This window comes from Physella acuta, unplaced genomic scaffold (assembly GCF_028476545.2).
Source record: "Physella acuta isolate Inbredline_101_S28 unplaced genomic scaffold, ASM2847654v3 ptg000460l, whole genome shotgun sequence".
Taxonomy (NCBI): Eukaryota; Metazoa; Mollusca; class Gastropoda; family Physidae; genus Physella; species Physella acuta.
In genome coordinates, this window is record NW_026731979.1 from 50,645 (window position 1) to 108,614 (window position 57,970).

The 57,970-nt window shown below is 36.2% G+C and overlaps 3 protein-coding genes across 4 annotated transcripts; 2 read left to right on the plus strand and 1 right to left on the minus strand.

Annotated features, from left to right (window-relative positions):
• Positions 1–939: 939 nt before the first annotated feature.
• Positions 940–6,435, plus strand: LOC131943537 (peptidyl-prolyl cis-trans isomerase-like 3). Its single transcript, XM_059303711.1, has 6 exons — positions 940–1,031; positions 4,351–4,425; positions 5,094–5,187; positions 5,425–5,492; positions 5,736–5,854; positions 6,203–6,435. Exons 1-6 carry the CDS (start codon positions 1,029–1,031, stop codon positions 6,339–6,341), a joined length of 498 nt encoding a protein of 165 aa, XP_059159694.1. The 5' UTR covers positions 940–1,028; the 3' UTR covers positions 6,342–6,435.
• A 3-nt stretch (positions 6,436–6,438) lies between these two features.
• On the minus strand, positions 6,439–17,160 carry LOC131943535 (serine--tRNA synthetase-like protein Slimp). The gene is made up of 17 exons (XM_059303709.1): positions 17,133–17,160; positions 15,384–15,798; positions 14,319–14,420; positions 13,902–13,985; positions 13,491–13,562; positions 12,878–12,923; positions 12,579–12,642; positions 11,490–11,631; positions 10,577–10,612; positions 10,259–10,337; positions 9,408–9,485; positions 8,888–8,928; positions 8,015–8,118; positions 7,422–7,515; positions 7,049–7,150; positions 6,724–6,792; positions 6,439–6,525 (listed from the first exon to the last, which is right to left on the minus strand). The coding sequence occupies exons 2-17, from the start codon at positions 15,738–15,740 to the stop codon at positions 6,463–6,465; spliced, it is 1,533 nt and encodes a 510-aa protein (XP_059159692.1). The 5' UTR covers positions 15,741–15,798; positions 17,133–17,160; the 3' UTR covers positions 6,439–6,462.
• Positions 17,161–17,401: 241 nt separating this feature from the next.
• LOC131943532 (folylpolyglutamate synthase, mitochondrial-like) lies at positions 17,402–26,388 on the plus strand. 2 transcript variants are annotated; one of them, XM_059303705.1, is made up of 12 exons: positions 17,402–17,681; positions 19,120–19,251; positions 19,439–19,678; positions 20,438–20,683; positions 21,173–21,250; positions 21,640–21,784; positions 22,277–22,366; positions 23,229–23,326; positions 24,177–24,229; positions 24,408–24,483; positions 24,688–24,772; positions 25,258–26,388. In XM_059303705.1, the coding sequence occupies exons 1-12, from the start codon at positions 17,544–17,546 to the stop codon at positions 25,734–25,736; spliced, it is 1,860 nt and encodes a 619-aa protein (XP_059159688.1). In that variant the 5' UTR covers positions 17,402–17,543; the 3' UTR covers positions 25,737–26,388. The 2 variants fall into 2 exon arrangements, with proteins under 2 accessions (XP_059159688.1, XP_059159689.1); XM_059303706.1 differs by having other exon boundaries at positions 24,688–24,757.
• The last annotated feature ends 31,582 nt before the right edge of the window (positions 26,389–57,970 follow it).

Sequence of the window (57,970 nt, forward strand, 5' to 3'; positions counted from 1 at the left end):
AGTACTGAGGGCAGTAGAAGGGGAATAACTTAGGAAAAAGACAAGAAGAGTTATGGGGAATGGAAAGAACCATTTTTCAGATTTCAAGAATTGTATTTTGTATGCCTGTTCTACACTTTTAAACATTGAATTTAAAAAGCCAAAAATCAGAAATGGTCTCATTATTACAATGTTTCCCAATATCAGTAAAAAAAAAATACATTAGTCTTGACTTTCGATGCTGCAATTACATATATTTATAAAAAAAATTAATTGAACACACAACGACAGAATTTTTAATTTTTATTAAACTAATTTCATTTTCATTGATAAAACAGTTAGCTGTTAGCCAGTATAAGATGGTGAAAGTTGTTAGAGGGACACAACCAAAATTATGTATTATTTACTTTCTCTTGCACAGTTCTTTCCCTTTTTATCTTGTTGATAAAGGGAGTGTACAGTGATATTGCACGATCCTGGTAAATAATACTGGTTGTTTCCCCTTCTTATTCACAATCGGAATTCTAGTTTACTTAGTCCTACAGTTTTATTAGAATGGTAAAATGTATTTTGGGCAGCAATGAAAGGGAGAATATCAAGCTCAACTTAGCATATCAAAGAGTGTTTCTAGTACACCTTCGAAACGAGTAATGTTTATTCTATCCTTTTGAGCTATGTAAATTAGTTTTGACGAAATCTAGATGTTAATTGTTTGAATTTTTTATTGCTTGCATGACAGGTTAGTAGCAGATTACTTGATGGTTTGTGTGGTTTAGATGGTGAGTCTGGTTAAATTAAGTGTGTTTAATCGGTATTTCAATTTCATGAAGTAAGTATTTTGTTTCCTTTAATAAATCAATAATAAAGGAGTAATTTTACCTGTGATAAACCCGTCATATTTTTTGAATTGTTATCAGGGGATACTACTCTTATTCAAATTTTAAAAAAAACTTTGCTGGTATCCTTAGCCTTTGACTGTGTTGAAATTATGAAATAGATTCTAAATCTAGAAAACGTTATCAATATTTGGTGTAAAATTACTTAAAAAAATGGTAGGTCTCTTTTTTATAGGGCCTACTGGATTATAACGTCATTGTTACATTATAGTAGGTATTCTAAATGAGCCGAAAAATTTAAGCCGGTTTTAAAAAATTTTGGTCGCGTTGCGGCATCGCGCGGCGGTCCGACCCCATAACACATACGCAACTAGAAACCACTGATTTAGAAAGAAGAATGGTAGCTCTGTAAGATGGTATAACTTTACCAGCTGTATAATATAATTAAATGCTAAAAATGTTCAATTTAAAATTTTAAAATGATTTTTTTCCATGAAAAAATAATTTTACAGCCGCCAAAGTTGTATATTCCGAAAGGGCATCCAATTTGCCATAAACCTGTTACGATTTAATGAACACTCCATGTATGGGGTCGGACCGCAGTAAATGAAACCAATGTATACAAATCGCGACGACCCGCTTCTAAATTTCGCCGGCCTGAGTCAAGATTTTGTTGAATTCCGGAACACCCGACCTCGGTTCAGAGCAAGATTTTGTGTTTATTCGTTGATTACAGTGGATTTAAAAGCACGTGCAGGTAAGTTGAATGCACATTATATTACTAGCTATATTTTATTTATTTATGATTAACTGCCGCTTTAATACATTTGAATATTAGTGTCCGCTTATCGGTAATTGCTCCACGCTTAAAAAAAAAATTTCCAAAAAATTATCTAGCCTTTTTTAAAAGTCAGTTGTATTTAATTTATGGTCACTGAAATAAAAAAGGAATGCACAGTTAAATCAAAAAGATGTTTAAAAGGATGATAGAATTTAATTTGTTTTAGTAAATTATGTTAGTTAATAACATCGGCCGATTAAACTATCAATATTTTGTCGATATTTCAAGCCGATTGTCCGCCATGTTTTTTTTTACTTTCTCGTAGTGTTGGGTTCAACTATTATATTACCGCAGCGGTTAACAGCATACTTTCAATTTATTGTAGCATTGTTTTTTTTTGTCTTTCCTAGTTTCATAGTTAACTATTCTATATATGTGCAGTAGTTACATTAAATTTTAGAATATTACGATCTTTTACATTTTTTATCTCTAGATTTATTGTAAAGACGACTTAAAATAAAATGTAGCCCCCCTTCCATAATAGTTTAGTCCAAAGTTGTTTCTAGATTTAGTCTAGATCTACTTAGATTAGTTAGATTCACTATTGCTTTCATGTTAATATTTAGATCTAGTAGTAGAACTATCTAAAGTGCTTACATTTAATATCTAAAAAGCATTGAGCAGCCTTACTTTTAATATTATTATTATTCTATTTACAGAGCAAGATATTAGCATAAAAGAAAGGGGAAACTCATTGGCCTACCAAAAATTTTGTATTGTTGTGAAAGCAACAACAGGACTCCTGAATACTTTTGAAGGAAACCATATGTCAAATATTAGTATTGTATGCACTTTGCTTAGGCCTATTATTTATGATGTAATGTTACATGATTGATATCTAAGTTGGTATAAAGATATACAGGCCTGCTATATAAGTCAGTATATTTGAAATGCTAATTAATTGTTTTTATTCACAGACATTTTCTATACTCTGGACCAATGGAAGGATCCCTTACTAGATTCCATAATTTGATCTGTAACCTTGAAGAAGACAAACTCAACCAGGATATTGACTATTAATTACAATGCTACCCAACATCATAGAGAACTTTCCCAATCAGGATATTGACCTGTCTTTTTGAACCTGCTCTAAGATTTCTGATAATTGTATAAGTTAGGACCTAGACATTTCCAGAAGTTGACTTTGATCAATAACTAACTAGAAGAAATAAATATACTAGTAACAAGTAAATTTATGCTGAACAAGTCACGATTAGGAACCAGAGTAACAAAACTAGATAAACATCACAACTCTATTAGGGTAATTTAAAAAGAATTTCAGTTTAATTAGTTATCTTACTTCGTCAGTTTTTAAAATGCATGGAATTTCTTTTTATTATAGTATATAAGTAAAGAAGTAGTATAGTTATTTAGTTTTTTATAACAAAGTAATGCTAACATGTTTCCTACACAATTTATATTACTTTCTTAAAAGTAAGAACACTTTTTGCAAGATGTTAGGTAATGAAAATTCTTGATTTTGGGCGTTAAGGAAGGATGCCTTGTATTGTTTTGCAGAATGATTATTTTATGTCTCTGTGTTTATTATATATTAAGAACATCATGTGCTTTAAGTTAATGTAAAATTTATTAAGATACCTTACTTAAATATTTTTTAATAATTTTTTTAAAAAGGATGAAATTTCTAATTTTTATAAACTGACCTTGCTGAATCTGGTCTCGCTAATTACTTTCTTTATTAATTCTTTACCTGCTTATTTTATATTAACATGGTTTGAATTTCCTTTCTTAGAACATTTATATTATTAATGTGGCTTAATTAGTTTATTTTCTATGATTTTTTAAAAATGACTGTAAATTAACTTTTTGTCTCCCTTTTTGTACTTCGGTAAAATTGTGCTTTGGCTCATTTTTATGTGAATAAATTTTCTATTTATATCTGTCTGACTACCTTGAAAAAAATTGGGTTTGCTATTTGTATTACTGGCTGTGTGTGCAAGAAATTTGAGAGTTCTAACTTAGTTATTGTAGAAGTTAGTAGGGGTCTCAAATAGACCCTTTACTGTTCAAAAAGCGAACGCATTTTTTGAGTTTTAAAAAATTCATAACTTTTTTAAAAATGGACATACATCAATAAATTTGGTGTTTCTGTTCTGATGAAAACAGTCTCTATCAGGTGGAAGTGTTAAATTTTATTTAATTTCATTATAAAAATTTCATTTTGAATACCTAATTATAGCGCAATTTATTTATAAGGCTTTACTCCCCCGCCGCTTTACTAGATTCTACTAGCCGTACTGTGTACTAGGCTTTAGTAATGTAGTTTCAGCCTACTTTACTACTTTTTGTTTTTAAAAAAATCACCATGATGATGATTCTCTAGCATAAAATAATAAATTTTTTTCTCAGTTATTTAAGCTAGATCTACTCTACTACGCTAGGAAGTAGCATACAAAATTTAATTTTTTTAAAGTATTTTACCCTGAAACTGAAACCTATGAGTTAGCTAGCAGAGAATCCCTGCTTTCTTCTACTGATACCAAATTTATATTTCTATCTTATGTAAAATAATTATTAATAAGCCTAGAACTTGATAAAACAATTGTTTTCCTTGTTTCAATAAATGAATAATAGGCTTTATAATTTTGATTTGTTTCTGTCAGTTTTAACAGTAAAAAAACTAGCAGATTAAGACTCAATTAAGAGAGAATGTAACTTAACTTTCTTTAATAGGCTGTTACATTACATACAGACGTTGGAGATCTAAAGATTGAACTTTTTTGTGAACAGTGCCCCATCACATGTGAAGTAAGTTTAGCTAAATTTCACTATGAATAAAAAATCTAAACAAGGTTTTTACAGCTATTCTAGTTATTAAACATGAAGCATTAAATATGAGGCAGTAAACAAAATTAAGCATCTAACCACTTATATATTGGGCTTTATTTTCACAGAAAAAAAGCATCAAGAGTTGATAAAAATTAAGTTCAAGTGTACAACATGGCTATCATGTTGACATGAGAAAATGGGGTGACCATATTCTCCCCCTTCCAAATAAGGATGAACTAGATAAATTAATTTAAGAAAAAAGAATGTAATATTTTCTGTAGTGGTATGATGGATTATAATTTGCCTTACGACTACATTTGGTCAAATTTCCTTTTTCAATTCCTTATCTCTTGTTTACCATGAAGAGGTGCTGCTTAATTTTAAAATAATTGTGATTCTATTACCTATTAAGTTTTTGTTTTTTTAAATCAGTTGTTACTGTTTATTACTGTTTAAACCTACACATGTTGTAAACACTCAGGGAAAAATAAATTTTGTAATATTATGTTATTAAGATATGTTAATTTAACATGCTAATCACATAAATCACACATAGCCATCCACAAACTCCATCTTTTCTGAATCACACTTTCCCCATGCAAATCTCATAAATTGATAAATGAATGGTTCTGTAATTTTTATTGCAGAACTTTTTAGCCCTGTGTGCAAGTGGCTATTACAATGATAGTTTATTTCATCGAAATATAGCAGGATTTATGATTCAAACAGGTGATCCCACAGGTAAGGGGAATTTGATCAAATAAAACGCTGAGATTTTTAAAATAGAAAGACAACTTGGTGATTCACATTGACAGAAAAATTTTAACAGTTAAACAGAGACTTGTAATTAACATTATCATTTAGTATACATATAATATATACAGAAACCCACTGAAATAAAAGTTATCTACATTTTGTAATGTGAAATTGAAGATTTGTAACAATTACAATTGTTTTAACTGAGTAATCATTTTCCAGGTACAGGAAAAGGGGGTAAAAGTATTTGGGGTGCAAAATTTGAAGATGAATTCAGAGAAAATTTAAAGGTAATATTTAGCAAATATCTATACATCACTGTGTACATTTGTATTTTTTTGCTCACCTAGTAATTATTATAAATCTGGTCTAATCACTGGAGAGGCATAAAAATGTGTCATTGCATGTAAATTATAATATAGTTGAGAGTTATTAACATGATTAGGATATGTGTTTTAATTTCACGTTTTCTCTGGTTAAACGGTAAATTAGGAGCACACAATAAATTAGTTTTGAAATGTTTTTACTCTCAGCATAGCACAAGGGGGATGGTTTCCATGGCTAATAATGGACCTGACACAAATGCTTCCCAGTTTTTTATCACATACAACAAACAGCCTCACTTAGATATGAAGTATACTGTTTTCGGAAGGTAAGTTAAGAAATGACCTGTTTGCTTTGAACATAATATTTTGGCGGATAAAACTATATTAGTTGAAAATAATTGAGTTGTATTTGTCAAAATTATTTATAGTTATAGATAAATATAGTTATTGATAATAATATAGAAGGCATAAGGTACACTACTTAAGAAGGTGGCATTATTAAATAATTTTAGATTGAGTGGTGGTCTGGTGTTTGCTTATTGAACTCAATTAGAAGTTAAATCAAAGCTCTTTAATAGAGAACTTGCAAATAGATATGACATACTGCAGATGCAAAACTGTCAGATATTTTATAAAGTTATTGTTTTTAAAAATTGATATATTATTTGTTTCAGAGTAATTGATGGGTTTGATACTTTAGACACATTGGAAAAACTCCCTGTCAGTGAAAAGGGGTATAAACCACTAACAGAAACAAGGTTACGAGAAATCACAATACATGCAAACCCAATAGCAGAGGCAGCACAGCAATGATTTTTCCATGTCATTTTTTTTTTTTTTTTGTATATTATTGTCACTGATTTATGAATGATTACCTTGTAAAAAAAAAAGCCAACACAACAACAGAGAAGTCATTTCAATAAAGAAAATATTTTTATTGATCTTTTTCTGTTTTAATCTTCTGTCCAGGAGGTAATGGACATAGAGAAAATGTTTCCTGCAAATTAAAAAAAATTGCTCAAGTAAAAATATTACACAATCCAAGTGCTTTCCTAACTGTTGGACACAAAAACAGAAATTAGTGCTTAACCAGTTTGACTTTCTTTAATAAATAGACTATTTTTAAACTTGAAAACTATAACTTTTAGGGCAAAAAGATGTACATATAGGCCTATATAAAAAGTTGGTACCAAACCTGAGAACTGTTGCTGTGCTCAGTCCATACAGCTAATAATGATGTGATATTCAAGGCAACCCCCGAGAGCTTGTGAATAAAATAATTTAAACATTTTATTATTACGGTATTTATAAGATCCAGCGATTAATCTATTCTAAGTTTTTTCTCAATGACAGGTAACAATGTAGGCTGAATAAACTTTATCTATAAACTGATGACATTTTTATTTTCAATGGGTTTTTTGACAATTTAACCATAAAAAGACAAGAAAAAAAGTAGACAGCTTTCAAATGTGTGCGAATATTTTAAATCTTTGTGAAAGATGTGCTAGGTAATAGATTACCATGTGTACAATTTTGCTACTTCGTATATCTGAATGATTGAGGTTATGTGTGACCATCAACCTCCTGCTGACATAATCTCCTAGGTCAGCCACACTTGCAACCTGGTTAAATAAATTAAAGCTCTTTTCAATATTAATTACGAAAATTTTGTTTAAAAAGAAACAAAAAACACAGCTAAGGAGCTGAAATAAAATACACAATTTAAAACTATACTGTTGTGACTTCTTTAAAGTGGATAACTTAAAAAAATTATGAATTAAACAGAAAAATTAAAAAATTTTACTTTTTTTAACAGGGGAGATAAACCAAAGCAGAAATTTTGTATTTTAACAGGGAGGTAAGCCAAGTTTATAAAAGAATGTATTTACTCACAGTGACATACTGCTGGATACCTGGAGCATATACCTCAAAGTCCACCCGCCTACTCTCGGAAACTTTTAAATTTTTGGCATTCGCCTGACACATTCTGTAATTGCATCGGAAAAAAAAATTACATACACTCTATATCCTATTCAATCTATCAGTCAATTTATCTAAGTCAAACTTGTAAATGGTTATCACATAATCACATAGTATACCCATTGTCTCATCTTGTAAATGTGGCTAGACATTGTACCTTATGCCAAGGCCAAATAAACATAGAGCAGAGATCTCACATTACCAAAAAACTTGTTTGGTAGCTATTTTCTTCAGCCAAGATCATGCCAACTTAGCCTCTCTAATCTGCATCTAAAATTTCTATTCTAGTTCTAGACCATCAATCTTTCTTCCTCCCCCCCCCCCCCCTTTCCCTTCATTTCAGAATTTTCCTTGAGATGTTATTGCCGGCCTTTCCTACCCACCTCCCATTCTTTTGGAGTATTTCTGTACTGGTCACAACTGGCGATTATCTACATAACTCCCATAGGTTTGAGATTGTGGTTATCCTGTTTATCATTAATCTTCATTAAAAGCTATGAGATTACCTCAACGGAAATCCAAAGCCTTCCAAAAACGTCCATATCAAGTTTGTTAACTTAACCATTTGACGATTCACATCTTCTTCTTTAACACATGAGAACAGCCCCACCTGTGTAAATATTAAAAAGCTTGCAAAACAGCTCTCCAGAATATTGTGACTCTTATTTTGAAATGGTTTGATTTATATCAATGTACAAACGGTAAATACTTTAAAATTTAGTACTGCTTTTTCTTAACAGAAAGAAAATTGTAAGGTAAAAAATTGTTTCTAGAGTCTCAAAGGATGATGGCATTTGTCACACCTTTGTGATGTTTACAGTATATTTGCTGGCTAATTTAAGTTTGTCTACAGTGCGATGGATGATTACTACAAAATTAAAGTTTTTTAACATGGAGCTAAAATCCTACAAAAATAAACAAAATTTTAGTTTACTAAATTAGCACAATAAATGACAATTAATCAACACTTAATATTTACTGACACTAAATATTCTGACAAATAGGGCACCAAAGAAAAGATTAGTTTTATTTTAAACAGTAAAGAATCCTCTTTAGACCTAGCGAACCATTGGGCAGATGAAGGAGAGTTCATATGTTTCATGACCTCTGCACATGAAGGGAAGGTGTGGTCAGTACTTTGCCCAGCTGCTTTTACTTTCCCTAACATGAGTTAGGTACCCATCATAGCTGGGTGGACTCAGGTGAAGTTCTACTGACTTGGACTCAGATTTGAACTACAGACTTTCGGGTTAGCAGCCTAGCGCTCTACCGCTTAGGTCAAGCCATCCCCTACATTTTATTTTAGTAATATGGTAGTATTATCAGACATTGTGTAAGAAACAGACCAGTCATTTAGGTCTTTTTACATTTGAATTTACCTGGTTTGACTGTACAGCACCATACAATCCTGGTAGGTTGCCTGTGTGGGCATAGGAAAATGTACATCAAAAAAATATAAGGTAAACAAATCTAGCCATAAAACATGAGGGCATTACTGTGCTGTAAAATAAATTGTAAAAAAATTAATGGGGCTTAGGCCTATAAGAGTAAAAGTAAAGCTCCCTTCCATAACTGACAGTCCATGGGGCAGGTGAAGTAGGGTTCACTTTCTGTGACCTCTGCATATGAAGGGATAGTGTGGCCAGCACTATGACCAGCCATATTTACTTTCCCTAACTCTAGTCAGGTACCCATCGCAGCTGGATGGACTCAGGGATATTATTAAACCATTAAAATAAATAAAAAACTTTCATGTATGAAAAAGTGTTAAAAAATAAAACATCATTATAAAATGTTGAGAATTAAGAATTATAAAACAAAATGTTGCATCAATCCTGACTACACTGTATATCATATTATTATATTATCATTAAATACAACAGGCCACAGAGTACTTACAATTTTGATATGTTCGACCACAAGCAAACATATTTAAAGGCATAGATTTATCCCCTATGCAAGTTTTGGCTACATAACCTAGAAAAAACAAACAAATTTGCAACATATACTTTGGAAAAAATTAATGTCTGTTACCACAAGAATTAATACACATTATTTTAAGGAGATCTCTTGTCAAAACATTCATAAAAATTAACATGATTTTAAAACTAATAATACACTCATTCAAGATAACAACAGTAAAAAAATATAGGTTGTGATTTTAAGGGTTCTCCTATGTCTTTTATAACAATATCTATATATATAATTCTCTTCTTGGAGACGATAGAAAACACCAAGAGCACTCCCTACCACCCCCACATAGCCTGGTGAGCTGTGGTCCACGCTAAATGTTTACAATCGTAGAGCCGGGTTTAGTGCCGGCTATTAGGGGCAGTTAATTTAGTTTGAAACGATTTTAAACTTAGGGGAGGTAACTAAGATGAGTTTACTTTCACAGGGGGTGGAGTAGGGGAAAGGAGGGGGGTTATTATCCTTAACGGGCTACTGATAGTGTTTTAAAGCAGTGGCAGCGTTGGTACTGTCGAATTCACAAATTATAAATTACTGAAAAGTAGAAAATAAAACAACTAAATTGTGGCGTATGATATGCCGCGGGTCGGCTCGTATGGCTTAATGTGCTAGTTACACTTAATCTTATTTTATCTTTAACTGGAATTCCTGATTAACAATGAAAAGCGTTTATGCTTCAACAATTTTAAATGTCTAATAAATAAAATAAATGAGAAACTGAAAATATTTGATTCTACAAGAATAGAAATGTATGCCCTCTTCAGGGATGTATAAATTACCTATAAATGATGCTGGTGACACCCCTGTTAAGTGTATCATTGGCTCAATGTTCTCTTTAGCTTCAATCATTGTAAAAACCTTTGTGATAAAAGATAAGGAAATACAATATTTATTCAACATTTTGTTGTTTTGCTTTTTCATGAGATGGATCGATGTTTGGAAATATTTCACGGTTTAAGTTGGGGAAATTATTTCAACCAAAAAATTTGAAATTATTGGCAATTTGTTAAGTAGTTCTGAAGGATGGCAAACACAGATTGTTGGAAATGAAAGGCGGGGGGGGGGGGGGGGGGGGTGGTGTCATAAGAATAAATTACCTCTGATGGATCATGGATGTTCAGACCACATCCTTCCTAAAACAAAAAGATGTATACAAGTTATTAGAAATAAATAAATACCTGAAACAATATTTTTTTAAATCATGTACCCTGGAAACAAAAAATTTGATTAACTTTTGAACAGTTATGGTGTAAAAAATTTACTACTTGATAAGTATGATTCTTGCTTTTCATACAGACACAAAATTACATTTGAATGTAAATCAACAAAATTTAAAAAATCAGTATTACTGCATCAAGGGCCGATAATAAATTATCACATTGTTTCAGTGTGATTTAATCAACTAGGCAGTACAAATCTTCTCTTTCTTCATTACATTTTTTTAAACAGCGTTTCTGCGTTAAAATATAATTTTCATAATTTGTTTTCCTTATCTTGTTTTGAAGTCCAAAAGCATAAAAGTTTATTTAAAATATAAAAGTATTGCAAAATAATTTCCCACAATGGTGTCTTTAAAAAATGTCTAGTTACCACCACTATTAGATTTTTGGAACAACAAAATGATTTCGAGTTATAAGTACTAGTGTCTTGAAACAAAATATTATCCAGTTACCAGTATTGGAGTCTTTAAAAAATCTAGTTACCACCACTAATACATTTTATAAAAACAAAATAATTTCTACTTTTATACACTAGATCAGGGGTCTCCAAACTACAGCCCGCGGGATGGATGCGGCCCTCAAAGTCCTCTCATCCGGCCCGCTGAGATCTTTTTGTCCAAGGAAAAATCGTTTGTTGGTGACAGCTGAGGAACTTTGCCAGGAAAAAATCAAAGACACGCCTGGAAGAAACTGGCCCCCAAACTGAAATTTGATAGTTAATGCGGCCCTCGGACTGAAAAGTTTGGAGACCCCTGCACTAGATGTTGAAAGACAAAATAATTTTAGTTACCAGAATTGGTGTCTTGAAAAATTCAGGGGCAGCAATAAAGTAAAAATGTTGAGCCTGCATGTATTCCACAACAGTAGTGATGAGCTCCATCTCTGCAACAGCTAGATCTTTCTTCAGGTAATATGCTTTAGGCCCAACATTGCTGAAAGGGTACACAAAAGTTTAAGATCAAGTACGTCTTTAAATAGTTTATACAGTAATGCAGTTTGTGGAGAAGTTTTTTTTATCCAGTTTTAAACCTCAATAACATCATCATCATCTTTTCCCGTTTGTGCCCAAGACACAAGGGGCAGGTGAAGTAGAGTTCATCTGCTTCAGAAACCTCAGCATTTGAAGGGATAGTATGGTCAAAACTATGCCTAGCCACCTTTGTTTTCCCTAACGTGAGTTAGGTACCCATCAGAGCTGGGTGGACTCAGGGACGGTCTACTGACTTTAACCCGGATTCGAACTCGAGACTTCCGGGTTAGCAGCCTAGCTCTCTACTGCCAAGGCCACGCCGTCCCATTGCGATAATATAGCGGTGAAATTTTCATAACAGCTGTTTGTAATGTTCACTAAAAGAATGCAATGCCTTGTGGATCTTCTGTAGTAACACAATAGTCAAGTAGGTTTAAGTGCAAATAAAATGGTGTATATTACTTTCTGCAGCTATTTTACAATTATTATTTGTTTTGTTGCTTATGTGATCAATTTCATGAATATAAATAAATAAGTTACTCTTTAGACCTAGAGATCTATTAGGGAAATGAAGTGCAGTTCACATATTTCTTGACCCTGGAATATGAAGGGATGGTGTGGTCAGTACTATGCCCAGTCATCTTTACTTTCCCCAATATGGGTCAGGTGCCCATTAGAGCTGAGTGAGCTCAGGGAAGTCCTACAGACTCAAGTCTGGACTGAGATCTGAACTCCAGACTTTTGTGAAAATAGTCGAAAGCTCTACTGGCAGTATTTTTAGATGGCGTAAGAGGATTATTTACCATATAAAAATTCACTAAAATAAAATGTCTATCAGTAACGCAAGTTGCTTTTTTTTTCCAAATACAGGTGTTACCGAGTTATGGAAATGAATCAGTATATTTTTACCTGAACTTTATGAGATCAAATTTTTTCCCAATTTCAACATGGCTAAGCTTGTTATGTACATCATCTATGAATAAAAGTTTAAAACTTGATGAGTTGTTTTAAAGAATAAATGTTCAATCTTTGAAAAATCTAACTATTGCAACTATAATACCCAAACATAAAATTTAGAATTTACCTACAGGTAAAGAATCTTTAACTTATAATATACATCCTATGTTTAATTCTGGCATGAAATATATTTTTAACCTAAAGAAATATTAACCACTACATCAATAAATAAGGTAAAAAAACATTCTTACTATAAACACCAGCTTTTTCTTTGAGAATTGTTGATTCTCCGTGGGGCTGTTAAAATCAATTCATTAAAATATAATGAACATTTGTGATTTTTTTCTCTTTCATGTGTAGAGATTTTTAAAAAATTTCAATTGACTTGAGAATAAAGGACAGAGAAACTCTTTTTCCATTTTTACAAAAACAAATAAATGCAGCTTTATATCTTAAAAAATTCATTACTGTAGCTTTCAAGAATTCTTTAGCTGTGATTCAACATGTCGCAACAAATATAATGAAGGGGTATAAAAGCAGGGTTGTGGAAGACAGTAATATTAGTCATACAGTGTTATTTTCAACACCTTTATGTAACATACATACAGACAATGAGCCACTGTACAGAGATAACATAAAAGTATAACTAGACTGGAAACCACAGTAACAAATACAACTTGTATTGATTGTTTCTGAAATAACATTGACCATATTAGTGTCTATGTGATATTAATTATGGAAAAAAAAGTATTGCATTGATAAAATGTGAGAATTTTTTTTTAACTTGATAACTTGCACAGCTGGGGAAATGGGTTTGTATTTTGTACTTATTATTCAATAACTAATACATAAATGTCTACATACAGTATCTGGGTGAAGGTCATTTGGAAGCTTCAGTGCCCTCAGTATCACACTTTCTTCTAGCTCCCAAAATGGCTGTGGCAGAATATTTTAATGTTTTAGTGAGTGATAGTATACATTTTTTTATAATCAAGGCAACACTATTTAATGCCAATTTTATTAGAAATCACATACATTTGTCTGTATTTGGCTAGTTAACTGGGTGATAAGCAATGGAAACTAACAGTCAGAATAAATTTCAACCACTTTTTAGTTGTTTTTTTAATAGATGTTAATTTTATAACAAAAATACTGACAATTATTTTTTTGGGAAAAATTAATAATGAAAGTAAAGTTTGTAAAAACAATAAGAAAAGTAAAAATTTATTAACAAAGCGGTTATGAATCATACTACAAGAAGAGAAATAATTTTACCGGTGTATTAACTATTGCTTGTTTTAATTGAAATAACTTTTGAACAGCTTCCTGGATTAATGGTTGTGTAGATGGATCTGATTCCTGTGAAGATTTGAAATACATATTTTCAGATGGACAAATTAAACACTGACCACTTGCTATAAATTTTTTTAAATGCCAAAGGAAAATATACAAAATAAAAGACCATGAAAATAAATTCTAGTCAACAAAACACATACCCTTCCTGTAGGTGCCATATTTTTAAAGAATTTGAATAATTTTTTATTAATTCACTTATGTATAGTATTACTTTTTATCAAACCCTGAGACATGGTGCTTATAAAATCTACAAATATAAAGTCAACATTAAAACATTAGTTGTAATAAAAACCAAAATGAAAAAAAAAATCCATTCTTTTAAACTTTAAATATTACCTTATTCTTCAAAGCTTGTAACTCTTCAGCCACTCGTTGTTTCTCTGCAATTAAATCTGATTTCTCCTTTTCTTTTTGTTTAAGCTGTTTGAAATCTTCAGCCTAAACAACACAATGTTTAAGTTAGCATTCATAAAACAAGATATGGAAAACTAAATACAATGATAAAATGTATAGTTGGTTAGGTCTAAGAATAATAGTAACAGGACACCCCCCCCCCCTGACCTGTTAGGGATAAGTTAGGGATGGGGTTAGTTTCAGGGTTAGATGTAGGTTTAGAATTGGGGTTAGCTAAATGTTTGTGGTTAGGGTATGGGGTTACGGTCAGGGCTCTTCAACATGGGGAAGGGTGGGTAATGTCTGGGGTTATTGGCGAGGGGGGGGGGGGGGTAATGTCCTAGACAACAAAAATAATTTACATGGGTTTTCTTAGGACAAAAAAATTATGTACATTTTTATTAGAATTAGTAGTTATTTGGTAGGGGAGTGGTAGATTAATTTTTTCAGGATGTGTGATACTCATGGGTGGGGTATTTAACATAGTAAAACTGGTAATTATACTTCTACCTTAAACTAAACATCCTGCGAACATTAAGCATCAAAGTATTATATGGCGATACTGACTCTCAGAATATCTCTAATACTAACAGGCAATTTTTAATTTTTTTTTTAAAATGAGTAATGTCATTCAAGACTACATATACAGTTAAATTATAAAAAGATTTAAGACCCCCCTCCAGGTAAAAAGCCAGAGTAAAGTATAGTACTAGAAAATTTTAGTGTTTTATTTTAAACTATAAGAATAAGAGACAATTGCTTGTTACATCTGAAACAGTATTTAAGCTGTTACAAATAATATAACTGTGCCAACTTGTATTGACCTTTTTATTTCTTAAAAATCAATGTAGTAGTAGTAGATAAATAACATTGCTTCTCAACACCCCTTTAACCGCATAAGTCAATATAAGAAAAACATCTACCACCCCTTTACTCCTTAAAAATGTGCAGCATCCTTAACTGGCAATAAAATAATAAATTCAACAAGCGAATAAGTTATTAACACACCAGTTTATAGACATCTATATCCATTTCTCTAAGGTTGACATTATTAACCATCAAGTTCACATAAGTCTCCTCAGTGAGCCTTCTGTCCAAATCCAGTTCAAGATTAACTTGTGCACCGTAGGCCCCTGCAACAGAGTCACTCACAAAAAGCCAAGACAGTGGCTGATTTTCAAATGTTATCTTTTGATGTAAACTTGGCTGTGCTGCGCAAAAGGGGCGTGAATGTGGTAAACTGTGATTGAAGAAAAGTAATCTTGAGTATGTTATCCCTTTTCTGGTACATTTTGTACTCTGTGAAAGCAGTCTCTTGCTAGTTGACTGAGTCATAGCTCTTAGTGAATTTGGTAAACAGGCCATTGTTGAAGTTAATGAATGGTTTGACACTTGCTCAAGAAAAACTGTGCACTTTTTTCCTCTGAAAAATAGTAATTTAAAAGTTATTTAATGAACAACTATAACATCATTAATAAGCAAGGCTTGGTAAAACTTGTAAAATTTCTAGTATGGTGTATCAAAACTGTTTTTCCTAATAAAATTAACTAAACCTTAATCTAAAAAATTTGTTTATTAGAATGTTCTCGCTTTTGTAACAGTCAACTATGGGGGGGGGGGGGCCTGGTGAGGGTTAAGATATTTAAGAGAATACACAAAGTTTCCGGAACCGCGTGCTAGACTACGCCATGGTGCCATGGTTTTACTGTTTTTTACTGCTGCAACATTCCAGAATAATAACCGACGCTATAAATAGTATATATCGTGGGATTACCGTATAAAGTATAAAGTAGTATATAGTAATATTTAAAGTATTTAGGCACTGTCTAGTCAGTGTAATATAATTTTATAAGTTTCAGGATATGATTTAATCTTAAAATAATTAATTTTTGAGTAGAATTAAAAAAAAAAGAAATAAAAAAATTGAAAGAAAAAATGCAATTGCAATGCACTATCATGAATGCACTCACCTAACCCCTAATCTTCTTCTACTAAATAGTACTAAATATACTAAATGTAAATTGATCTAGAGTCTACTATGTACTTAGTATGAACAATAGTCAGGACTAAATCTAGATGTATAATTCTTGACAGATAGGATCTAGCTAGTCTAGATCTAGACCAGAATCTGATAGATTGATTCAATGTTTACTTTATTTGCGAAAAGTGAAAGTAGTCCTAGCAGTTTGATAAAAATAATAGTATAGTGTAGAAGCCCAAAATCAACAAATATTTTAACAAAACTTTTAAGATGGCGAGCAATTGATAATTGCTAATTATTGTAATGCTAAACGATAAGTCTGTTCTACCAACAGTATGCTTATTAAACATTTCAGCAAAAATCACAAATACTAACCAACTTTCCGCCACCTACAATCTCATTATCCAGCCCAACGTCCAACTGCCATCGCTCCAACTCCGATGCCGCCACCATCTACATCACTCCCATCCGACAACGCCCTGACGTTTAAAATCATCTTGTGACAGTTTTCTCTCTAAATTAGCCGTCAAAAACATATCTATTGTGCCCGACATAACAAAAAGCAATACAACAAGCACACACACAGAGCTGCTGAACAAAAAAACCACACAACTCGACAAACCCCGTTATGACACAATTGCGATATTTTTAACCATAGTACCTCTATCTAGATCTAGATCTAGAAAAATAGTTATGCTTATTTCACAAAAACTACACGATTTAATCGCAAAATGGACTTAAGTTAAATCTAGCTATATATAATAAAATATAATTACTTATTATTTGTTTCCCTTTTTTTCTCTTTTAGTGTCAACCGTGTTTAAATTTCAATATTTGCAGAAGACACTAGAAAAAAGCACAGAAATCAGATAGTAGCATTTTTTTTCCTCCCTCCCCCAACTATCCTCACGTTGCAAAAAATTCCAGAACCTCTCCCCTAATGTAACCCAAAGTGTACGTTAACTTACTTGGGGTTTTGCCTTTGCAGCTTTCTGGTGTTATTTTTATTTTCTGGTATTTAGCCTATTCCGAAATAAACGTTGAGTAAACAACAACATCGACAGCAGCAGCATGTTCGCCGGTAGTAAATCTATAGTTCTAGGTCTAGACTAATTCTAGTAGACTAGATCTAATATAAACTATGAATTATAACTCAAACTGTATTTGAAAAAACCGTTCTGTAAAGTATGATAAAGATCTCTCGAAATCTAGTAAGAACCATGACAAGTCAGTTGTTTACAAACACTCCCCAGCAAAGCAGGAGCACAAATTTAAAACTGGATAGATCTAGCTCAAGTTTTTCTTCATTAGCTGGTGGCTATGAGGTAAAAGCAATACTCACTACATTTTAAATTTAAATAGTTTTTTATTTAATTTAACACCAAAGAAACCAGAAATCTGTCTCGAACCAACCAGACAAAAAAATAACGAAGTGACTACGCGGAAAAAGATTTTTCACCCCAGCGTCTCCAATTGGTCAGCAAAAGATAGTTCTGCTCATGCGCAATGACCATGGATGAGCTAGGGTTAGGGTTAATGATAGGGCTAGGGTTTTACAGTTGTAAACACACTCATGTGCAGTACAATAGAAAACATCGCCGCGAAGGCAAGTAGTAGTTTCTCTCCATTGCACATGCGTATCTTTTTCCAGCTATTAAAACTGACATTTCCACGATTAGATTTAGACCTAGCTCATTTGGACTTAAAACTACTTATTAGGCCTACGGTATTTCAATTTTCTGTGACTCAAGCCCTAGTTTAGCAAGAAATCCTCTGACCATAACAATAGAACAAACTGGTGAAGATGAGAAGGTGCAAAGTGGGCGTGAAATGTATGCTGCATCACATTTCTTCACTTCACCATCACCAAATCCTGTGTTCATGTGTTGTCTTTTAACGCAGACTGCTAGGCTAATTTTATAGAAATAGGATTTTATACCAGTTTCCGATAATAGAATCTTCTTAAAAAAGTGGTGTTGGGTTGCTGACAGTTAACTAAGATACATAAATGGCATGCTAATGTCAATGCTAACCCCAACCCTAGTCTTGCCATATGCCTAACCCTGATTCCTAACCATAAAACTAGTAAAGGTAACAATACTACTAACATACCTATGTTGGCGTGGTCGAGTTGGTAAAGCTCAAGGTTGCTAAACCGAAAAGTCTCGAGTCGAGCCCTCTGGCAGATGAGGCTCGTTAGCTAGGGACAGCCACTCTTTTAGGAGAGACAACTCCAAAATCCAACAACTGCTGCCTTGTAGTTTGTTCTTGGTTGGACAAAGGCTATGGAAGCAAATCCAAAAAGAAAAGCAGGCTGAATTCGGAGTCAATGGCGCATAACCAGTTGACACGTATCCTTAATTGTGTTGGAGGGGGTTCCCTTTCAACACTAAAATTAAGAAGAAGAAGAAGACACACCTATTTTTTGAAGAGTATATTATTGGACATCAGTATCAATAGTAAGGCTATGCCAAAACTATAGATTTACAAGTTATTTCCTGCCAAGAACCAGAATTTTTTTTTCTCATGCTTATTTCTGTGATGCTAATTTAACTTTATAGAAAATGTACTCTATAAATATCTTATGTATAGATCCCATTTTATCTTTCTTATAATAATCCTATAAACTTCGAATACATTACTACTCCATGCAAAAATCACAAACATAATACCTAAATATAGTTTAAAAGTAATAGTTTAGCAATTTGTAAAATAACTATTAATTGTGACTGATATCACTAATGTTTTGATTTTTTAAACCAGGAGGCAGTGATAGCACTTCAAAACCTTCAATCAAATGCTGAAACAATAGCTAAAGTACGTGAATCAAAGGACAAAAAAAATGTTAAGAGCGTTCCCAACATGAACCGTTATATTCATCGCTCAGGCCTTACGGTAACTCAAATTTGCATATAGTACATACAAAATCATAGATTTATGTGTGATACATTATTTTAGTTCTTGAGAACAAAAAAAGGGGATATCCGATATCTGCTAATTAAAAATATTTTTTCCTAGGTTTAGGTTTTTTTTTTTTTTTTAGAATTTTTTAATACCAACAATTGTTGATTTTGGTTCTCAGGTGGAGGAAGTCGACAATCTCTCTGTGATCCACGTCAGTGGCACTAAAGGCAAAGGGTCCACCTGCGCTTTCTGTGAAAGGATCCTTCACTCAAAAGGTTACAAAACTGGCCTCTTCACCTCCCCACATCTCATAGAAGTGAGGGAGAGGATCCGGATCAATGGAAGACCTCTCAGCAAGGAGATGTTCAGTAAATACTTCTGGAAAGTCTACACTGCCTTAAAACAAACTGAAACTGGGGTAGGAGTTGTTTTTTTTTTGTTAGTTTTTAAATAGTAAACATTGAATGTTGGGTCAACTGGTCAAATAGTAAAGCACCAATACTAACCTTGAGGTTGAAAAATTTAGCTTATGAGTTATTGTATGCCTGACTTGATTTGGGTAAGTAATGATGGCTGGGTATCATGTTAACTATACATTTTGAGGTCACAGATACAAACTCTACTTCATTGGCTTAAATTACCTAAACAAGGTGCTCAATACAAAATTCCTTGACCAGGTCATGATAAAACACACAATCCCTTGACCAGTATAAATATTGAACACATTTTCCCTTCACCAAGACAGGTTCTAAACACATCTAAACCATGACAGGTGCTTAGCACACAAAATAGATTAAACTCACAACATCTTAACCTGGACAGATGCTAAACACACAATATCTTAAGGCTGACAGGTGCTTAACACACAAAATAGATTAAACTCACAACATCTTAACCTGGACAGATGCTAAACACACAATATCTTAAGGCTGACAGGTGCTAAATACAATCCCTTTATACATCAAGGTCACAGAATGGGTCTCAAAATTCCACCTCATTACACTTATAGACCATTACTACCATTTGACAGTGTCCCTTCTTATAATGTAATACTGTTTACATTTCTTATTTGCTCATGCTAAACTTTGTGATTAACAGTGTTGTTTATGTGTTGTTTATTATTTAAATAAACATTTTCAAACTTTGTTGTTATTTGAACTAAATTGAATTCACACAGGATAAGGAGGAAGGTGGTGGAATGCCAGCATACTTTGCTTTCTTCACCGTCCTTTCCCTGCATGTCTTTATTGCTGAAGGTGTTGATGTAGCCATTATGGAGGTAGGCATTGGAGGGCAGTATGATAGCACAAATTTCTTCAGAAAACCTGTGGTGTGTGGAGTTGCTTCCCTTGGACTTGACCACACTTCAGTTTTGGGGAACACTATAGAACAGATTGCTTGGAATAAGGCAGGAATTTTTAAGGTGATCATTTTGTTTTAAGTTTTTTTTTAGAAATTGGCAGAATAATAAGCTAATGGAAACAGAAACTTTTAGTTAATATTATTTAAAAATAATGTTTAAAGTTTTCCCTTTCAAACCTGATGGTCTATGGGGCAAGTGAAATAGAGTTCACTTGTTTCTGTGACCTCGGTATATGAAGAGATAGTATGGTCAGCACTATGCCCAGCCACCTTTACTTTCCCTAACGTGAGTTAGGTACCCATCAGAGTTGGGTGGACTCAAGGACAGTCTACTGACTTGAACCCGGATTCGATATCGAGACTTACGGGTTAGCAGTCCAGCTCTCTACCTCTAGACCACTCCGTCCCAAAAAAAAAATGTTTATTTGGATATATTTAAGTAGAAAATTGTCCAGATTTTGATCTTTAGTTTTTTTTGTCCTGGTAATGTGCACCTTTTTGTGATATTTTCTTATTTTGAAATGTTAAATGTTATGTCTTGTAAACTTAGGCAGGTCACCCTGCAATTACTGTCCCACAAGTTTCAAATGCTCTTCAAGTTTTGCTGGATAGAGCCAAGGAGATTAAGGTATCATAGTTATAAAATTCATTTTTAGATTTCCATTCCTTCAAAAGATGCTATCACAATATTAGAATGAAAAATAAATCAAACTGAATAATAACTATAAAACTTTTTCTGATGTATGTATGTATGTATGTGTATATAAATATAGATGCATTATATATTTTTTATATATTTTGGTAGTTGTTTATCTAAACAGCGAATTTAAAAAAAAAATTCAGCAGAGTTTTTTTTAATATTGCTAAAATATTTTATATTGAATATTAGCAAGAAAGATATACGTTTTGTAATTAATTAAATTTGTATTCATTTAAAAAAAAATAACTGTACAATGATTTATTGCTGTTTGTTGGTTGAGTTGTTTGCTTCACACAAGGATTGTTTTATTAACCCAGAACCCCCTTTACCTAGCTGAGCCAATCAGAAGTGAAGTGGTTGATAAGTACAACCTTCACCTTGGCATAGATGGGGCAAAGCAGATAGAGAATGCAGCATTGGCTGTCCAGCTGTGCCGCATGTGGGAGAAAAGGAATGGCCAGAGTAAGATTTTACTTTTTGATATCAGAATGTTTGTCTTGTATTTTGATACGTTCATTGTAATAAATTATAAGTATGCTGATAGCTCTACCCTTATATATTCATTTTTTTTTTGTGACTAGCGATTTAATTATGGGTGTATTATTATGGGGAACATCAGCTTTTAACTTTTTTGCTAAGTAAATATCCTTGTTATCATCACTTTAGTTCCTCATGTCTATAGATTTCTACTATTTGCTTTTTCATCTCATTCTTTTTTTTATTGAATAATCAATACAGATTTTCCCCCCCCCCAAAATTGATTAAATAGTAACTAATTTATCACTTATCAACCACTTTTTAAGTAATATTGCTGAGGTTTTTTTTGTTTTTTTTTTTTACTAAATGGATTATGACTTAATGTTTGATTTTAATGTATTGTATTACATATTTTATGAATACATGTTTCACAACACATTGATTCAAAACATTAACATTTATCAAAAACTTCTTCAGAAGAGCTTCTGCCTGGAACCCCAGACCATCAGACCTTAGAGAACATTCCAGTATTGGAAGTCCAAGAACTTGATGATGCTACAATATGTGGTCAGTTGGTTCTCCATTAACAACACTCTCTGCTCTCTCTATGGACTCTTCCTAAAACAGATTACATGGGGGGGGGGGGGTGTCATTAGGGGTCATCCATTTATGACATCCACACAGGGGGGGGGGGTTGAAAAAAATTGTGGACAAGTATGGACATTTATAAGGGAAATAAGAAATAAGTGGATTTTTGTGGGGGGGGGGGAGGGGTGGTCCCAAAATCCAAAAACTTTGTGGACATCATAAATGGATGACCCCTTAGCAATTACCAGTCCACTGGCTAATTATCTGACCAGCGGCTTGCTGTCCGTGGACTGGGGATTATGCTTGCCCCCTAAGAGTCTCAAATGAAACAAGATAACTACATTTTGACAAACTGGTATGGCTGAGTAGAAAATATGACTTTAAACCCCCATGCTTTGACAATGGAACTTTTACTCCCAAATCCACCTCTTCAACCAGTACTGTCTCGGGCAGATGAGGCTCGTTAGCTGGGGATAGCCACTCTTCTAGGAGAGACAACTCCAAAATCAAACAACTGCTGCCTTGTAGGTTGTTCTTGGTTGGACAAAGGCTATTGAAGCAAATCCAAAAAGAAAAGCAGGCTGAAATCGGAGTCAATGGCCTCAATGACGCATAACCAGTTGACACGTATCCTTAATTGTGTTGGAGGGGATCCCTTCCAACACTAAAATTAAGAACGAAGAAGAAGAAGAAGAACCAGTACTGTACTATTTAACTATTTACAATTTAAAAACTTGACATCACAATAAGTGATCAATTTTGCTTTGGATTTGAATTTGTAAATATTAATGTGCAGATATTTTGCGCATGATGTGTACACAGACTTTGTTCATTTCTGCAGGTCTGTCCTCATGTTCATGGCCAGGCAGGACACAAATTGTGACCAGGGACAATGTCACATACTATCTCGATGGGGCTCATACCAAAGAGAGCATTGAGGTATTTTTTTTTAACACTAGTTTCCATTAGAACCTTCAAGCTAAGGGTAGTGTATTCACTTCGTTCTTCCTGTACTGGGAGTAGGCAGGACACAAATTGTGACCAGGGACAATGTCACATACTATCTTGATGGTGCTCATACCAAAGAGAGCATTGAGGTATTTTTTTTTAACACTGGTTTCCATTAGAACCTTCAAGCTAAGGGGAGTGTATTCACTTCATTCTTCCTGTTCTGGGAGTAGGCAGGACACAAATTGTGACCAGGGACAATGTCACATACTATCTTGATGGGGCTCATACTAAAGAGAGCATTGAGGTATTTTTTTCTAACACTGGTTTCCATTAGAACCTTCAAGCTAAGGGTAGTGTATTCACTTCATTATTCCTGTACTGGGAGTAGGCAGGACACAAATTGTGACCAGGGACAATGTCACATACTATCTCAATGGAGCTAATACCAAAGAGAGCATTGAGGCTTTTGAACCTTCTAGCCAAGGGTAGTGTATTCACTTCACCCTTCCTACACTGGGAGTAGGTGGTTTAGGCAGGGGGATGTATGTAGTTAGCTGCACAGGACATCCAATTGTGCTTCTAAAGAATCTTTAAAAGTTACATATAAGCAGATGTACCTCATTACTTATGTTTCCTTAGTATCGTAACATGAGTTAATTTCAAATATAAAAAATACTGCATGTATTCATTCAAAGAGGAGTAGGTAGGTAATCAGGTTGTAGCAAAGCTCATTTCAAAAATTTTCAGCTGGTGATTTACTTTTTCCTTTTATTAAAGCTTCATGTCTATTATCTAACTTCAGGTTGTGTGCTTCATATTTTTATTGTTTTAACTTCAGGTATGTTCTGCTTGGTTTAAAGAAGCATCTTATAAAGAAAAAGTACAACTCAGGTGGGCCATTATTTTTGTGTCTTTTTATCTAATCATAGAATTTTTTTTTTAACAATGAATATCCTAGACTGTTATAAATATATTACAAGTTTGTATTTTTTAGTCGTAGCTATTTTTGCTTTGAATGGTTTACTTATCTGCTTCAAGACTTTAATTGATGTATTTATAACTTTTTCAGTCAAAATGTGATACGTATTTTGATATTCAATTCAACTGGAGATAGAGATGTGGAACCTTTTTTAAGTTGTTTGAAGGTAACGCCTGTGTGTATTACATATGTATAGTGTGAGGAGTATCTACAATTTGTTGTTGATGATACCATTCAAGCTGGGTATCCATTGGTTTTGGATGAAGGAAGAATATGACTGACAGTGTGAAGATTAGGCTTCTAATATTGTTTATATCATAAGCAAATCATAAACATAGCAAATTAAATAGGTTTTTTTTACTGATTTCAGGACTGTGATTTTGATGCAGCTGTTTTTTGCACCAATATCCTGTCAACTGATGAGTCCATGAACATAGCTGGTGAGATCTATCTAGGCTAGTAATTTACAAAATTATTTGAATTTTTTTCATTTGATCATACCTAGGCATGGCCTAGCGGTGTAGAGTGCTAGACTGCTAACCCAATAGTCATTAGTTTGAATCTGGGTTCAAGTCTGTTGACAGTCCCTGAGTCTACCCAGCTCTGATGAGTATCTAACTCAAGTTATGGAAAGTAAAGGCGGTTGGGCATAAAGCTAACCATTACTTGCCCCATGGATTATCAGGTTTGAAAAGGGAACTTCAAATTTTAACCCTGACATACTTAGAGGTTTAGATTTACAAGTGCTGTGGTCTTCAAGATTTTTCAGTTTGCAAGTAAAGTTTATTCGAATTTTTAATTAGTATTAGACTTAGATTTTGTGCACTTTCTTTAGTTGTTTTTTAAAATTTAAGATTACTTAAGAAGTTTGATTACAAATGTGTTTAAGTTAATGTAGTTGTACAGACAGGGAGATAACTCTATTCTGAAATGTTGACAGACCAATTCAACAAAACAGTAACATGCCAGTCTATGCTGAAGCGTGCTGAGTGCAACAGAGAGAGCTGGGACAAGCTGTTTAATGATGAACCAGATGGGTCTGTAACCTCGACACCAACAGACAAGCTGGATATTAACTACAACGAGAAAGATTCCTTAGTGTTCGGTCCAAAAAAATCTGTAATAAATTCCCATTTTGACGAAACTAATGATTTGAGTGTTCCGACTGACATTATTGCAACAAAAAATGTAAAACGTGTTTCTTCCCATGAAGGGGTTAAGAAAAAAGTTCCGTCCTTTGTCTTTCCTTGTATTTATGATGCCCTGGTATGGGCAGCACATGGACGAGATGCTGCTTTTGTTGGTCAGTGTGTTGAAAGTCCTGTAGCTACAGCAGGTCATGTGCAGGTCTTAATCACCGGCAGTCTTCATCTGGTGGGGGGTGTCTTAGGTGTCATCACACCTCATATGAATGATTAGCGTATTCCGTGGTGGGAGGCAAAAAAAAAATTAGAAAATTTTGCTCGGTTCTTAATCAGGACCTTATAAGGTTGTTATATTTTTTTATTTTTTAAATTGTTATTTTTGTATAAGCTCAGATTTTAAAAATATTTTTGTGACTGGTGTTTTTGTAAATTTTTAATCAGATTTACTGGAACATTTCAATTTTATTGGGTTGCTGTTGTAAAAGTTCTTAACAATAAATGCAATTATTTTTCTTAAAAATATATAATTTTCTTTAAAAAGCTTACTGTGTTTTTTCTTGATAAAGTTAATGATTTATTGATATTTCAATGCACATATTTTGTTATAATTTTATATAATTGTAAACAATCTCAAATGTCAATTGTATTTCTTACAATAAAATACGAATTATGTTACATGGCCAGTTTTTGTAATGCTACCTATTTAAGATGCTGTCAAGTTGTTTTGCAGTTGTTCACTAATTCTACTCTACACTTTCCCCACCTCCCGGTTCCTATCATGTTGCCTTTATTTTTAAAGTTGCATAAATGTTTTTGCATTTAACTTTTTATGCCTGTTTAAGTCATCAGCTTTCATCTCTACAATGTCTCTTGTTTTTAATGCTATTTTACATTCCCTGATAATTGTTAACCTGGAGTTCTCCAGAAAAAAAATCAGATCTTTCGTTTGGTGTTTTTTTTTTATTAAAACATTATGTCCAGGGTCTGGATTTTTGAGTACAAGAAGTTATACCAGCCTACGGTTATTTCCCCTGTTTGTTAGGTTACTTCCCCTGATATTGTAATGCAAGAACCTTTAGTAAGCCTGTAATCACTTCCTGGTTTGGTTGAGGCTAGTTTCTTGAACTCAGCACTAATGGCTACACAGCACTTTTGTTTGAACATTATTTTAAAAATATGGGTCTGTTTATTCAGTATTTTATCTTTAAGAAATGTTTGAGATTATTGTCACTATTTTATAAAAATGTATTATTTAACTATAACTAGTTTTAGACATCAATACATATATAGATATATATAATATATAGATAGATATTTTTGCATATATATAGATAGATATAAATTGAGATATAAATATAGATAGATAGACATTTAAAATTATTGTCAACCAGTACCTTTGTTGTCAATTTATGTAGTGAAAAAACATATTTGTGCTTATTAAAACACTTTTTGGGTCTAGATATTTTTCATACTGGTACTGGTACTTAAAAAATAATTTGGCAATGGCTTAATTTTAGCATTAACTCCTCATTACAAAATAATAATAAAAAATCATAAACTTTACTCTTGTTCTAAAAGTGACCAAAAAGAAATAACCAAAAATATTTTGTTTCATTACTTGAAGTGTTTATGGTCTCAGTTTTTTAGCCTTTGCTTGTGGGGTAAAATTAGACACGTGTTATTAGTGTAGTAAAAATAGAACTCATTTGTTTATTTTTGTGTTTGTAATTTTATCTAAAGACAGGTGTGACCTTTGTCACTTTAAAAAATTGCATAATTTTACAGACATGTTTTTTTTTTGTTAATGCATTTAATATATTTTTTTTAAAATAAAATTTTATTTTTTTATGATCAGAGTTAATGTAATCAGTTTTTTGTTTAGTAGACTGTAAATTGTGTTACTGTGTTTATTAAAGTCAAATGAAGCAAAGTCATATATAATGTCATAACAATGAAATATTTGCTTGACCAGCTGCAATCAGGCTATTTTTATTACCTAATTATGGACAAGCAAAACCATTTTACTTTTAAAGATAAAGGTTGTGGGCCCTACATCTCCTCCCCCCGCCCGCTTGCCTCAAGGTTTCTAACTTGTTAATGGGAATGATGTTTCAATAATATATTAAGCTATTGGTCTAACAAAAGACAAAAAATTCGAATACATCTATATATATGTGTGTATGTATATATATAGCCGATATATATATAGGCTATATATATATATATAGGGGCGGAGTGGTCGAGCGGTGGAGAGCTGGACTGCTAACCCGTAAGTCTCAAGTTCGAATCCGGGTTCAAGTCAGTAGACCGTCCCTGAGTCCACCCAACTCTGATGGGTACCTAACTCATGTTAGGGAAAGTAAAGGCGGCTGGGCATAGTGCTGACCACACTATCTCTTCATATGCCGAGGTCACAGAAACAAGTGAACTCTACTTCACTTGCCCCATAGGCCGTCAGGTTTGAAAGGGAAACTTTACTTACTTTACTATATATATATATATATATATATATATATATATGCTATATATATATTAATATAGGTTATATTTATATGTATAGGCTATATATATATATATATATATATATATATATATATATATATATATATATATATATATATATATATATATATATATATATATATATACATAATATATTTAAATTTGTTAGAAGAAGGCACCTATTTCCGTCAGAAATAGCATAATTTATTCAATAATAAAAAAACCTTCCGCCCCTCTCATTACCCTATGGCTGCCGTTCACACACACGTCATTTGAGCCGCATACCAAAAGATCGATGTTAGACCGCTGACCCCGGACAGAAGAATGCGATCATGAGTATCGATCTAGTGAGACGGTTTTGTACGGGGCCTAGTTTTTTCACGTCAGAGCGCGACACTTAGAATAACCCCAGCACGACACCGGAGAACTCGGGGGTTCTAAAATGTCAGCCGCTAGACACCACAACGTAAGTGATATTGTGATAATGATACCTTGTAGAGGCTTGGGGTCGTCCATAAATGACGTCACACTCGAAGGGGAGAGGGGGGGGCCGTAAGTGTATGACGGTGTGTGAAGAGGGGGAGGGGGGGTTCAGATGGTGTGACGTCACTTTTTTGCATTATAAAAAAGCCATGTTAGAAAACGAGTTTTAGCCGTTATTTCGCGTTTTAGAAAACGGTTTTAATAAATTGTAATAGGAATTGATCTTTGTTGGCAGAGTTCTGACAAGATTTTGGAAAAAAATCGATGTTTTAAGAAAAATTCAACTGCAATTTTGAGAGGGGTTGTAGGTTGAGGTGCGACGTCATTTTAGGGGGGGGGGGGTCTGGCTTTTTGTGACGGAGGGGAGGGGGGAGGTAAAAATCGTCAAAAAAAGCCTGACTTCATTTAAGGATGACCCCTTTGTGAAATAGCAGGGGGGGGGGGAGGTGAGGGCCGAATCAAGTGGCAAATCCAAGGGGTGACACAACTACGAAAAAAAGATCACTTGAATAAGAAACCTGTATTTTGTTTACTGTCTTTCAAAAGTTTGAAACATCTTTATTCTTTAAGCACAGTTAGTCTATCCAGAATAGGGGTGAAACCAAATAGACCACTTTTCGCAAGGAGTCTGCTGTATAATCTCTGTATGTGATCCCTATGGTCTACGCAAACAACTAATTTCCAGCAGGGTCTGGGTTCTTCTCTGGAGGTCTGCGTTGAGGATCCATGTCTCGCATCCATAGAGGAAGAGAGCAGTGTTTCTTGCAGAGTTTTTTCTCCGGAGGGGCACTTGAAATTTTCGTGGGACGGACTAAAATTTGTGGGGGTGGGGGGGGTGGGGGGTGGTCACTGTTAAAAGTATATATTTTCTATATTAATTCCATTTCGTTGGGGGGGGGGGGGCGTTAGACCTTCGGGGGGGGGGGGGGAGACACCACAATTGACCGCAAGAGTTAAATTTTATCTGCTGAAAGAGATATTTTTGTCGCACCAAATGCTTCTTAATTTTGTGAATGATGTTCTTATTTGTGAATTTCTGGCAAGTATTTCTTGCTTTTTCCCCTCATCAGATAAGATGGCGCCAAGTTACTTAAACCAATGAACTTCGTCCGATCATTGGCCATTTACACTTATAGTTATTTGTATTGTTGGTCATAACCATTGATTTGTTATGCCCTATGTTGTTCATGTTCTGTTCAAACTCGTATACACTGCCTGCGATGGCATCTATGTCATCAGCAAACCCTTAGGTTGATTATAATACGTTCGTCGATGACAACTGAGACGATATGGTTATCCAAGGCGTCAGTCATGCCCCGTTCTGGGTAGATATTGAAATGGATGGGAGAGAGAGCAAGCAACCTTGTCGGACGCCTATCGTTATTCTAAACTCATCTAAGCCATTCGCCTATAGTGTTGTTGAAATGTAATGCGGTGGTTACTCTCTCGTTGGTGCTGGGGGTCAGTGTTTCTTCCTGGGGGGGATTTTTTTCGAGGAGGCGGAAACGATTAAAAGTATATATTTTCTATATAAATTCCATTTCGTTCGGTGGGAGGGGGAGGGGCGGTAGTCTCTCTTCGGATGGAGGGCGCCTCCCGCCCCCTCACGAAGAGATGCCTGTAAGAAACACTACTGGGGTTGACGCTATGGGTTACCGCACCGGGTATTCTATTTACAGATAACATCAACATTACATGTAGGGTTTTTTCAGCCTCTCATATTTCCTACTTGCCGGATTTTGTCCAACTCACGTTTAAATTTTTTTTTTTTATTTCGTCAACAGATGGTCATCAGAATTCACCAAGAACCCGAGTTATAAGAATGTTTCGCATACCTAAGCTTTGTATAGACCAGTGGTTCTCAACCTTGTAGGAAGTACCGGGCCCTACCAGTTTGACAAGCGCATTCATCACAGTAATAGTTCTATCACCCGCACTGACAAAGTCCGATCGTGAATCATATGAGTCGGGTGTGTTTTAATCTCCGCTGAACCCCTGAAACTGACTCACCGAACCCTTGGGGTTCGATAGAACACAGGTTAAGAAACACTGGTATAGGTAGAAGGTATGTAATGTAATGTTGGCCTACAGTAAACTTCATGTGTGACTCAAAATCAATATGTTAAGCGTGGTTGAGTCGGTAAAGATCATGACTGCTAAACCGATATGTCCCGAGTTCGAATCCCGGAGCAGATAACTCGATAACTAGGGACAGCAAATCTTCTAGGAGCTGCTGCCTTGTAGTTTGTTCTTGGTTGGACAAAGGCTATGGAAGCAAATCCGAAACGAAAAGCAGGCTGAAATCGGATTCAATGACTTATATAACGCATAACAAGTTGGAAATATATTTCAACATTACAGTGAAGATAGCGGTAGAGAGCTGGACTGCTAACCCGCAAGTCTCGAGTGCGAATCCGGGTTCAAGTCAGTAGACCGTCCCTGAGTCCATCCAACTCTGATGGGTACCCAGTGTTTCTTCCAGACTTTTTTTCTCCGGGGGGGGGGGGGGGGGGGGCACTTGAAATTTTCGGGGGGGGGGGGGAGCGGTAAACTTTCTTCGGGGGGGGGGGGGGCGGACACTGTTAAAAGTATATATTTTCTATATAAATTATATAAATTTCATTTCGTTCGGGGGGGGGGGGGGCGGTAAAATTTTTTCGGGAGGGCTTCGCCACCCCCCCCCCCCCGAAGAGATGCCTGGAAGAAACTCTGTGGGTACCTAACTCACGTTAGGGAAAGTAACGGCGGCTGGGCATAGTGCTGACCACACTATCTCTTCATATGCCGAGTCACAGAAACAAGTGAACTCTACTTCACTTGCCCTATAGACCGTCAGGTTTGAAATGAAACTTATTACAGTGAAGAACGAAGAGGAAGAAGAATATTAGCACAGTTTGAGATCCGATGTGTCCTGAGAGTAGTTCATATCGTGAGCAGACTTGCATCGCGTGCTTATGTAAGGGGATTAGTTCAATGCTCACTCTTATCTTTAGCCAGTGAGATATTCATATACACAACCACCATCGATTTTGTCAAGATTCTTGTACATATTAATACTTGAGTAATTAAATCAATCAATCAAATTATCTCCAAATACACGGGAATTTATTGTGATGCTAACACAAATACAATATATATTTTAAAATTAATTATAAGAAAACTGTGTATGTTTTATTTGCGTGCGGGCACAGGTTTTTTTTTGTTTTACATTTTTCCGAGGGGAGGGGGCGGATCCGAGGGAGGGGGGGGGGGGGGGTAGAAGTGTAAGATGCCTGTAAATACATTGATTTTTCTTCGGTTTTTCTTCGGTTATGTCAGTCTTAGTCTTAGGCAAGAAAAGGATAAAGAACGGCAACTGATCCACAAATTAGTGCTTGAGAACTAGACCTACTTCCTGTCACTATCAGTTCATGATAAATTTTAAATTAGGTATTAAAAAATAGAGAATGAAATAAAAATTTATAAAAATTCTGCTTATTTTATATATATATATATATATATATATATATATATATATATATATATATATATATATATATATATATATATATAATTATGTAATAATATATTACAATTCCACTAAAATACTCCATACGTAAATCACTTCGCATTTTAATTTGGGTTTTTCAAAATAAGCGGTAACATGTGGCTGGGGCGGGGTGGGGAGGCAGCATCATTCAACAAAAACCCTATCTACGCCACACTGTGTGTCTGTCTGTCTGTGTGTGTATGGGGGCTGCACTCAAGTATGTGGGTGAAGTTTTACAATCAATAACTCAATATCGTCTGAAACTTTTTTTTAGTTGAGGGTGAGGTCGATATAGCCCGCCCGTGGGCCTCTGAGTGTCTGCGAGATGAAATCATTTCCGCATACACACACATATGGCTGCACATATTGCAATGTGGCAAATACTATGACCTGTTTTTTATGGCTTTTATGGCGACATTGATGGGGGGGGGGGGGGCGAAGAGGTTATTTTTTTCGAAACTATTGTTTGCAACGTCCCATTTCTTAATCATCTCCACTTCCATGTTTTCCCTACGTAGCACATCGTCACGTGGGAAACACACACACACACACACAAACATATATATATATATATATATATATATATATATATATATATATATATATATATATATATATATATATATATATATATATATATCGATAAAATGAGACGTAATATGAGACATTAAACGGGAAATAACTAGCGAAAAATTCCACCTCACATCTGCTGTTCTACCGTTCATGTAACAAACTCACAGACCCGTGTGTGTGCGGCCTTGTTTGTATGGGTGTTTGTATGGGTGTTTGTATGGGTGTTTGTATGGGTGTTTGTATGGGTGTTTGTATGGGTGTTTGTATGGGTGCTCGTATGCTTGTTTGAATGGGTGTGTGTATGGGTGTGTGTATGCGTGTTTGAATGGGTGTTTGTATGTGTTTGTATGGGTGTTTGTATGGGTGTTTGTATGGGTGTTTGTATGGGTATTTGTATGCGTGTTTGTATGGGTGTTTGAACGGGTGTTTATAAGGGTGTTTGTATGCGTGTTTGAGCGTAAATATTGTCCGCCTGTATACGCTCCCTGTAACACGAGAGACCCACTCCTGTATATTATTTGACCGTATGTTATCCAGCTCGTGTTATACTGAGTTTCTTCGAGTTTCTTTTCGGGGCGGGGAGGGGGGTTCTGCACCCATTCGATGAAAGTCTACCACCTCCTCCTCCCCCCCCCCAGAAAGTGTAGAAATTATTTAGAAACGATATACTATCACCAATATCACCCCCCATACGCTCCAAAAAATTTAGTCTGCCCACCCCCCTTGGAAAAAAAAGTCTGAAAGAAAACCTGGTATTATACCTTTCCATCACTGGCATTTTAGTGCCCTGAACTATAGGGATATCACCTTCTACCACTCAATAACCAGAACCTTTACCCAGATGAAAAATATCAACGATGTTTCTCTTTTTATTTTGTGTAATATCTAAGAAGGCTAAAATATGTTTTGTTGTTACTCCACCCCCTCCCCGATCGCCAACCCGTTTCCCTCATCCCCCCCCCCCCCCCCACCTCCACGATGCCTAGATTAACCCTGCATGTTTCTGGGACCTGCAAGCGGTTCTGTTTCCCGTTCCAGTCTTTATCAGCCCTCTCTAGGCCTCGTTAAAAAAAAACCCAACGATAACGCAGATGGGAATAAATGTCGTTCTGTGTGTAGTGGAACTGCTAGTATTCTATTATCATTACGTGTTTGTTTGTTTTTATCTCAGGAAACATCAGACCCAAATGTGGATCGATCTAACTCAATTTCGAAATGCCGCGCCAATATGTAATTTAATAGTCTATAACGGGAGCTTACTAAACTGAGGAGTGAAGGGCTTTTTGTATTTATCTTTTTTTCCCTGTTGTTTTTTGTTTATTTACCTGTTGCGGGTTGTTATTTTTTGCAAGTACAACTATCGATAGAGTAGTCGAATTGTAGATTATATGACTCCTAACTGAAGGTCTTGTGTTCGAATCCGTAGAACGTCCCAGATGCCACATGCTGCTTAACAGTCTTTTCCCGATTTATGTACCATATAGCAGTATATAAAACTATATATGCCTTATATATGTTTGTCTTATATGTGTATGGGGACGGCACAGCTGACTGAAACAGGTGGGCTAAACATTTCATTGTACTATGTTAACTGTTCATCTTGCCATGTTATGTTCGTTCGACATAGTCTTCCAAACCCTTAATTCGAAATGTACTTTAAAATGTACTTTAAACTGTACTTTAAAATGTACTTTTAAAATAATGGGGCTTAGGCCTTCACTTTCCCTAACTTGATTCGGGTACCCATCAGAGCGGAGTGGGCGCAGGAACGTGCTACGGACGTAGAGCCGGATTCGAACTCAAGACTTTCGGTTTGAAGTCGTATGCTCTACCATTCAACCACGCAATCGCTAATTTGAAAATTAAGTTTAAAAAATAAGTGCCTGGACCTATTAAAATACAAAAGGTTAACTAAAAAAAAAAAAAGAACAAATTTCAAATAAAATTGAAACATTATTTTTTAACCACATTCTGTGTATTTATCTGGCCAGCTTCAAGACTCAAGAATATTGCAACCGCGCCTGCCTTGCCACATTGCCCCGAAAAAAAAGCCTATCTAGTGTCTCAAAATATCGGCAAATCGATAAGACAGGCTAAAAAAAATAACTCGATGTATAACAATGTAACAGCGCCAACGCTCGAATGAAAGCGCTCGAACAAAACCTTTGAAGACACCAATTATCTGATTCTGTATTTAGATTTCAGACGTAGGTTGTTCGTCGATACATTTTTAATGAAAGGAGCGTTTCGTAACTTTGTCTTGGTGATTAGTTTTCTCCATGAAGGGAGCTGGATTGTGGGTAGATGGTGGGATAAAAATAGACAAAGAAACTGGTCCTAAAAATGGATCTTCCAATGACAAAACATTTTATTCGAATTAATGTTTTATTAAAGTATTATTTTTTAAGAAAATCATGAAATCTGCGATGTTAGTAATTATTGAATATTATGACGGGGCTTATGGGGGCTGGCTAATGTTGGGGCTTATGTTGGCTGTACTTTGACTGGGTGATGTTAGGGTTTATGTCGACCTTATGTTGACTAGGTAATGTTGGGGCTTATGTTGACCATATGTTGACTAGGTTGTGTTGTGGCTTATGTTGACCATATGTTGACTAGGTTATGTTGGGGCTTATGTTGACCATATGTTGACTAGGTTGTGTTGTGGCTTATGTTGACCATATGTTGGCTAGGTTGTGTTGTGGCTTATGTTGACCATATGTTGGCTAGGTTATGTTGGGGCTTATGTTGACCATATGTTGGCTAGGTTATGTGGGGCTTATGTTGACCATATGTTGATTAGGTTATGTTGGGGCTTATGTTGACCATATGTTGGCTAGGTTATGTTGGGGCTTATGTTGACCATATATTGGCTAGGTTATGTTGGGGCTTATGTTGACCATATATTGGCTAGGTTATGTTAGGGCTTATGTTGACCATATGTTGACTAGGTTAATCAGCTTTAACAGGTTGAAGAATAGCATTTAAAAACCTTTGATTACATTGCTGGTCTGTACATCATCAATTCATCATCATCTTTTCCCGTTCGTGCCTAAGACACATGGGGCAGATGAAGTCGAGTTCATCTGTTTCAGAGACCTCGGCATATGAAGGGATAGTGTGGTCAGCAATATGCCCAGCCGCCTTTGTTTCCCTAACGTACCTTAGGACTCAGGGACGTTCCATTGATTAGAACCCAGATTCGAACTCTCGGGTTAGCTGTCTAGCTCTCTACCTCTAGGCCACGCCGTCCCATACATCATCAATTATTCCTCACGAAAATCCGGTACACATTTTCTACCACAATGTTTCTATGACGGGTTTGCCTCGTTTAGGTTATCAACTGTTTAAAATTTTAATAAGCTGACCAGTGGCGTAGGCAGGGGGGTTAGGGGGGTCATAACCCCCATAGACCCCTCGGTATATATATAAAGTATGAGGGGGGTGCAAATCGAAAGCTTGAGGGGGGGGGTGCAAATCGAAAGTTTGAGGGGGTGCAAATCGAAAGTTTGAGGGGGGGGGGGGGGGGTGTGCAAATCGAAAGTTTGAGGGGGGTGCAAATCAAAAGTCTGATGGGAGGGGGGTGCAATTCGAAAGTTTGTCCCCGGGTAAAAATTGGACGGACCCCCCCCCCCTCCCTTTGAGACGATCCTGGCTACGCCACTGAAGCTGACCCACTGAGAAAGGCCTTGCGTAAAATTCTACACAACAGCAGAATACAATGTTCGTTTTCGCTCAAGCGTTAATAGATTCAGAGATGTTGACACCACAAACTAAACCGTATCTGTTCTTGATCAGGCAATGTACAGCCTACACGAACGATACCAATCTTCGTTAATGCAAACATGGACATATATTGAATTTTCCAGAATTTCACATTAACCAAGAACCCAAAATAGTGCCAGCACTCTATTCTTTTTTAATACGTTTTCAGGAAATTCTTAAAAAAAAAAAATCTCATAGCGTGACGTCAAATAATGAAAATCGATCGGTCGATTCTTTGAACACGGCAAGCGTCATGTTTGAAATGAAATGTTTCAACAAATCGTTAACGTGTGGGGTGATATGGGGGGGGGGGGGGGGGGGGTGACTGACAGACGTCTGGACGTCAGGGGGCAGGCGGTATTGATTTCTACGTCTGCAGATGCTTTTAGATTAATTTTTTTCGAGTTGACAAATAGAGTGGGTTATCTATTTCCAGTAACTCTGTGACAAGTCACCTTTAGACAGAGCGGCGGAATTTTTAATTTAATTTGATTTAGATTTGTTTTTTTTTTTAAATCGACGGAGATGGCAATACTATTTTAAGCAGTGGCGTAGACAGAGGGGGGGGGGGGGTGGAAGTTATAGAACCACTCCCTGGATATGCCCAAAAAGACGTCTGTCTCACTATATATATATATATATATATATATATATATATATATATATATATATATATATATATGTATATATATATATATATATGTATATATCATATATAAAAATTAAATGTGTGTATACATATAGGCCCTATATATATATATATAGAAATAAATAAATTAATTAAAAACAAATATATATATATATATATATATATATATATATATATATATATATATATATATATATATATATATATATATATATATATATATATATATATATATATGTATATGTATATATATATATATATATATATATATATATATATATATATATATATATATATATATATATATATGTGTGTGTATGTATGTATATGTGTGTGTGTGTGTTTTAATAATATCTAATATAATTGGTTAAGAAGAAAAATCAGTTTAATTTGTTAGATCAGTTGTAAAATAAAAATTGTATAACAAATTAATTCTACATCGCTGGTTTCGATGTATTGAACCGGTTCAGCTCCTTTAGCTTTAAGTATGCATTCAACCGTCGCGGCGCAACAGTAGATGGCCGAGCCTGGTGGATATGCGGCATTAATGACTTAAAACAGCTTAGCTTTTGTTTTTATTCTCACACGACACACATAATCCGGTCGCGTGCTGGCTCCCCCGTCTAGCTGAGTACACGCTGACCGTCTGGTTCCAAGTTGGCTATCAGCCACCCGGCTTTCTGTTTTGGGTGGGTGGGGAGGGGAGGTGGTGTTGGTGGGGGGGGGGGGGTTGGAGGAATCTATCAAGCCTTCATTTTATTTTAGCATAATATTATTGTTAAGTAATATCTTTTTTTATATTAGAAAAACGATGTCCGAGTATTTCTACAAAACTCTTTCTTTCCCTCTCTCGTTCTTATGCATATATATATATATATATATATATATATATATATATATATATATATATATATATATATATATATATATATATATATATATATATATATATATATATATATATATATATATATATATATATATATATATATAATATGCGTGTTTGTGTGTGTATGTGCGTGTGTGTGTGTGTTGTGTGTATTGGCATTCATAAATTGGTATTTATATAACGTATGCATTTACGCTTATCTATATTGTATACATACATATTTAAACACAATTATTCTTGTACATGCATATTCATGAGCGTGTGCATACTCTTTGATTTTTCAAGTGATATTTCATACTTTTGTTAAGATTTCGTGCCCATGGTGTTTTCTTCCAAATCCTGATTTTTGCGATTTAAAAAACTATCACCGGCCTACGACACGAGCACCGTAGAACGAGAGAGAGAGAAGAGGGGGGGAACCAATCACTTTGGCACCTGGTTATCAAACGATTTGTCAGAGCAATGACCCAGACAGTCTCGCCCTGGACAACAGCAGAGGACGAGAGCCCCTCTTATTCTCACCCCCCCCCCCCCTCACTATCCCCCTCCCCCCCCCCTCGGGACACACAAACCCTGGCCGGGTCTTAGCGGCGTCATCGATTTGACCTGGACACATTAGAGCAACAGAGGCGGATCTTGCTGGAAAACATAGGCGGATCTTGTGGAAAAACAGAGGCGGATCTTGCTGGAAAACATAGGCGGATCTTGTGGAAAAACAGAGGCGGATCTTGCTGGAAAACATAGGCGGATCTTGTGGAAAAACAGAGGCGGATCTTGCTGGAAAACAGAGGCGAATCTTGTGGGAAAACAGAGGCGGATCTTGTGGGAAAACAGAGGCGGATCTTGCTGGAAAACAGAGGCGGATCTTGCAGGAAAACATAGGCGGATCTTGTGGAAAAACAGAGGCGGATCTTGCTGGAAAACAGAGGCGGATCTTGCTGGAAAACAGAGGCGGATCTTGCTGGAAAACAGAGGCGGATCTTGCTGGAAAACAGAGGCGGATCTTGTGGCAAAACAGAGGCGGATCTGGTCGGAAAACAAAACAGAGGTGGACATTGCCGGAAAGCAAAAGAGGATCTTCTTGTAATGAGCGAATATTTCAGTAAGCCAGTTGTGTCACCCAGGCTTCAGCCCCCCCCCCCCCGGGCAACAATTTTGTTGTTTTTTGTGTGGTGTAGCCCACCTCTCCCCCATCACCCGTACTATCCTATTATTTTAAAATGTATAAAACATTGATTTGACAGTAAATCGTACAATTTTTCATCGAGGTGCCACCCCTAAATGATGTCACCGGATGCTGACCGCACCCACCGCTGCCCGTCTTGTTTGGCTACTGCTTCAAGCAGAGGCGGATCCTGCCTTAAACAAAAAGGGGGGGGGGTCTCGTCGGAAAACAGTGTCGAATCTTGTCTGAAACGTAAGGCGGAACTCGCAAGAAATTGAAAACATGCTAAACTTGAAAGACAACAGTTGGAGCTCAAAAACAGGAGCGGATTTAACGTGAAAACAAAACAGAGATGGTACTCAAATGAAAATTGAGGCGAATCGCGAATAGAACCAGGGGCGGAACTCGCTTCAAAACATCACAGGTAAATATTTTTTCCAAGACAATAGAATAAATGAAATAATTCCCACCGCGCAGGTTAAAGAAGTCTATGTTTGCACAATGTAATCTCTTTCTGCTAGGACTTGAAATAAAGAAGTGACAAAACCATGATCATAAGAGATGTAATTAGATGATTTAACTAATTTAAAATCCACGTAAATGACATTAAATATGTCATGTAAAAACACGTATTTTCTGTTCAATAAAAAAAAATTACAACCCCGTGTTTGTTATTTTTGTAGTGACGTTCAGTTTTGCTTTTTGGGAAAAATATAAGGAGTTTTTTTATACGAAGGAAGTTGTGTGGGCAGGGGGCCGAGGGCTTTCCGCGGTCGAAAGGGAGTGGGAAATGCCTTAAATTTGTGTTATAAAAGTGTACGAACGTGTTTTATGTAGGAAATGACCATATAGCAAATTTTCCAGATGATCCAATCAACACTTTTGGCAGCTTTGCATACCACCATTGCTACCATAAAATGAAAGCGAAAATAAAATTCCTATGCATCATTCATGCAGGCAAGTTCGGGAATTCCTGAGTACACCAACGTCAGGAGCTGTCTATTTTTAGATCAAATTATATTACCGCGGCTGTCTTTTTTTATTCCCCTTAACAGAGCCCCTGCACAACGCAGGAAATAGCATCACATCTTTAATCTTTAAATGGAGGCAAATCGAGGATCGAAGGGAAACAGTAATACAACAACAAACAAGAAAAACAAAGTTTTACAATTACTTGAATTTGATATTTTAACATTTTCTGTGCTAAACACAAAATCCTTTTTAAAAATCTTTTTTGCAGTTTATTTCCGTCGATGAGTCACTAGCAAACAGGAAAGTAGCCAGATATTTTTAACATTTTAAAGCCAAAATGTATTTTCCTGGCCGGCGCCAAATAAGGTTGACGAGAATATTGATTTTTTCCCTCCTACGTTGATATTTTTTATAACTTTCTGAGTAGGCTAACTAGCGTTTAGATGTGCCTGTAAGAAAAAAAAAACTCCGAAGGTTATTGAATACATGACATATTACGAGACAGAACAATCCGTCTTTTCTGGGAAATGGATAATCGGGAATTAGAATACAAAAGGCCCACACAAAACACGGATTGCATAAGCAATTAAATAACGAAAAAAAATGTATTCTTCTGTCAGGATATAGCAGACGGCTACCATTGTTTGTTGACAGAGAAATTGATACTCCTTATCGATATCCTTAATCCTCAAGTAATCCCAAATCCGTATAGTTACCTTTCGGAAAATTGCGGCCCACAGTACAGGTTTCTGTGACCTCGGCATGCGAAGGGATAATGTGCTCAGCACTATGCCCAGCCGCTTTTACTTTTCCTATCGTGGATCACTGTACCCATCAGAGTTGTGTGGGCTCAGGGACGTGCTACGACTCTAGCCAGGGATCCGAACTCGAGACTTGCGGGTTAGCAGACGAAGGTTCTACCATTCAACCACGCCGTGGCCTAAATCCGTAGAGATAACTGCAAAAAGTCTTAAATGTCCTCCCCCTACCCCAAGTATTAAAACACAAGCAAACCAAAGCTTAATATTTCTTGTATTATAAAAGTGTGTATCTACTTTATCAATCGCCTGAGTGGAAGAGAGTGCGTCCAAGACAGAAACAGAGACGGAGTCAAGAACTGAAGACTGCAGGGATGTCTTGGAAAGCTGAAAAATCAACAGTATGGTACCGGATACAATAGAAGGTTATGGTTGAGGTCATATGCTCCACAATGAGTAAAGAGTATATAGTCAAGTACAGCGAGTCATCTCGTTTATCGGTAAAATACAAGTCATCATTAAGATTATTTAGAATTAAAATCTACTGATGTGTTTAAATCAACAGCGACAAGCATCCTCATCTATCTACACAGAGGCCAGTGCAGGGCCTTGCCGGGACGGCTAGTGTATATTTCTTTTGGACGGCTAGTATATATATATATATATATATATATATATATATATATATCCCCAGTTTCCAAGATTAGGCAAATGAACATCACCCAAAGCAAATGATATACCGAACCAACCTATATATATATATATATATATATATATATATATATATATATATATATATATATATATATATATATATATATATATATATATATATATATATATATATATATATATATATATATATATATATATATGTGTGTGTGTGTGTGTGTGTGTGTGTGTGTGTGTTTATGTGTATATGTTTCTAAGCGGTATAACAGTATAGATTGTTCTTAAAATATATGTTTGATAGAATAAGAGCCAACATGAACAGCTATATGAGTAACCTTCTATGCATGTAACATTACGCAATTCATCAATCAAATAGACAACACATATTTATATGTTTCTAAATCCACCTACTCCTAAAAGGTTATTGAATATTAATGAGGTGCGTGCATTCATCGACTTTAAAACCAACTAAATCTGATTAAAAATTGATTTTTATTTCATCTTCAAAGAACGAAACGTCAGTCAAAGAGAAAAATTGCAGCAAGCTAAAGCTGCTTTGCTCTTTGCAATCATGCGATTAGGAGCAACATATTTACGCTTGTGTGCTTACCGACGCATTTTAAATTAATTTTTTTAATAATGCAATGTAGCAAACATTTACAGTAAAATATTTTAAACCCACCATCCTTGGGTGGACTGGCCCGCCGGTATACCAGGAAATATCCAGGTGGGCCCAGGGAAGAGATGGCGGTGGGCCCCTAGGAGAAGTGCTGTATTAGGCATATGAGCTCTTTGATTTAAAAAAAAAAATCAAGTGAATTTCCATCAAGCGGAGGATGATCATCAGGCTTTGATAGGGGAAAAAATGCACAATGAAAATTTGAATCTGGGGTTGGGCGTGGGGAGGGGGGGGGGAGTCCACGCCAAGTGTGTGTGTGTGTGTGTGTGTGTGTGTGTGTGTGTCAACCTACATATGCCTGTAATTCAAATATATATCCCCATACGCGTATGTGTGTGTGTATGTATAAGCTTTAATCACTGCAGACTTAATAGTATCGATGTTTATCTATAGTCTGTTAATTATACAGTTGGATGTAGCATTGCCGTCTCTAAAGTGAGCTCGTTTACGTCATGGTGTCACCCCCGCCCTCTTTTAATAATTGTGTATTTGTACTGAAAAACTGTTTAACTTTAATTAATCAATGATGTAAATGGCAAAAAGCATATTTTTTTCTGTACATTTTGCAATTTTTTTTGCCATGGTGTCACCCCCCCCCCCTGAGTGGTGTCACCCGGTGCGTTCCGCACCCCCCGCCCTCGCTACGCCACTGATATATATATATATATATATATATATATATATATATATATATATATATATATATATATATATATATATATATATATATACATACATACATACATAATGTCTGTGTGTGTTACCAGTACATGATTAATCTATTCCTCAGAATCCATGACCCCTACCTATTTACTCACAATCCCTGTCTCATAATCTCACCCAAGCAAGACGCTGAACTGATGATGCGTCAGAGCACGAGCCGTTCACGCGGAACTAAAAATGTCTGGGTACACAAACCAATCCCGGGGTGAATTGTCCTCAGGCGCTGTAGTTTTGAGTTGCCGGGTTGTTCACGTAAAAATAACAGGTAGCCTCGTTATGAGCTGAGAGCGTGATTGAAGAAAAATGGCGCGTGGTGGATTGAGGTCAATGTTTGTAAATTAAAATGTTGTGAGCTATTCTAAGGAAATACGATTTTAAAAATTTTCAGCAATTACGTCTAACGATGTGGTTTTTGATCTCTTAATTAAGCGTTTAATTAAAATTAAGTTATCTAACCTGTCAGATCTGAGATCGAAATAAATTTTGCGTTTCTTTGAGGCATATCTTCGTGGGTCACTGCCCCTGCCCAAGGACGAAATAGAAATGTATATCTATATATATAATTCTCTTCATGAGGACCATACGAGACACCACGCGGCTTAGCCATCACCCTCATCCCCGCCTGTCAGGTGAGCTATGGTTCACCTCGAATGTTAACAATAGTAGAGCCGGTTCGAATAAGAGATGGCTATTAGGGGCAGATAATTTAATTTTTAAACGATTTGAAACTAAGGGGAGATAATAAGTTCTGCTTGATATTTTCATTGTCGTCCGTAAACGGCTTTTCACTGGGTGGGGGGGGGGGGGGGGGGTGTGGGGGGGGGGGGGGGTAGTCTCGAATTCACAAATTGTTGATCAGTAGAAAATAAAACAACTAGATATTGGCGTATGCTACGTCGCGGGTCAGCTCGTAGTTAGATATTACTTTAACCAGTGTCCACTCCTTTATATAACAAGTTTGTCAAGACTGAACGCCTGTAGATGGAATGTTAGGTTTTAAGTTTCAGTTCATGTGAGAGGTTGTGATACGGTTCATGAACTATCCGCATTCTGTACATTTGTTGTTTTTTTTTCAATGAAACTGGGCGTCTGTTTTAGTTAAAATTAAAAATAGGCGGGGGAGTATATATATATATATATATATATATATATATATATATATATATATATATATATATATATATATATATATATATATATATATATATATATATATATATATATATATATATATATATATATATATATATATATATATATATATATATATTATATATTATATATATATACTCACCCTCCTACTACAATGACGAAATCCACGTGATTAATATTCACGCGTCTAGACCGTTAATCAGCACAGGGGTGATTTCTGGGGGAAAACGATGGCGTCGCTCTAATTACCCCGAGCACAGGAACACAACACAAGCAAGCTCACATTTGAGAGTCCGCGGTCAAAGGTCACGCGGTCAGAAATAGAAAAAAAGGGGCGTAAATCAGTCGTTAATGTTGTTGTTATTGTCTATCGCGGTTTTCGTTGACGGGGTCAGGGCGTCCTGACCCCACGGGATGAGGTTCTGTTCTCTGTAGCGTCGACCATCCGTGGTGCGTGTTTTCCATCATGCTATAGGACACGCCATAACGTTATTGATTACTACACAGTTCAACCTGCACTCGCCTCTTTTTAAAATTAACGATTTAAAAATAAAAGATCGATGGAATAGCTTTAAACACAAACTGAACTTGTCAACCCCCCCCCCCCCCCCCCATCCCTTAACGAAACGTAATTCCTATACTAAATGTATACTTTAAACAGTGTACGCCCCCATCACCCCTCGTAAAAATTAAAGTTCGTCCCTACCCCGAAAGTTTCAAGTACCCCCCACCCCCGCGGAGAAAAATGTCTGAAAGAAACACTGCTTGTCGATGATTAGCCACGCCCTTATATTGAAACCGAAGTTTTTAAAAATCCCCATTGAACCATAGTGTGTGTGTTTGTGGGGAAGGGGGGGGGGGTAGATGGTCGTCATTGAAATGCCAGGAAGTTTTCAGTTTTTATTTTTACCATCAACTTTCCCGAGGTCGATGTGACTTTATTGCTGGTCCGACTGTTCACTCAGCCCTATTGCATACCCGGCTCTAATTGGGTGTTGTAAATTCATAACACCCCACTCCACTTTCGAGTAGGTACTAACGTAGTAGTAGTAATGTAGTTACGCCGGGAGCGGTGTCAGTTTTTCTTTAAGAGGACACTTGAAAGTTTTCGTGGGGCGTACTGAATTGTCGGGGGTGGGGGGCGGACAATGGTAAAAGTATATATTCTCTATATAAGTTCTTTTTCATTGAGGGGGGGGGGGGTAGACGCCTGAAAAAAAACCCCTCTGGTTTGTCTGCTCTTCCACCGTCATTAGGTACGCCAAAACGAAGTAAATGTCAAATCTAAATGAATATTTAATTCATCCCTTATCGGACGGCGTGGCATATAGGTAGAGAGCTGGACTGCTAATCCGAAAATCTATGAGTTCAAAGTTAGTCCCTGAGTCCACCCAGCTCTGATGGGTACCTGACTCACGGTAGGGATGGCTCAAGGCGGCTGGACATAGTGCTGACAATACTACCCCTTTAGTGTTTCTTCCAGACTTTTTCTCCGGGGGCAGGGGGGGGGGGCAAATGGAATTTTTTTTTTTGGGGGGGGGGGGGGGGCACTGTTAAAAGTTTATATTTTCTATATAAATTCCGTTTCTCTGGGGGGAGGGGGTAGACTTTCTTCGGGTGGGAGATGCCTGGAAGAAACTCGGTACCCCTTCATCTGTCAAGGTCACAGAAACAGGTGAACTCTACTTCATGGACCGTCAGGTTCGAAAAGGGAACATTACTTTTTAGTAAATTTTACCATCACTATCTAAATCGAGGTGAGTTAAAATCCCTATGTGAATATGTGTGACCCTTCAGAATTGACAATCAGATAAGAAATTTTGTAACTATGACGCTTATTAATTGAGGAGTGATTCATAAATATAGATTGTAATTGTTTCTTTTTCTTACCCTCCCCCCTTTTTCTTCTTTACCCCCCCCCCATTTTCTGTATGTAAGAGCTATTGTGTAATTTATTCAAGACAGAACACAATGAGTCATATCATTAAAATCGTTATCGATCTGCAAGAGGGGAAAAAAAACTTAATGTAATAAGCAGGCATCAATAAATTATGTCATGCATTCTGGGAGAAGTGGGGTAATTCATGCGGGTAGGGAATGGGGAGGGGTGGATCAGAATGTCGGTGACAATCAGTGGCGTAGGCAGGGGGGTTTAAGGGGGTCATAACCCCCCCCCCCACAGACCCCTCGCTTTATATATAAAGTTTTAGGGGGGTGTAAATCGAAAGTTTGAGGGGGAGGGTGCAAATCGAAAGTTTGAGGGGGAGGGTGCAAATCGAAAGTTTGAGGGGGGGGGTGCAAATCGAAAGTTTGAGGGGGAGGGTGCAAATCGAAAGTTTGAGGGGGGGGGGTGCAAATCGAAAGTTTGTCCACGGGTTATATACTGCTGGAAAAAATTTGCCCCCCCCCCCATGAGACGATCCTGGCTACGCTACTGGTGACAATAAAGGGATTGGGGGGGGGGGGGGTGAATGGGGGGAGGGGGGTGGAAAAAACTTCACTTAGAGGTATTTGTATAATATTACGTTACAATAAAAAAAATTAATTAATCACATAATTGGGAAATGCGTGGCTCAGAATTATGGGTCATATTTAGGAATTTTTTTGTAGGTGGTGGGGGTGGGGAAGGGGGAGGAATAAGTGGTTGTCCAGGTGGTCTATATTTATGTTCAGTTTCTTTGTGGTCATACATGGGGGTTGGGTTTGTCTAGTGGGTTTATAGTTATGAGCATTTTTTTCCTTCCTAACTACGCTCACCAATACCTACAAATCAAGGTTACTCTTTCAAAACTGGTGGTTGACGGAGACAGATGAAGTAGAGTTCACCTGTTTCTGTGACCTCTGCGTATGAAAAGATAGTGTGTTAAGTTCTATGCCCAACCGCCTTTGCATACCTTAACACAGCTCAGGGTAGACACAGGAAAGTCCTATGGTCTCGAATCCGGGATTCGAACACGATACATGAAGGTTAACAGTTGTTAGCTCTATCATCCGACCACGTCGTACCAGATATGAATGCTGTGTTTAGTTTTCACTGTGTCACTACTTGATGGACTGTTAAGATGGGTGGGCCAGTGGAAGGTTAAATGGGGTGGGGTGTCGGGGGAAGGAGCTTATCGGTCGACAAGCAGACATTTCTCAGGTTTTTCTGTGTTCTTTCTGCTGGTTAGGCCTGAATTTGTACACATGTATTGATACAAATTTATACTTTTCCCATGTCGATTATTTTACGCTACCATAATTTCTTCTCCTTCTATCACGTACTTATCTTCACGATCATCACATTTTCCCGTTTGTACCCTAAGACACATGGGGCAGATGTTTCAATGACCTCGGTATATAAGGGATTAAGTGGTAAGCGCTATGCCCAGCCGCCTTTGTTTCCTTAACGTGAATTAGGTACCCATCAGAGCTGGGTGAACTCAGAGACATTCTACTGATTTGAATCCGCATTCGAACTCGAGACTTTCAGGATAGCAGTCTAGCTCTTTACAGCTAGGCCACACTACGCCCCTCCCCCTCATCCTTACCCTATCACACCCAGTACTCTTTCCCCCAACCAGTTTCCACCCTCAAACAGCTCTCACCCCTCAACCACCCTCCCCACTTGTTACCCACCCCCACCATCTCCCCATCCTTCCCCCATCCCTCCACTTTTCAAAGTCCCAGCCCACATCATGACTAACAGGCCCCTCGTTAACCTTTGATATCCTTGATTCGATTATCTCACAGCGAGACCTAGGCCGAGTTTACATTTCATTTCGTGCGATCAGAATCTGTTCGGCCTCTGGAGGTCGGGATAGAATATAGATGGAAGCAGTGGCGTAGCCAGGGGGTGTTGAGGGGTGATATGGACCCCCAATGTTTTAAGTTAAGTTACAGCTATATTGCCCTACGGATCCGCGACATGGAGAACAACAGAGAAAAACAACAAAAAGAACCCAGACTTTTTAAAATAATAGGCGTGGTTAAATGGTAGAGCGTTTGGCTACTAGCCCGAAGGTCTCGAGTTTGTATCTAAGTTCGGACAGTAGTACATCCCTGAGTGCACCCAGCTATGATAGGTACATGAAATACGTTGGAGAAAGTAAAGGCGGCTGGGCATAGTGATGACCACACCATCCCTTCATATTCCGAAGTCAACAAACGTGTGACTTCATCTGTTTAATGGATTGCTAGGTATAAAGAGGAACTTGACTTATAAACAAATGCCAAAGGAATATATTTAAAATAGAGTGGCAGGACAAGAAAGACAATGTAAAACTATGGGAGACTTGTGGACAGGAAGCAATAAAAATGGAAATCAAGGAAAGGAAATGGCGATGGGTTGGTCACATACTTAGAAAAGGCACTGGAAGCAGAACCAAAGAGGACTTTAGAATGGAACCCCTAGTACACACGAAGCAGGGGTCGATCAAGGACGACATAGTGTCGTAACGTGCTGGTGGAGGATGGTAGGATAGGAAAGAGCTGGGAAAAGGTAACAAAGAATGTAAGATACATTGAATTTTACGCAAGCCTTAAGCTTCACAAGGACCTAAAAGGAATAATGATCATATATATATATATATATATATATATATATATATATATATATATATATATATATATATATATATATATATATATATATATATATATATATATATATATATATATACATATATATATATATATATATATATATATATATATATATATATATACATATATATATATATATATATATATATATATATATATATATATATATATATATATATATATATATATATATATATATATATATATATATATATATATATATATATATATATATATATATATATATATATATATATATGGAACAAGCGTACCCACTCCCATGATACATTCCTGCTAACGCCACTGGATAAGAGCCATGGTGTGTATGTGTGTGTCGTGTGTGGGACGAGGGCGTAGCGAGGGTAATTGCGTGGAGCAGACTGAGATTTGCATAACAAGACGTAATTTCATGGTATAACGACTGGATGAGATTCCAAGCGGTAGAATTGAATTGTGGGATCAATCCTCAGACAGGGATGGGGCTACCCAGAAGTGGGAGGGTAATGCAGGGTTGGGGGGGGGGGAGGGAGGAAAAATCCATCGTTACTTTTTTAATATTTTGTAACCCGGATGCGAAGTTCAATGACAATTTTCAAAAACAACAAAATACAAATAAACAAAAAAATAAAAATACAAAAAATTAAATTAAGTGTAGAATAAAATCCAGCAACAACCAACAGCAACAACGTACAACATCAACGATAAACAATATCAAGAAAGTAGCGAACTACAAATACAACATCAGACATCATCAACAAACACAAACAAGAACCAACATCATCACACACAGCAACAAATATAAAAAGGTTTAACAGCGAATAACGCAAAACTGAAGGAAGAAAAACATTATCGAGAAAACTATCTAAAAACTAACTGACTTCCAGTAGTTTATTTGTATTAAAATAGTTTTTAGTCAGTCAGATCAAAGTGTCATCTGAGTTAATTACATCCCTCCACCTTTCCACTCCCCACATTCTCAACATAGCATGTGTCAAAACGTCAATTCTAATTGCAAACCGCCATTGTTTTTTTTTTTTTAAAGATTATTTCTTTATCCATTTCTGTATAAAATCTCACTACTAATGTCTCACAGTCAGTATTTCTTTCATATATTTCACTCCGGGTGGGGATGGGGAGGGGGGGTCCTTGTCATGAAAAGCCCTAACAGCATACACGAATCCTCCAGGATTCGATCTATGATAGACTATCAGCTGACCAACTGAGAGGTTAACATCTGGGCCACTTCGACTCGCATTGATCAAAGTATGTATTTAAAAACAACATCACCAACTCCGCCATGACTAAAAACAACAGCAACTAAAATGCAAAAACAAACCTTTGCAACCACCAATATCAATAATTTTATGAAAAAGCTTATATATCAATAACAAAATACCAAGCAACCTTGAATAAAATATGACGGGTGCATTATTTGAACCGGGTTGGTGAATGCATGGCCGAGTGGTAGATTGCAAGTACCGAGTTCGGTTCCAAGATAACAGGTTCGTAATCCAAGGACAGTAACCCATCTAAGAGAGAATTCTCAGAACAATAACTGCCTTCCAGGCGCTCTTTTGGAATAATTACTATGAAAGCACACCCAAAAAAGAAAAGCAGGCTGAAGTTTGAATCAACGGGTCATACTTAATTATGTTGGAGAAAAAGCACGGGTGTTTTAGTTTTTGTTTAACTTGTTTGATTCACAATCTGCAGCGACGGATGCTCCTACCTGCTTTATTTCTTTGTATCTTTTACCTATTCAGCGTAAGTAAAATTCCCTTTCGAACATGACGGTCTATAGGGCAAGTGGAGTTCACTTGTTTCTGTGACCTCGGCATATGAAGAGATAGCGTGGTCAGCACTATGCCCAACCGCCTTTATTTTCCCTAACGTGAGTCAGGTACCCGTCAGAGCTGGGTGGACTCATGGACGTTCTACGGATTTGAACCAGCAATCGTACCCAAACACCTCAAACACTTTCTCATCGAGCGTGCTCAACCCTAATGAGTACCAAACTCCTTAAACTAGTGGTTCCACAGAGAATTTACAATTCTTCACACACCGGCGAACCCATGACCCAGTAACCAGTGTTTCTTCCAGACTTTTTTTCTCCGGGGGGAGGGGGGCACTTGAAATTATCGGGGGGGGGGGGGGGGGCGGTAGACTTTCTTCGGGGGGGGGGGGGGCGGACACTGTTAAAATAAATATTTTCTATAAAAATAATATACATTTCATTTCGTTCGGGGGGGGGGGGGGGGGTAGAATTTTTTCGGGGACCCGAAGAGATGCATGGAAGAAACTCTGCTAGTAACAAATAAAAAAAAAAAAACCCACTGGTGATTAGCATTAGAACATTATTTGGGTTAATCCTTCAAACCAAGGCTATGGTGAGTGGGTTGGGAACAGAAAATACAGGGGGCGATTGTTTTCTACATGACTTAGTACAAGACCAAACCCCAAAAAAAGGTTTGGATTTATTTAAAAGAGAAGAAAAATAACATTGAGGGAAAAATTTGGAATCAAAAGAGCTCGTTAATTCTGTGAGTGGGCTAAAAAAAGTAGATCAGGAGCATTAGCTAATGAAAGGTTATTTAACGGTAAAGTTCAGAGGTTATTCGCTGGGAGTTACCCGGTTTACCCTGATGCTATTTTTGAACAATTTCTTTATGCAGTATTTTTGTGTGTGTGGTGTTGTTTTGTTGTCGTTCTTGTTCAGTTTGGTTTAGTTACACTGTACTGCGTGGTTGGGCATTTGTTTTGTACTTAGATATTTTTGTATGGAAGATGTCAGTGGCGTCACTAGGCGGGAGCGGGGGGGGGGGGGAGGGGTGTGAGTACGCCGAGGGGAATGGGGTTTGTGAGGTTATTAAAAGGGTGATACTAGTGGAAAATTCGTTACATATATAGTTGAGATAAAAACAATAGTAGGGTCTCGGTGACACCAAACCGAAAATGCAAATTTATGGAAGGTTGACACCCCCCAGTTCCAGCCCGGGGTGACACCCCACCTAGTGACGCCACTGCAAGACTTTTATTGGTATGGTTTTTTGATAATAAGAGTTGTGTTATTTAATGGTGGGATGACATTACGTGGCAACTGGACCGAGTTGAACTGGATGGTTTGATCAAACGTTATGTGCCGTGTTTACCCATCCAACAACGGGAACTGAAGATGATGGTTAGAAAATGTTGCTTTTGAAGATAACAATTTCGCCGCCATCCTTCTTAGATATTGATTTTTTTTATATTGTCTCCTTGAATTAGAAATCGCTACTCAGATACGCTTGTTTCTTCCATGAGTTAGATTTGTCCTCAATAATTTAGATACTGCCTAAATGGTTTAGTTGTTGCTTGAATTATTTGGTTATTGGCTCAATGCTTTTGGATATTGCCTCGATGATTTAAATAATGCCTCAATAATTTAGATATTGCCTTAATGCTTTTGGATATTGCCTCGATGATTTAAATAATGCCTCAATAATTTAGATATTGCCTTAATGATTTTGGATATTGCCTCAATGATTTGGATAATGCCTCAATAATTTAGATATTGCCTTAATGCTTTTGGATATTGCCTCGATGATTTAAATAATGCCTCAATAATTTAGATATTGCCTTAATGATTTTGGATATTGCCTCAACGATTTGGATAATGCCTCAATAATTTAGATAATGCCTTAATGAGTTAGATATTTGCTCAATGATTTGGATATTGCCTTAATGATTTAGATATTGCCTTAATGAGTTAGATATTGGCTCAATGATTTAGATATTGCCTTAATGAGTTAGATATTGGCTCAATGATTTAGATATAGCCTTAATGTTTTAGTTATTGAGTAAATGATTTGGATAATTCTTCAGTGATTAGGATAATGCCTCAATGATTTAGATATTGCCATAATGGTTTAGATATTTGATCTATGATTTGAATATAGCCTCAATTAATTGGATATTGCCTTAATAATTTTTATATTGCCTCAATTATTTTTATATTGCCTCAATTATTTTTATATTGCCTCAATTATTTTTATATTGCCTCAATTATTTTTATATTGCCTCAATTATTTTTATATTGCCTCAATTATTTTTATATAGCCTCAATTATTTTTATATTGCCTCAATTATTTTTATATTGCCTCAATTATTTTTATATTGCCTCAATCGCATCAATTTTGTTTGACAAAACGGAAATTGTCTCCTGAATGGTCCCCTATTTTGATACACACTTCATGCACCTGCAGTTTACAAAATCCAGTGCAAAGGTGTCAAATACATGTTCGCACCCTGCAACACACCGACCTAGTTAAACTACCGCTACATGTGCGTGTTGCTTTGTTTGGCTCATTCAGTCATGCGTGACAGTAAACAAAATAAAATGTATGGGGGAAAAGTTACCCTTTCCAACTTGGCAGTCCATTGGGGCAAATAAATTAGAGTTCTGTGATCTTGGCGTATAAAAGGATGGTTTGGTCAGCACAATGAAAGGATGGTGTGGTCAGCACTATGAAAGGATGGTGTTGTCAGCACTATGAAAGGATGGTGTTGTCAGCACTATGAAAGGATGGTTTGGTCAGCACAATGAAAGGATGGTGTGGTCAGCACTATGAAAGGATGGTGTTGTCAGCACTATGAAAGGATGGTGTGGTCAGCACTATGAAAGGATGGTGTGGTCAGAACTATGAAAGAATGGTGTAGTCAGCACTATGAAATGATGGTGCGGTCAGCATATATATATATATATATATATATATATATATATATATATATATATATATATATATATATATATATATATATATATATGTGTTAGTCTCCCGTGATCCATACCCACAAAACACAATCGCTTCAAACCATAAGCCCAGTGCAAACAAAAACCTTAATCCTTACCATTAATATCTATTACCAACAAGCAATATCCCCCAGCCCATACAAAACAAATGCCCTTGCCAAGTCCCCTCCCCATTTTTTCCGCTCACTTTCCGAATTCTACCCAGACCCCAACAGCCTATCCCCCATTACACCACGGTTTGGGCCTGGGTAATTCCGACTTGGCGAGAGAATGAAATCATTAGAGGTTGACTTGACTACTGACTGGTAGCGAGTAGCGAAAGAGGGGGGGGGGGGGAATTTACTCTGGGAAAAATTTGCACAAATTATTTGATTGGCTCGAGTTACTCGTTACCCAGACGACTTAGTGCGGGCAAGAGATGAGAACTCTCGAACTCTAGAGTTCAGAAAAGCTAGAAAGCTATCATCGCCTAGTTGCGCATTCAAGTCACCTCATTCCCATGTCCGTTGGTTTCACCCCATTCCCATGTTCATTGATGTTACGCCATTCCCATGTTTGTTGGTGTCACCCCATTCCCATTTTTATTGGTGTTACCCCATACCCATATCCGTTGGTGTCACTCCATACCCCTGTTAGTTGGCGTCACCCCATTCCGATGTCCGTTGGTGTCACCCCATTCCCATGTTTATTGGTGTCACCCCATTCCCATGTTTATTGGTGTCACCCCATTCCCATGTTTATTGGTGTCACCCCATTCCCATGTTTATTGGTGTCACCCCATTCCCATGTTTATTGGTGTCACCCCATTCCCATGTTTATTGGTGTCACCCCATTCCCATGTTTATTGGTGTCACCCCATTCCCATGTTTATTGGTGTCACCCAGGGGCGGAACTACCATACCGCCAGACCCCGCAATGCGGGGGGGGGGGGGGGGCCAGGACGTTTAGGGGCCCAGTTCCGACCAAAAAACATTGAATTTTTTTTTCAAAAATTATGTTTTTCATGCATCTTGAAAGTGGTTTTGCAAAAAAAAAAAAAAAAAAAAAAAAAAAAACAACAGGTCTACTATAGCAGAGTTTGTTGCGTAGAAAAATATTTTAAAATCTACAAGAGCTATAGTTTGAAAAGTAGGTAAACATTCCCACTACTTCCATGACTTACTGCCCTTTTTTAAAATAGGGATGCCCACGAAGCTCATTTAAATAGTTTTGTACTATGTCTATTAAAATGCAATTGATTCTCTGAATTGTTATTTAAATAAGACATACTATACAATAGTATAGATATAAAAATCAATGTTTTCAAAATTGATATTATAAAAGCCAAAAATGAAAAAAATAAACATAACGCGAGAAACCATTCACGAATCAAGCTAACGTATTTATATATTTTTGACCAGCTTATTCATAATACTTTTGTAACACAAGATGAGTTTTTTTTGTTTGTTCTCTCAGAATGGTTATTTATTGCAATGAAGTAGACTAAATTACTCAGTTAGGATATATATATATATATATATATATATATATATATATATATATATATATATATATATATATATATTTATATATATATGTAAATATATGTATATATATAGGGGGCCCTAATTTTTTCTTTGCGGGGGAGCCTTTTTTTTCTAGTTCCGCCACTGGTGTCACCCCATTCCCATGTTTATTGGTGTCACCCCATTCCCATGTTTATTGGTGTCACCCCATTCCCATGTTTATTGGTGTCACCCCATACCCATGTTCGTTAGTGTCTGTCTATGATTACTGGTGATATTTTCTTTTAAACATTTAATACATTTGATCTAACTTGATGAATAATTTACTCTTCTTTACTCTCCCGCGGTGGCTCCCAATGACCCCCCCCCCTTCTCTTATTCACCCCCACCCCTCCTCCCTTTTACCAGATTCCAATTTAAAATCAAAACATCGAATGCATTCCTAGTTAAACCATAGTGGAAATTTTGAAATTGTAGATAACTATATGAAAAACGGAGGACAGTAGATGATGAAGCCAGAGGCGTAGCGGGGGGGGGGACATATGTCCCAGGGCGCCGACCTTAGGGGGGCGCCAAATTGAAAGTTTGAGGGGGGGTGCAAATGAAAAGTTCGAGGGGGGTGCAAATCGAAAGTTTGAGGGGGGAGGGGTGCAAATGAAAAGTTCGAGGGGGGTGCAAATCGAAAGTTTGTCCCCGGGCGCCGGGAGGGGTCGCTACGCCTCTGGATGAAGCAATGGCTGCCGGGCTTATATGGGCGCAAATAAAAAGAGCCGTTCAAAACAGAGTCCTGTGGAGAGGTGTGCTGCCCTTTGTTTCTCAGGGGCCACGAAGGAATTAGTCAAATAGAAGTCATTGGGAAAAAATGTGGTAGACCCTTGCTAACCACCGGAATGGTTATGAAGCACTATTAAACATCTGCTAACCACTAGCTAGTTAGAGACTACTAACAGTCCAATGCCAAACACAGGTTAGTTAGGGATAATTAGCAGACCCCGGTGAAATACCGGCTAGTTAATGACAACTAACAGACCTTTGCTATCCATCAGCTAGTTAGAAAACTCCGGCTAGTTAAGGCCTACAAGCAGATCCTTGCTAACCACCGACTAGCTAATGATGACTAACAGACCTTTACTAACCGCCGGCCAGGGCCGGGGCTACCTGTAAGGCGAACTAGGCGGTCCCTAGGGGGGGGGGGGGGGCGCAAAATGTTAAATCGCTATTATAAAAAAGTATCTAATAATTAATAACTCGTATAAAGGAGTAGAGATCTATTGGTAGAACCAAGGACAAACTACTAATTTTGCCCCCCCCCCCACCCCAAAATTAGGTCTATATAGGCATATATTTATTCGCTATGGTGAAAATGCAACCCCAAATCCATAATTTGGAAAGGTCGGGGCGCTTTTTACCAGCCACTTTGCCTTTTAAATTTGGTGTCACATTATTCTATGTAGAAAACGATTAGAAAATAAGTTCATTATTTAAAATTCGAACATTCGGCTTTGTAAGTCTTTCTCTTACTTTGAATTAGCAATATTTCCTGGTGTACAGAGTTTTGTAATGACGGGGTGTTCAAAGTATGGTACTTGTTTGGTAAGATTTGATGAATCGTTTAGATTTGGGAGTAAAGGCGGAAGGCTGTTGCTGATATGGTTTCGTAGGTATAAAGTTTCGAAGTGTTAAAATGTCATAATTTTTATTCGGCCTTTTTTGTAGTTGAAGATCTAGTGGAATCTGATTGGTAATAGAGAAATGAGAATGCAGGTGATAAAGTATCGTAGTTCTGGAGTTTGGGAGAATTAATTCTTGTGGTATTAAGGTATCGAATTATATTGAATGTTAAGGTGTAGTAGTAGGTCCAGTGAAATCGTTGTTGATTTGGAGTATCGATTGTAGAGCTTGGTGACGTTAAACGAGTTGGTGTCGTAGTTCTGGAGCATCGAGTCTAGTTATGTTTAGGTATCGAAGTTTGATATGTGTTGTTAATGTAGTAGAGTATATCGAGTAGTCGAGTTTATCGTAAGTTAAATGATTTCAATTCAGTACGGAACACGCTACAAAGAAAAGTAGGCGTTCTCTAGTTGAAAAATCTTTAGTTTTTTAGGAATCTATATTAACACTCTTAAAGAATTAATATAATAATATTAAATAGGATGGAATTTATAACTAACCGTAAATTTCGTTTTTTTTTTTTCAAATTGTAATTTTTTTTTATAGTTAATCAACAATTCTAGCAATGTCTAAAACAGTTACCCGTGTTTGATTTTTAGAAAGGCGTCCCTTTATTTAAGGGGATCCAAAATTTTATGTAGTTGCATATGTGAAGAGATGTGACTAACAGAATGTCATCGAAATTGAATGAAAGTGTGTTGTAATAAAGCTACCGTTTTTAGACTTTCAAACAAAACCTACAGTTAAGTATTCAATGAGTATTCAATATAATTTTTTACAAGGTTACATAGCCAATATAAAAAATTTGATATAATGGTAACGTAATGAAATTTAGAGCGTTTTATTGTGTTTTTCAAGCATGTCTTAGTTACACTTGGTTAATTTAGCTATTCTTGTGGAAGCTATTTCCCTTGAATAAAATTTTGGTATTTGGGTTTCCAAATGGGAGATAATTCATTGCTTAACGTTACATTTGTTTCAAATTCCTTTACCTTTGGTTGACCGCTTACATATAAATAAAGTTATTACTTGCTATTGTAAAAATTATATAGAGCTTAAGATCTAAACGAATAGTTTGATAGTTTTTTTTAGCATTATCAAGTTGAAAGAAAAATACATCAGTAGCCCATATAGATTGCAATACTTAATTAATGTTAGTAGACAATATACAGTCGTAAATTAAACATCTAATTAATTGTCTTTTCATATTTTTCACTCTCTCCTAAAGGATTCATATATAACAATTTTAGGCTTGAATCTATATTATTTATAACATTTTATTTTTCATAAACCAAAAAAATCGTTACATAATCATACAGTATAGACGTTTTAAAAGTTTAACTTTACTAAAGACAGTCAAGCTTAAAACAGATAAGTTCCGTTTTGGAACTCACCTTGGGAGGACTGCCGGGAGCCCAACCCTAAAAGAACTTTTTTCGAATCAGTGT

What these genes read in the sequence shown, in the direction of transcription:
- LOC131943532 (XM_059303705.1), top strand. Translation starts at nt 17,544, where the DNA reads ATGATAAAGATCTCTCGAAATCTAGTAAGAACCATGACAAGTCAGTTG. An exon ending in GGAGAAAAGGAATGGCCAGA is followed by an intron (nt 21,785 to 22,276) that starts GTAAGATTTTAC and finishes AAACTTCTTCAG; the next exon opens with AAGAGCTTCTGCCTGGAACC. An exon ending in ATACCAAAGAGAGCATTGAG is followed by an intron (nt 23,327 to 24,176) that starts GTATTTTTTTTT and finishes TTTTAACTTCAG; the next exon opens with GTATGTTCTGCTTGGTTTAA.
- LOC131943537 (XM_059303711.1), top strand. An exon ending in AGTGCCCCATCACATGTGAA is followed by an intron (nt 4,426 to 5,093) that starts GTAAGTTTAGCT and finishes TTTTTATTGCAG; the next exon opens with AACTTTTTAGCCCTGTGTGC. An exon ending in AAGTATACTGTTTTCGGAAG is followed by an intron (nt 5,855 to 6,202) that starts GTAAGTTAAGAA and finishes TATTTGTTTCAG; the next exon opens with AGTAATTGATGGGTTTGATA.
- LOC131943535 (XM_059303709.1), bottom strand. Translation starts at nt 15,740, where the DNA reads ATGGCCTGTTTACCAAATTCACTAAGAGCTATGACTCAGTCAACTAGC. An exon ending in GTATCCAGCAGTATGTCACT is followed by an intron (nt 7,151 to 7,421) that starts GTGAGTAAATAC and finishes TTATTTAACCAG; the next exon opens with GTTGCAAGTGTGGCTGACCT. An exon ending in AGCACAGCAACAGTTCTCAG is followed by an intron (nt 6,526 to 6,723) that starts GTTTGGTACCAA and finishes TTTAATTTGCAG; the next exon opens with GAAACATTTTCTCTATGTCC.